Raw genomic sequence first — 72,089 nt, 5'->3', positions numbered from 1 at the left:
TTCCCGTGGTTCATCGGTGAGAATAATTTATCTGTGTTATGTTGCCTTCTCCTTATTGGTGATTGGTTGCTATTATAATTCATTGCTCTTTCTTTTTCAGTGCACTTCAACTAATCTCACGAACATGCACAAATCCCATTTTGAAGAAATCTTTGGAGACCCCATGTGATGAATTATGTTTTGTGTCTACACTTGGGTACATCAAATCCATCTTTTTTGCAAGCTTACTAATAGCTCTCAAGGTATACACATTAACACATTAATTGATTGCGTAGGTGCCCCAGCCAAACACTATTGATTATGGATTATATAATGGCGTATGTGAAGCGCCTTATTGAAGGAGCTTTTCTGAAGACAAGATCAAAGAACTGGGTAAGTTTAGGGTTTAATGGATATCTTTATCTTTCTTATATTAACTTGATTGAAAACTTACCAATTCTCCATCCAATGTAGCTAACAAGAAGATGGTTTAAGCACAATGAAGTGGAGACTTTGAAGAAAGATCTCATTGATTGGTGCCTTCATGCTATGGATGGAGGAGGATCTTCAATTGCATAATACAAAGCGTCATAAACTTATACAATTCTTTTTTGGACATGTAATCATTTTGGATATGTAATAAGTAGAATTCCAAAGTAGCATACTTGGATACATTCCTTTTTAGAAAAGGTGTGTAATTTTGGATATGTAATCACTTTGGATATGTAATCATTTTGGAAAGAATTCCTTTGGATATGTAATCATTTTGCAAAATAATTCCTTTGGATATGTAATCATTTTGGAAGTAAACTATGGAAGTAAACTTTGGAAGTAAACTATGGAGCAAACTTGGACGTCATTTACGAACACCACATTGTAAATAAGAATTCCTTCATATATGCAGCTTTTCTTAATTGCCTACAAAGTAAACTTGGACACCACGAAGTAAATAAGAATTCCTTCATATACGTAGCTTTTCTTAATTTCGAATGTAGCCTTATGTCTTGCAATAAAAATAGAAACACTAGAAATAAACCACAAAGTAAACTTGGACACCACGAAGTAAATAAGAATTCCTTCATATACGCAGCATTTCTTAATTACGAACGTAGCTTTATGTCTTGCCATAAAATAAGAAAGACTGGAAATAAACTACAAAGTAAACTACGAGTAAACTTGGACACAATTCTCTACAAAATAGAAAGACAAGATCTCATAACAAATAAAACAACAAATTACAAAGTAAAAGATACAATTCTCATTACAAAGTAAAAAAGATTTTGATTCTCACTACAAGAGCAGAAGTCTCTCTTGAGATGCAAATACATTGGTAACCCATTGGCCATCCCCAGTCAATTAATGAGAAGCGTCTCTCATCATCTATAGATTCGCCATAGTTTATAGAGGTAATTTTACATGCCACACTTGGAGAAATGAGGAAAAATCTCACGCTCTTGTTCAGTAATGTGGAAATTACCTCAATTGGAGCATGTCGAGAGTTAGAGGCAATAATGCATGGCATGTGTGACATGAGATGGTAACCAACGGGTCTATCATTAAAGTCTTTGTGCAACAATGAGGACACCAAATGCGTGGCCTTTCTTCAAAGCGAACACGATACCTCCCTCGTTGATGCTTTTGCCTGCAACACACCAGTTAAACAAGTATGCTTAGCAAGTTGGAGAAGCTCTTTATCTTGAAGGAGTTGCATGATATTACAAGAATCCATCTTCTTTCCATGGCCAAGCCTTGTTTGTGTAACATTGGCTTGTATTTGGCAAATGCTGCCCTTTGAAGGCATCACAATCTCTTTGGGGGTAATATAATTCATGAGGCTCTCTTTGCAAACATTGAGTTGCTGTAGTAGCGACTTCTTTTGGGCCGAGTCCTTCTTCTCAAGGCCTGCTTCAATTTTGGAAAGGAGGGTTTTTAATTCCTTGATACAAACTTGCACTTCACCAATTGGAGTTTCCTCTAATGTAGCATTATCAACTCCAATGCTAGGGATCTCATCATCTTCTGTGGGTTGAATGGTGATCAATGCATGAGCATTATCAACAATTGGAATAATTGTTTGAAACTATGGAAAGTGCTTTAAGATAATCAGATGTACTCCATATAGGTGCTTGCAATCACTTGTCCAATCCGGCCAATCACAGTAAATACATTACATGTTCACATAGTACTAATGACATGGATTAGAAGAACTTTGAATTTTAAACAACAAGATCATGTCATTTATAATTTTCAAAGTGCATGGATCATTCTCATAGCATTGTAAAAGTCTTTCCCCCTCGTATAACCTTAAGACATGCTTCTGTGATGAGGAGCCATGGATGTTGAACCACTTTCGAATCAACTAGCACCACAAAAACATGTTGCCTTATTTTAGCAAACCAAAAATAATAATAATTAAACTTTAGAGAAAGGATATATGTAGAATTTTAAACTTTACCCATCTCTTGCTTTTGCTTGAAAAACCCTAATAATGTTACACCCATGCGAGAGCCAATTGTGGAATCACCAACAAGTGCATGTAGAAGGTCCAATGCTGACCTGTTGATCCTTGTATACCTTATATATTGTCATAGCCTTTCCACCAAGTTGGTGGTATCAACATTTCCATAGTTGAATAAGCGCCCAAACTTAGGCCATCGTCTTCGCCAAAGACAGTCATGCCCACACCATCCATTGGTGACATATTTCTGAACACTATCATATGCCTAGTAATGTTGCATAAGTTATTGATACTTTTGTTCAAAATCAAATTCTGTAACATTGTGCATCAGATCTGTCATTGAACTATAGAGATGATCTCGCAAATCCTTTGGAACCTACACTTGTAAACAATCACTTCAAAATAAGTTCTTGCCTCGTAAAATATATAAACATTGACTAATAAAGATTGGCATGCTTACCTTTGGAAGAAGATTCTCCACCCAAGCCTTTTTTGTATGAAACCAACAAACAATGATATTACATGCAATTCGTTCATAGATTCCTTGGCCTTCATAATGCCAACATGTAGGGTCTTCATTGACAACCTTGAGCAAAGCATCTAGTTCTTGCTGGGATTTATCAATCTCACGAGGGTTGTGGGTCATACTCCATTCATCCAAGATAATACCATCTTTAGTGTCATCTCTAGGGCAATACTTTCCTGTCTGGTTCCCAGATCATTGGTACACATCATGAACCAAATTGGTATACCAACCCCTTGTTGGTTTGGCAAGACAGCTGCATATAATGGAAGACCAAAAACATTTGTTTTGAAAGTGCTATCAATAGCCCATGTATTGTGCATAGAAATTCGAATTGCCATCTCTAGAATCCAATTGTCTTGGATTATAATAATGAATGGTTTATCTTTATCCTCCTCTGCATGAGGATTGTTTGGCTGGCAATATAATACATGTTTAAAAAAACAAGGCATTTGTAAAAGGTTAATAACAAATATGGTCTCATTAACCACTTGTTTTAAGATTAAAGTGCATACCTTGTCTTGTGTTTTCAAAATCAAGGTTAATAACAAATATGGTCTCATTAACCACTTGTTTTCCCTATATAAATAAATAGGATCAATGTAATTGAAATGTAAACTGAATGACATGCTTGATAGACAAACAATCTAGCTATCACTATTTATCATACCTTCATTGTGTATTTGGTAAGATAGAATGGAGACCTCCTTTCAAATCATAAAGAACCTATAGATTATTTATTCAAGTGGGGAAGCTCTTTCTTTATGCAACCTTTCTTTTGATGTGGACATTTTTGCCACATGCTGCAAAATACCAACATCAAATAAATCCTCCATGCAACACTCAATGACACGTAGATGGACAGAAAGATGATATAATCCATTACGTGTGCCAGGGACATGTCTGTCCCTCATGAGTCATGAATTCTAAGATGAAGGCTGTGTTTGTCGTCCCAGTAGAGTACTCTACTCTTACCTTGAATGGACAACCACATTTCTTTGAGATCCTCAATCTTTTGATTGTTCTTGATCTCCTATGAGGTTTTCCACCTCGATGGCATGAGTAATCAACGATTGTCTTGCCTTGGTCATAGCTCTTACTTGAACGAGCCCTAACTAGCCTAGCTTTATGCTCAATCATTATCTCCTCCAAAGCTCTATCAATTTCATTCTTTTCTACACTCTTTTCATGTGAAAGAAGATTCTTTGGCTCTCGTTTTGGAAGCAGTAAGCCATGGGTTTCAACATAGACTTTTTCTATTATTATTTTACAATCACAAACTGTGAGATAATCCTTCACATAAGAGATATGAATTCCATGGCGTTTGATGCCTACGCACCATGTAGACTTTAGAGTTTGAAGAGTTTCATCTATGCCTTTGTGATATTTTCCATCCGAGAGTACATGACAATCTTGGACTATGCTTTCCCACTCCTCTATGTAGGGAATTTTCAAGTTTGCTGGGGACTTTACACAAAGACAAAAGGAACCATCCCTATTTTGTCCTAAGCAAAATGTTCTCCTTCATTCTTCTCCATCTCTGTAGAGTAAGCACATTTCTACTATCACAAGACTTCAAAGTCTCCAAGGTTGTAGTAATATCCCTTTGGATTACACTTTTCATTACTTCGTAACTTTTCTTATCAAAAGAGTAAAAGGTAGGAGAGACATAGAGATTTGGATCCATTGAAGAAACAATGCTTTGTTTACTTGATGTTTCCTTGCTTTTGAGGGTGTCTTCTCGCGAGAAGCTCTTGAATATCGGCATCATCACTCATTTCACCGTAGAGCTTGTATCATCAACTAAGTCCTCCTCCTCCTCGAGCACAAAATCACTTGAATCATCTTCAAGCCAATCCATCCGTCTACACGAGATATCAAACAAGAGAAAAATGATGAGAAGAGGAATGAAGCCCACTTACCACCCGTCCTAGTTTACCACCTATACCCAGTTTACTTCGTAGTTTACTTTATACAGAGCGCTCATTTCCAAGTTTTTTCTACTTTACTGGCCGGCCTAGTTTACTTCCTAGTTTACTTTCTAGTTTACTTTATACAGAGTGCTCATTCCCAAGTTTTTTTCTTAGTTTACTCCCTAGTTTACTACGTAGTTTACCATGAGCTAGCTTAGTTTACCTTGACTTGTAGCCTTCACGTTGGACACCTAGTTTACTTTGGGACACTCAAGACTTCAAAGAAGGGCCTCTCCTTAAAAATCTCTTCTTATTCTAAAATTCTCCAAGTTTTAAATTTTGATCATTCCTTCTATATCCACCTAAAAGTTTGTGCATGTCGCTTTATTCCTTCTATATTCACCAATTGAGAATTATTCCTTCAGCATGTTTTCCCACACTGTTCTCGGCGATACGCAGTTCACCGACCCTAGTTTACTTTTGCATCAGCGGCCACGATTTGTACCCCAACTTCTCCATCACTCCACAGCTTCCGATTTCATCTGACTAGGGTCTTAAAGACCCCGTGGCACTTAGTCTCGTGAGGCTCGCTCTCCACTAAGGGAGGGTGGCAACAAACAGGTGTGTGAGAGTGGGTGGGTAATAAACTATGCTTTTCTCGTGAGAGTAATGGGTAATAAACCATGCTTTTCTCGTGAGAGTAATTTCTTTTCGAGCCCGGGGTCGACAAATTGAGCACCACATTTTATGAAGGTTAAAATTATGAGCTGTGAGTGTGATCAGTGCCAGGAGTAATGGAGGAAGGACGCGTCAGTAATGGAGGGAGACGATAAGCGTGAGCTGTGGTGGTTGAATAGTCGCTTTCCCGAAGATGTATGTAGTAGTAGAGTGTGTCTTTGTGTGTTAGAGAGCGAGAGACAGAGAGAGAGAGAGAGAGAGAGAGAGAGAGAAGAACTTGTAAGGAGGTGGAGTGGGGGGGGCGAAGATGCCGTCTCATCCAGTAGAGGAGTCCAATTCCGAGAGCCTCTTTGGAATGGGCGTGTCTGCGGAGCAGTTCTACGAGAAGCATGGCGTAACGCACTCCGAGGAGTTCATGATCAACAGCAGGGGGATGCGCATCTTCACGCAGTCGTGGGAGCCAGTGGCGCAGGAAGGGGGAGCCATCAAAGGCACGGTGCTGGTCCTCCACGGCTTCACAGGAGACAGCAGCTGGAGCATCCAGCTCACATCCATCGGCATCGCAGAGAGAGGCTTCTCTGTTCACGCCCTCGATCACCAGGGCCACGGCAAATCCGACGGCTTGCGCGCCCACATCCCCGACATCAACCCCGTCGTCGACGACTGCATACAATTCAGCAACAAAATCAAAGAGAAGAGACAGCACAAGGGCCCCTTCTTCATCTTCGGCGAGTCCCTCGGTGGCGCCATCGCCCTCTTGGTCCACCTCAAACAACCTGATGCTTGGGATGGCATCATCCTCAACGGGGCCATGTGTGGTATCTCTCAGAAATTCAAGCCCCCTTGGCCTATGGAGCACCTCTTGGGCCTTGCAGCTGCTACCATACCCACTTGGCCCATTGTGCCCACCAAACCTATAGGCCCTCTTTCCTTCAAGGAGCCATGGAAGTTGCAGCTTATGAGGAAGAACCCACATAAAATCACCCTCAGGCCTCGCCCTTCCACGGCCTTAGAGTTCCTGCGAGTGGTGGCTGAGATTGAGTCTCGCCTGCAAGAGGTGAAGGTGGCCTTCCTTGCTGTCCATGGAGAGCTTGATGTGGTGTGCGACCCGCAGGGAGTGGTAGCTCTGCACGAGAAAGCCAGCAGCACGGACAAGACCCTCAAGATATACAAGGGGATGTGGCATCAGATCGTCGGAGAGCCCAAAGAAAATCTGGACATCGTCTTCTCAGACATCTGCTCATGGCTCGAAGCCAGAGCTGCTGCTGCGGCTGCTTCTTAAAACTGCTATAAAACACGGCTAAGGTTCTCTGCCGGTAGGGTGCATATTGTTCGTTGATCCTCATGAATGTCCATCTTTGGTCTCATGTATGTTCATCTGTGGTTCATTGACTCTCATGCAAGTTTTATGTGATGAAACGACTAATCGAATAAGAGGCCACTTCCAAAAATAATAATTAATGTACAATAAAATATACCAATGAAGATCGCATCATTTTTTGAGACAAAAAATGATGGGATATATATAGATGTATATATCGTTCTCTCTCTCAATCATGTATGTAGGTATGTGTAAGTATATATATGTGTGTGTGCGTGCGTGTATGTGTATAATGAGCACGTATAGAGTTGTGTGTGCGCAAGAGAGAGAGAGAGAGAGAGAGAAAGACATATGATAATGAAGAGGGAAATTTCATAAAGGCCGTACACAGCATAGGACCATAAAGGTCATATACATTGTAGTATATATGCAATGTGTTGGCCATTCCATAGGTTAACATGGCTTCACCTACTCGACTTATTTACAAGGCGCTTTGTCATCTTACCCGCACAAACAAGCACTCATCTTTTGTAAGATTGTGTGACAATGGAGTGAGGACATGATAGATTAGCTAGCACACCGACAATGGAAGTTACATTTGCGGCTTAAAAACAAGACCCAATGACATTTAACTTCAATATGTTTGGCATCATTGTCAAGAATAGCCTAGGGCTTAACTCAATTTTTCCACCCATTCCAAGCTATTGGAGTTATCAAATATGTCTAGTTTTGATTAGGTCACACTCCAAAAAACATATAGTTTTAGAGCATTGGATGTGTTGTTTGTTGATTTGATTTTGATTGGAAGTTTATTTTGCATTAAGACATTATATTTCATCTTATGGTAGGACAAAACTTTGGTTTTTTGGTGATTTGCATGAAATTACAACCCAAGAGGCTCAGATTTCATTGCTATGATCCAAGAATTAGCTTAGTAATGTGATTAGGAGTGGAATCCACTCCAAAAACATGAGCATTGAGCTCCATTAGGTTGAAGTAGAGTGAAATTATCAATTTTTATTCATGCATTTTATATTTTTTATAATTTGTTTATGCATTATGGAATCATTAGACTAGAAGCATACTATGCTATTAAAAAATACCTAAGTAGTTACATTACAATCATTAATTAAGATTATAAATATTAATTACAATCATTAATTAAGTAGTTACATTACAATCATTAATTAAGATTATAAATATTAATCACACCTCATCAAGTCTAAAAAATCATTGAAAATCAGGTCATACCAACTTGCATAGAGAACGTCAGTCCATAGCCTCTCGCAAAAAGACGTGAATCTGGACACATGATGGTGTAGGCATGAGCCTAAACACATGAGGTGTAAGCTTGGATACATGAGTCGGCAAACGTGAGCCTAGAGATAGGTGTACCTAATATAGTACGGGGACTAATTATCACAGCCACCATGAAGACTTGTATAACTATAAATTCCAAGGAAAATTAATGTTATTCGTAATAATAGTAGAAAATTAAAGTACAATGAATAATAAGTGCACATTAACCTTATCATAGGCCCAATTCCTAGATTTTTATGTCCCAAGTGGGTTTACTTCATACAAGGAAAGCACGTGAGCTAAGTTCATATGAAAAAACACGTTGGCCTATAGAACTGAGTCTCGACAAGTGAACATGTAGTCTTAAGCCTATAGACGTGAGCCTAGCGCGTGTCCAGGTTTAAAGGCATGAACCTGGACGCGTGATCTTGTATACATGAACCTATAGACATGACACGTGAGCCTAGTCTCAAAAAAAAAAACTTAATAAAAGTGTTTGAACTATTATCAGAATTGCACTTGAAACACCAGGGACCTTTGATAAAACCTGATCTGGACTAATTGTTGGAAACAACAATACTGTCAACTATAGTATATGAAAATCCACACCACCTCAAATCCACCAAGCCTTCGATCTTAATAAAGGAGTAGCACTTTGCAAAGTGGCAAAGTGTTGCCTATTTAAGAAGACTAGACTCCTTTGGATCTATCTCAAGGAGAAGCTTTGGAAGGAAATGAGCCAACGAAACACAAATGTGAGTGGAGGAATAGGAAATAGGAGCTACCCACATGATCCTCCGATTTTCAAATTCACCAACTAGCTCTGTAAATCACACCTTAAAGTTTATGAAGAAGGTGTTCAACTACACTCTTTGGACATAGGTGTAACATAAAGGAGCAAAAGGTAGATCTGGAACCTTACGGTTCACTCCCACAAGAAGCGATCAAACCATGTCAGACGCTATAATATTTTAAAATTTAGTGTCGATCTTAAGTTGGGTTTATTCCAAGCTGACCATGACAGCTGACCATGACCCACAAGTAGCCCAACAATCGCAGAGACGACAAACACAACATGTCTCTTTTGTCGTACCACCAGGGATAAGTGTTTCTCCACAATACACTCAACAGTTCACACTGTGCAAGCAAGAGTCCTTCTCTTCACAGGAGTACCTTCATAGGAGCCCATTATAGAAGTGCCTTCACCAACAAAACCATGGTGAAAGCACTTCTATAATGGGCAAGTAAGAGTCCTGTTCTCCATAGGAGTGCCTTCACAGGAGCCCATTATAGAAGTTCCTTCACTGCCATGGGATAGATTGATGATCCCACCAAGATCTGCTCATTCTAACTTTACCTTGAAGTCAAAGCAAGCTAGTGGCTTAGGTCACTAAACCTACTTGAAAAGGCAAACTATGAGGTCTTGAGACACACATTCATTGTGGGATTCTTGCCCAGTGAAGCAAGATGGAGTCCCTTTGCATATATATATAACCTCAAGCATAAGGAGAAAGAAACCATGCGGGACTACATTGCTAGAACCAAGTATCTCCACATGAGATGCATCACCTATGGATTGATCTATCGCTCATCGATTGATTTATGATCAATGATCAATCAGCACTAGCTAGAGTCCTAGTTAAGGACATGAGCATAGACAAATTGGTAGAAAATCTATTAAATCGTCTAGGCCAGCAGTGAGCAGGGACAACCCCAAGGGCAACCCTAGCCAACCCCTCAAGCAGAACACCCACATCTATTTCTATGAAGAGATATGGTTTGGTGTGTAATTTGTTGCGAATTTTATACAAGTATATAATGTCGTTGTTGAGGCTTAAATAGCAACAACTTTGTGCTCATTGTCAGCGCCATAATCAGAACCGTGACTGTTGGTACCAAGGAAACCCAACAAGATGGACTTACATCAGTAGCCCCAAAAAGGCCAATGAACCAAAACTAAAGCACATAATTGAACCCACATCAGCAGAGGAAGAGGACAAACCATGTGCCATTGAGCACTCTCCCTCCATAACCAAAACCAAACGATAGCCAAAAGTGCCCATGAACAATCTAGGACACTATTTTGAAAGCCATAAAATGGACGCAATGTTACCTATCGTATACAAGGGACTTACGGTCTCCGTGATCTTAGATGGTGGTGCTAGTGTTAGCATAATCACCAAGGATTATGCTAGTGTTAGCATAATCACCAAGGATTACTGATAGGCCTGGGGTAGCCTGCCACTCATAGGAAAAAGCCTTGCATTAGAAGTAACCACTAACAAAAGCTCCTCATCAAGGCTCTGCTCAGGGCCACTAGAATCACCATCCACGTATGAGTGACCTACTAACAGGTTTGGCACAAAAGGTTGATCTACCTTTTCATGATACATGTGTACCCACATCTATCCTCAACATGCCTGACCACAAACTAACACTGGATCCATTGTTCGAGGACTCTCCACGTCCACTAAGCACTGTATTGTTGCTCTACATATGGAGCAACATCATTACTTCTTATATCTACATCTTATGTTGCCTTCATTGGTGCATAATACTAGCTACTCATCTCATCAACAAGACAACATCTTTGCTTACTCTTCGCACTTCACGACGAGTACTAGGACTATAACATCTATTACCTTTCTACTTCAAAGTATAACCAATGAAGATGCATTTCCCTGTCTTTAGATCTAACTTTGTTTTCACTTCATCGAAAACATGCACATATATAATACACCTAAACACTTTCAAGTGAGACACATCTAGTTTTATTCTTGTAAACTTCTATTCAGGCATCATACTATGAATAGCTGAAGTGGGGGTCTTGTTCATAATGTAAACTTTTGTTTAAGCGTCATACCATGAATAGCTACTATAGTAGGAGTCCTGCTCATAATGTGCACAGCAGTTACTTTTGCCTAAAAATAATAATGTGGCATATTCTTTTCAAACAGCAAGATACGTGTAACTTTTGCGATGTGCCTATTTTTCCTTTCTACAACATTCTGTTTGCAGAGCGTACCTGCATGTAAATTGTCTCTTGATTTCTTTCGTATACCTGCATGTAAATTGTCTCTTGATTTCTTACTTTCTTAAGAAATCATTGAACTCATTAGATAAATAAACTCCCCCAATATCTTTTATTTGCATGCCTTTTCCTTCTCGACCAAGACTTTAAATCTCTAAAAGTGAGAAAATACGTCACTTTTCTCTACAAATAAACCCACACTTTTCTCGTGTGATTATCAATGAATGTAACATAATACCTACAATTATTGTAATCTTGGTCAGTCCCCATACATCCGTATGTATAACATCCAATGGCCTTGCACTGACATGATTTTCATCGCGGGAAAGCATGTTTGACCTACTTACTAAGTTAGCATGCTTCACATATTGTATGCATACCATCAATCTTAAACTTTGGCAACCTGCAATAATATTTTGGGCCTGTATAGACTTCAGCCGCTTCCTATATAATTGCATGACCAATGTACTTGTCCTATATGTATAGACTTCAACCGCTTCTTGTATATTTGTATGACCAATGTGCTATACGTCAATATCTACAATGACATGTATTCTATGCGCAAACATGATTGCCTTTACGTCAGATATGTTCACATCCAAAGTAAACATCCTGCTATTTCTGTTACCCTTTGTAACCAAGCAACATTGCTTTTGAATTCTTCCACAAAACATCACTTGAGGATTAAACCTCACTTGTAAACCCTGCTTGACCATCTGTCCACCAACAAAAACTAGGTTCTTTATAATATTTGGAACATGAAGTACGTCTACTTCATTTTGCCATCCTACATAGACAGTGGCACTTTACCGACATGCACAATGGGATGCGCAGTATCATCACTTGTTTCTACATAACCTGGTTTTTTCATTTTTTGCATGTCTCTAAACCACTAACCATGATCGGTCATGTGGTTAAAGGCACCAGAATCCACATACCAAACATCTCTAGATCTTGACACATCTCCTGTTTGTGGAATTGTTGAGCCTGTTTGTGGAATTGAGCATACACTACACAATTCTATCATCGCCACCATGTTTACTTAGTGATGTTGCCTTGTTGTAACTTTCTACTTTTTTTTATAGCAATCCTTTGCCATGTGCCCTAGTTTGCCATATAGTAATAACACTCTATGTTACTTGCATTCTTTGTCAACCACCTCGGTCCCTTCATCTCCTCCTATGTCTAAAGTGGCCTCTTCCACCTATTTGTACATTTGAACCTTGTTATTGTTACTCCCCATGATCATTTGAATTTCCAGAGAATGAATCTCCCCCAATATTCATCTGCTCATGGATGAGAAGAATCAATTCCTAAAAATCAAGAAAGTTTCTTGAATTCCAATGGAGGTCTGAAACCGTTTGTACTCTTTGCCAATACCATTCGAGGTCACGCATGGCATCATCATCTACTGGTGATCCAATAGAAGTAAGGGCGTCTGCTGTTGTAAGCCCTTTAACCTTCACTAAGTAATCATTTATACTCAGCTTTTCTCTAGTCACATTATGCAACTCCTACTAGCTGCATTGTGCCATAACTCTAGTCCTCTAAAGTGGCTGTCACATAGCTTGTCGTCCACTCATGGCATATCGACCATAATCTCACCAACCATGCCAATGGCATAAGTGAGGAAGCTATCACCATAGTAGGACATCAATGTTTGTAGCACTAGTTAAGCTCAATATCTCAACATTGGGCACCCGCAAAAGCACCCTCAAATGTCAAATCCAAGTGGGTGTGGAGACCCAAGGTTGTGTCTCCGATACCACCATCGAATTCTCAACATGATGGAGAGCAATCAAGCTAGCAAAATTACCCTTGTTACAGCACGGGCTTGGTTGGGCCACCAAGTCTGTGTTGCATAGTGGTTGCATCCAAAATAGTTCCAAATTTTGATGAACCACATAGGGTGCCATGTATTCCACCTATACCCCACAGCGGGGCAAGATCTAAAGATTGCTAAAACCCTAGCAGATGATAATCCCAAGGATTCAACCTCAATTGTCTCCAAAAAGACATCCAAGTCTAGAGGGAGAAGATGAAACAAAGCTATATGAGCGATGAATCAAAGAAGAATCCCAAAAGGATAGTTCTGAGGAAAGTGTGACCAAGAAGAGGACTGGAGGCAAGTCCCCTCACATTTTAGGAACTACAAAGTTAGTTCTGAGGATAGTGACCAAGAAGAGGATTGGAGGCAAGTCCCCTCACGTTTCAGGAACTACAAAATTGAAAACAAAAACTTATGTGCACCAACACCAAAAAGAGTGAGACCAAAGGAACCAAGTGTGTCTTATGATGGAACTAAGGATGCTAAACAAATTAACCTAGCACATTATAAGATCTTTCATCATTGGGGACACATGACTTCATGATCTTTTTTGCTATATAATTTAAACAGTCACACAAACCAAGCTAACCATGGTGCCATTTAAGCTTTCCTGTTGAGCACGTACATGATAAACCTCGAACCCTAGCTCGTGTGTACATATGTAGTGTAGCCCTCCCCACTCAAATTTATAATTACTACCTTCATTGGGAATGATTAAAAAACATTAAAACCCAAAAATATAACAAGAAACTTCAAAAAATGTGCACATTTGCACTATGTGCATGCATATTTACATGTATATGTACCAACCCTTACACATATCACATTTTCACACATGTACATGCACACCATTGCATTCACACACTTGCCCCCACATTGACATCCGCATGATCATACGCATCCACTTGCATGTTCACATTCACTTACACTCGCTCACACATGTACTTGCCCACACCTTCTTGCATGTGTAAATTCACTTGCACGTGCACACACCCTTACATAATTGCCCATCCATTCATATGCACAAGCACACACCCTTATGCAATTACCCATCCACTTACATTTGCACACACACATAGGTGTACACACATTTTCACCACGCATACCTAATTTTATATGAGGTTTAGTGAGAGAAAGCATGCCAATGGGGAGCTAGCTTCTCCTAAATCTTTATCGTGTGCCTACACATTCACGTGCACCCTATTGCATGCATATTCACACCTCAACCCATGCACAAAAATTCACCTACATGCACACACACTTGCACGTGCACGCACCTGCAACCCACGTGTGTACATTTACTTGCATCTGCACACTTGCCCCATATGCACATTGACACACATTATGCACGCACACACCCACACGTGCACCGCATACACTTATGCCCACTTGTACGTGCATTTGTAAGCACACACACACACACGTGCATACACATATTTTCATATTTGCTCATGCACGATCACTACTTCCCCCACACACGTGGACATGTACTTTCACCTACATGTGCACCTCGCAATCACACATGCACACATATTTTTGCATTTGCTTGTGTATGACCACCCCTCCCCCATGCACATGGACATGTATTTTCACATGCACGTGCACCTAGCAATCACACATGTACATAAATTTTCAAATTTACTCGTGCACAGCCACCCCTTCCCCCACACATGTGGACACATATTTCACCTGCATGTGCACCTAGCAATCACACATGCACCTAGCAATCACATATGCATGTGTGCACACATATTTTTGCATTTTCTTGCACATGCCAGCACCCTCCCCCCCACATTCTCTTTTATGCATGCACACTTGCCTGTGTGTGCTCATTCACAAAACACCCCCACATGTACATTCACTCATACATGCACATGCACACATATTGGCACCATGTACACCCACCTTCTTGTATGCACATATGCCCACATATTGGCACCATGTACACCCACCTTCCTGCATGCACACATATTGGCACCATGTACACCCACCTTCCTGCATGCACATATGCCCACATGTTTTCACACTATGCACCCCTTCACTCATTCGCACATGCATGCACACTTTTGAGCATAATCACTCACCCTTATGCATACACCCATCACTTGTCACAATCAATGCCATAGGTCTAAGCATAACTTCGGCACAACCAATTTCACCTTGTGTCTAGATGCTAATGCTTCCATCTGAGTTGTGGTGCACTTTCTAGACCCACTTAGATCCAATAGCCTTTTTTACCCTCGGGAAAAGGTACCAATTCCCATGTCTTATTTGCATCCAATGTAGCCATTACTTTATCCATAGATTTCTCCCAATGTACATATCCCTCAAAACATGTGGGTTCAACCTCCTACATAACCTTTACCATGTATGCATAATGGTGAGTGACACAACCATATCTCTAGACATGATTTTTGTTGGAATTCAAGAGGCATGAGCAAGATGATAGAACTCATAATGGAAGCATGATAGCAAGAAAAGCAAGAAAAAGATTATTGCTAATCACATACTTAATCAAATGGACAACATGATGACTCAATGAGATAGGATAATAAAGGTGTACTCTTGCATTAGTTGAATGCCCTTAAATAGGCTAGAGTACAATGAATTAGGGAATGGTTAACCCTTAAGCAAAACCCTAATTATCTCTTGAAGTGAGTACGTCCAAAATTCCCTAGATTTGGGTGCAAGCTTGAACCATCTCCCACTTGCTCTAGGCACCTAGAATATTCCTTCTTGGATCCTTCTTCGACTATAGTCCACTATTTCTACTACTAAGGCTACTAGACCTTTGAACCTTATGCCCATGTCCCCAATGTCACATGTAGATGTTTTGGTGTATTATTTCAACACCCTCCCTCAACAAAATATCCATGGCTACTATGATGTTAATGCTAGCTCTAGTTACTGTTTAGAATGTTGGTTATGATGACCATCCAAGTGCCCATAGGTCTTACTCATCTAAGTTCCATAGGTTTTACTCATCCAAGTGCTCGTAGGTCTTACTCATCCAAGTGCTTGTAGGTCTTACTCATATAAGTTTCGTACGTCTTACTCATCTACGTGCCATAGGCCTTACTCATCCAAGTGCTCGTAGGTCTTACTCATCTAAGTGCCATAGGTCTTACTCATCCAAGTTCCCGTAGGTCTTACTCATGGAGGTTTACAATGCCAATTATGATGAGACAAACAATGGTAGACATCTAGTTAAAATCTAGTTATGATTACATTTCACTTAGGATAGAGAGGTGACTACAAATGGGTAGGTTCTAGTTGTTCCAGAAAGCCCATTGGTCAATGTAGTTAGCCTCACTAAGGCTCCTTCTTCTTTCTTTTATGTTCTTCACTTGAGTTATCTTCACCTGCAACAAGAATAGCATTTTATGCCTTATTTCTAAAGAAATAGTCTTTTCTTCATGTCCTAGTTTCCCATAGAAGTTGCGGGATTTTTTGGGAAAGTCCTTTTTCTAATTTGTTCCTTGGAAGGATGCTTTACCAAAAAATTTGTAGTTTTCTTTGTCGAAGAAAACTCATTCTGAGTTGCCTTGACTTTGCTTGACTTTGACATCTTCTTCTAGTCTAAGAGATGCTTCCACATCCATCAAATTTGGTACTGGCAAGTTTGTGAGAGTGGGTAACAATGCTACCAGACTCCTCTTGGGGTAGGCTCTTTAAGAGCACAACTATGATCACATCTTGTTCAATATTCTTTTTAATCCCTGATACTTTTCATATAGTTGAGGTAAGACTCTCTTGGGTTTAACTTAAGCTTAAAGAATTTAATTAAGAGGCTAATTTTAGAATTTTTGGATTGAGCCTCAAATAGGGTATCGAAAGTATTCCATGCCTCATTGGATTAATCTTTTCCATCTATGTCCCAAGGCTATGATACCCAAAGCCTTTTCATCCTTGTTGATCCATAGGGTCTTTTCATCCCTAGTGGTTGGCATTTTTTCTTTCCCGTTAGTAACCCCCCACAATCCTTTCCTCATAAGGGTAAACTTAATTTTGGTCTAGTAGGTGTGAAAGCTATACCCTTCAAATTTGTCAAGTTTAGTTGAACTAGCCACCATCATTTTGGGCAGGTCTTACCATTTGGCTTTAGAAGCTCAAGGGCAGTGTCTAAACCCTTACACAAAAATTTGATAAATTGCTAGAAACTAGAAACCCCCGTCACCATAGAGATGTATGTTAGTCAACAAAAAAGCAAATAAACCTTGATTTTTGGCATAGCGATAGTACCAAGGTTTAGTATATCTCCCTTGATTTTTGACTTCTTGTTTTTTCTTTTAACTTTGAGATGCTTGGCATTTGATGATTCACATGAGGAAGGCATGATTAAGCTGTTTAAATCAGGGCTTAATTGTTCATTAGCCAAGCATGAGAAACTCACTGTTTTGGGGCGATAAAACTATGGTACATTGGAGCATGAAATTGAGTGACTTAAACAATTAGAGCAAATGCTTCAAGATGATGCCTTAGCAATGGAAGAGGCTGCGTTTGAGGTTTTAAAACACTTGTTTAGGTTTAATACCCAGGCATTTATCTCTATTTTTTAAGGTTTAATACCCAAGCATTAATCTCTATTTAAGCACTGAGCCAAATTGGTTGTCCCCGCCATTCATCACAAAACTAAGCTTGCCAATGTGTTCACCTTGCCCAAAAACCCCTAAGGGTAAAGGGAATTAGGTAATGAAGGAGTGAAGGCAGTCGATTTTAGGGTTCCCCTTAAACAAAAGGTGACTGGCATTTTCTCTCTGCCAGGCTACTACGTGCGTGAGTTTGCCACCATTGATGCTCCACACCTCTTCACCTTTGAGCTGAGAAGAGCCTCCAAGAAGTAGCTTTCTCAATGATTGAGTGTGGGAAAAGAAATAATCACTCCAATGGCAAGGGGTTGTGGACGCGATGACCTAAATGTGAGATGATACTTGGATTATGATTAACCACTAATCATAATTAGTGGAAATGATAAAGTGGGGTTAATGCAAGCGTAAGGGGAGTGAACCTAGCTCTGATAATGTGTTGGAATTAAAAGGCATGAGTAAGATGATATAGAACTCATAGTGGAAGCATGAGTAAGCAAGAAATGGATTATTGCTAATCACATAATCAAATGGACAACATAATGATTCAATGAGATAGGATAATAGTGGTGTACTCTTGCATTATTTGAGTGCCCTTAAATAGGTTGGAGTATAATGGATTAGGTCATGGTTAACCCTTAAGCAAAACCCTAATTATCTCTTAAAGTGAGCACCTCCAATATCTCCAAAATTCCCTAGATTTGGGGGCAAGCTCGAACCATCTCCCACTTGCTCGCCTGGAAGATTCCTTCTTGGATCCTTCTTTGACTATAGTCTACTATTTCTACTAAGGCTATTAGATGTTTAAACCTTATGCCCATGTCCCCAATGTCATATGTAGATGTTTTAGTGTATTATTTCAATAGTTTTTTACCCTACTCATCCTTCGTAGTCTTGGATCTAGATCCTTGGTGTCCTTGCAACTTCCTTAGCCTTCCTTGCACCACGTGTCCTGATAGTTGGAATTCCCAACTCCTCACCAAGGCTATTCTCTAAGCCACTAGACTCTCCATCAACATGAATGCCCCACTAAAATGTTAGGCATACCAAGAGACTCATCAACCTTCTCTTTACCTTTATCTGATGCACTTGCTGAACCTATAGGACTGATTTTCTAACACGGTCCACTCCATGGTCTATCTGTTAGCATATATCATCTCTTGTTAATGGTTATTTTGGTGTCTATGAGTGCCCTTCCCATGCTTATGCACCCCCTATTTTTCCCATATTTTTTCCTATTTTATTAGAACATTGATGTGGGTTGCCCGCCCTTTTTTATGCCTATTTCCCTCTTTTACAAGTCATGTAGGAGTTCTTGAGGGAGTCGGCCAATTCATGTGGAGAGTATATATACCGATCCTCGCCCCTCACTTTTCATCATTGCTTTTGGTCATTTTGGTGAGCACCTTCAACCCTCTACCTATGGAGTCCACTCCTCACCTATGGACTAGTTGTATCCATCTTTTTCTTGAGGATTAGTGCATCAGCATATGTGGCAACGAGCCATCAACCACTTTGTGTTTTGCTTCTTATGCAATGCTTTGGCCCTTGAGCTTTTATGTCTCTGCATTTACTTTATATGCCATTTTTGTGACCTTGTGGTTAACCTTTCTTATAGCCTTGCATTCACGTGTTTAAAAAATTTGCTGCTTCCATTACATTGAAAAAATGCATTGTTATAAAGGGTATTTACATTGGGAAATTCTTTGAATTTCTAACACCCGTTGAAGCCTTTGAGTTTTTATCTTCCATGTTGTTTCATTTGCAGGTCTCTGTGAGACTGTTCAGGGAAATCCATTTTTTATTGATGCACCTTTTCTTGCCTAAGTGTTGGGGCTCACCGCTTTGAAATTTAATGATTTATCTACCTAAGTGCCAGGGTCAATGCTTTGAAATTCATGCTCTTTATGGAAGTTTGGGTTACTTTTTATGAAGTTTTGATGCCCCAATTATTGAAAGCAAGCTTAACTTTCGACACAGTACCATCAAAGGTGAGCACCATGAGTAGAAGAGCTCGCCGCAACACTCATGCAACAAATGACCAACAATGGAATAAGGTTGGGAAGAGATAACACAAGCTAGCTGCATCTATACCCTAGATGTGAGTTGGTGCTAACCACACTAGCTAGCATAGAATGCCCAAACTTGAGAACGAGACAAGGAGGTCTTTAGTGCAAGGTCTTTGGCAACACACACTACATGAGAGTCAGGAATTACGATATGAATCATTGCTATAAGAACCAGCATGCAAGGCAACAGCTACTTGCTTTACCTTCCTAGATGTATCCACCCATGTAAGGGGAAATCTTTGCCTTTGCCAACCCCTCTCTGACTTCCTATCTTCTCAAGTTCAGATCCCTATCGACCCCTTCCTCCAATTCACACATTTGATTAAACATTTTTTGATGAGCAATGGGATCTCCCATCCCCTTGAATTTTGACATGAGTTTAGTAATTTGAATCGGTTTAACCTTGTCATGTTGTCTCGGTGGTGTTACAGTAAATATGACTCCTAGCACAACTTGCACGTGATTTGTGAGAGGAATGACACGTACTTCTTGATGCTCTTGTAATTAATGAGAAATGATGTGTTATTAGAGGTGGAACAATGTGTGATTTAATTAAGGAATTAAGCATATAACTACTTAGTGTCAGAGCCATTTCACATAATTGGCACGTGATTCGTGAGAGAAATGATGTGTATTTCTTGATGTTTGTAATTCTTGAGTAATGACATGTTATTAGAGGAGAAATAGTGTGTGATTTGGCTAAGGAATTGTGCATATAATAACTTAGTATCAAAGCCGTTTCACGCATATTGGCAACCATTTTTGGTAGGTTTTTTTGGGAGTGGTGTGTTGGTTCATTCAAGGCCCTTAATTCCTCTTTAAGGTGATTATTTCTTCCAAGATTTGGCAATGACAGAATTTAGTTTAGTTTCACAAATGACGTTCATAACCACCATGAATCACAAATAATTCTTGTATAGCCAATGCGTAATTTCTACTTAGGCAAAATGTAATAACTTCACATGCTTTGAATTGATGATGTAAAAAGGAAAGATAAAGAACAACTTTTCTGCTTTACAATGATCTTCCAGGCATACTAATTGTTTACACACACACAAAGATTAATTATTTAATTAAGCTACTTAAATTTAAAAAACTTGAAAAATAAAATCTTCAAAATCAATGAAAGAGAAGAGAATGGCTCTAAGAGCCAATCTCCTCTACTCCTTACTATAAGAACACAAGAAGATGCATTTCTGGCTTTTAGTATCTAATTTGGTTCTCTACTAAGCATCTGGAATAACATTTACACTCAAAAAATCTCAAATGTGTAGCTAAAGGTTTAGCTGAGCAGGCTTGTAATTCAGTCGTCCCTTTGACAACCTTTATTGCACTCTTGTTAAGAATATACGCAACCATGTTAGTTGCCTTAGCCAAAAAAAGATATAAAAAGATCTCTACCATCATTACACATACTCCATCTCAGCAGTAGCATGTTTCACTTGTGCAATGTAGGATGCCATTTACTCCAAAGTGTGAGTGGTAGCTTTGTGCCATCGCTTCATGTATTTTTCCTTGCCAAAACCCAAGAACTCATCAAATAATATTTTTTTCTCCTCGTAAAAACTAGTTTGGGTCTTGCCTCAATTTCAACCAATGCTAGCCGTTCTTAAAAATCTAGGACTTTTCCTTAAAAGAATACACCTAAATTTGTTAGTTTCAAAAAATAGGAAGAACCTCCAAGCTCAAGTGTACTCATCTTTCCAAACATCTACGAGCTGAAGAGGAGTGTTGTCCACAACTTCATCTTCATTGAGCTTCTCATGTTGAAAGATGATTTTTGAGACTTTAAATCTTGAGGGATTCAAGGTCTTGAGGGATTCAAGGTCTTGTATTAGCTCTACAACATAGCCCATGCTTCATTCGAGTTCTTTTATTAAAGTTGCTTTTTTGAGATTTTTAACATAAGGGATTCAAGGTCTTGTATTAGCTCTATAACATAGCCCGTGCTTTTGTAACTGTGGAGATATGCTAAACTATGCTCAATACACTATCTTCCACACTAGTGATGCGATGAGTAGAGAGCATATGCATGCCTTCGTCTCTAAGCTTAGACAAGGTCAAATAGTAGGTGGTACAAGGTTGCCTTCTACATCCCTTCTTGGAGGGAGGTGAACATCAACATGATTGTATCCCAAAGCTTATAGAAGAGAGAGAGAGAGAGAGGGTCATAAGACGGGGTGGAATAGGTAGCGAGAGATTGAAAAGGATGGAGAGGATCTAGAGAGAGAAAATAAGGCAAAGGGGGAAAATTGAATATGGGTTCTAAATGGGAGCGGGAGTCGAATGAATGGGATTAGAGAAACCAAGTATGGACTAGGAAGATAGAGAGAAAGATGGGTTAAGAGAGTAGTGAGATCAGGTTTGGGGGGGGATGAGAAAGGTCCCAAATAGATGGGTCCTAGAAAATGATGATAGAGACTAAGAAGAGAGAGGATGGACAAGAGTAGAGAGACAAAAGACGGGGTTGTGGAGATGGGTTGGAGGGAGAATCAATGTGAAAACCTGTATCCTCATAAATGCTTCTCATCACAACTCGATCAACTTGGTCACTCCACATCACACCTACAATCCACCCACAAAATGATCCCGTGTTCTCATAAACGCTTCTCTCACAACTTGATCAACTATAGCTTAGTCATGACTTGCTGCTCCTCCTTGCATCTGTTGTACCTCCTCGCATTTTTCAAATATAAAATTGGCTTAGTCACCTTAAAACCTTTTATACATGTTCAGGTCCACTCTCTATTAATATATTAGCGCCCAGCATGCGCTAATATATTAATAGAGTAACCTTGGTCTAAGGTAAGGTTACCTTTATATAAAAAAACACATCACGTCTTAGCGCATATCTCTCTCAACTCATCTCTCTCTCTCAAGCGCAGATCTCAAAACTGCGCCTCTCTCTCTCTCTCTCTCTCTCTCTCTCTCTCTCTCTCTCTTTGGAGGCCACTGCCTTGAATCGCTTCAGCTTGCAGTCCACCTTTTATATACATCGTGAGGTGGTTATGAAGAAGCATCTAGAAACATCTTTAAAATTCTATTATTTTTAAAAAATCACATCACACGTAAGCCTTAAGTCCTAAGGCTTTCATTTCTATTCAACCTACTCCTAAGGTTTTACTAAGGTTTTACTACTAAGCCTTAAGTCCTAAGGCTTTCATTTCTATTCAACCTACTCCTAAGGTTTTACTACTACAACTAATTATTAATTAATGTGAAACAAAATTTGGGACCCATATTAGTGAAACTTACTTTGAAAACATTTTATAGTGATACTTAATACCTTTTTCAGTGATACTTACTTTGAAAACCTCTTGAAAATAACAAATTAAATCCTCTTGCAACTATGGACCAGCTCCATAAATCCTCTTGCAACTATGGACCAGCTCCATAAATCCATCGTCCTTCTATAAAACTACTACTACAAGCTCGCCGAGGTACTCGATTCTTGTTTTTTTTTTACATTTTCTACACTCAATAAATTAAGAGCCTGCTTACAATATAATAAATTAAGAGCCTGCTTACAATACAATAAATTAAGAGCCTACTTACAATACAATAAATTAAGAGCCTGCTTACAATACAATTCAACTGTTGAAATGCATTCAATCAGTAGTTCTCGCCTGCTTTCGTAATAGCTTAGGATCACAATACATACTAGCACTACGTGATGTGCCTAGTTTTCAATCAACAAGTTCATGCCGGTTTTCTTCATTCATATTTTTTCCTTATGATATCTGGCCTAACCTTTAACACCATTAACATACCTTAAGAATTAACAAGTTAATTAATGTGTTAACAATCCTAAAATGGGATTGATCATGGTGATAGACAATGATTAAGCAACATAATTAAGGTGGATTAAATCACACTAAAAACTCCATGAGAGGAGAGAGAGAGAGAGAGATTGCACACTCAACACGATCTCTTCTATTGCATATCTCAAGTGAACCATACAATGATATAGGCTTTCTAGCCTTATCCCACTTTACACATCATCATCCATGTGGCACCTCCTTTTCCACTCTTTTGGTCAACACTCACACACCATTCAATATTACATGTGGCATCCCTATCTTGCCACAATATCTTGCACCTTTAGGGTGCTTTCCCACATACACACAACACTGCGATTACATCTCTCAACACCCCCTCTTAATCAAGGTGTTCCACAACTCACCCATCACCCGTATCAATGTAGCATTGCACAACCACAATCGCTACCTCTCAACACTCCCCCTCAATGATACATTGGAGTGTCCATCAACCAAACATGTGTACGCGTGTCTACCATCTTAGACACCAAGTCTGTTTTAAGCCAACTCACTCACAACGGAACCACTGAGTCCGATTTGAACATGGAAGTTCACCACACTAAAAACTCCATGAGAGAGAGAGAGAGAGAGAGAGATTGCACACTCAACACTTGATCTCTTCTATTGCATATCTCAAGTGAACCATACAATGATATAGGCTTTCTAGCCTTATCCCACTTTACACATCATCATCCATGTGGCAACGCCTTTTCCACTCTTTTGGTCAACACTCACACACCATTCAATATTACATGTCGGATTCCTATCTTGCCACTATATCTTGCACCTTTAGGGTGCTTTCCCACATACACACAACACTGCGATTACATCTCTCAACACCCCCTCTTAATCGAGGTGTTCCACAACTCACCCATCACCCATATCAATGTAGCATTGCACAACCGCAATCGCTACCTCTCATCAACACTCTCCCTCAATGATACATTGGAGTGTCCATCAACCAAACATGTGTACGCGTGTCTACCATCTTAGACACCAAGTCTGTTTTAAGCCAACTCACTCACAACGGAACCACTGAGTCCGATTTGAACATGGAAGTTCACCACACTAAAAACTCCATGAGAGAGAGAGAGAGAGAGAGAGATTGCACACTCAACACTTGATCTCTTCTATTGCATATCTCAAGTGAACCATACAATGATATAGGCTTTCTAGCCTTATCCCACTTTACACATCATCATCCATGTGGCAACGCCTTTTCCACTCTTTTGGTCAACACTCACACACCATTCAATATTACATGTCGGATTCCTATCTTGCCACTATATCTTGCACCTTTAGGGTGCTTTCCCACATACACACAACACTGCGATTACATCTCTCAACACCCCCTCTTAATCGAGGTGTTCCACAACTCACCCATCACCCATATCAATGTAGCATTGCACAACCGCAATCGCTACCTCTCATCAACACTCTCCCTCAATGATACATTGGAGTGTCCATCAACCAAACATATGTGCGCGTGTCTACCAAGTCTGTTTTGAGCCAACTCACTCACAGCAAAACCACTGAGTGTGAACATGGAAGTTTAGGTGGGAACCAACCCATGCGCATGCACCTCACACGTGCATCGCTCATGCACACACATCATGCAACAATCATTTCGAGCTTCTAGGTGAGCTCGGGCAGGGCAACCCTCATACCATGGGTGGTTACAAAACAAATCCTTGTTTTGAGCTTCAAGCTCGAGTACGGTTACCCTTCTCATTCATGGGTGAAAAAAAACAAATACAGTGAACCCAAGTGTGTGTAATCAATTTCAAAGTTTATGCTTCTTAAAAAGCATGTGAACAAGGCTTTAAGTGTTTACAAGAGTGTGTGTGAAACCACCATTAAAACTTTAATAAGAACCAAAAAAATAACACAATTAGTTTTGTTTTTTTTTATAACAACATGCCAAATCACATCATTGTAGTTGCATAGCAGTGAGCACTAAGTCTTCTCTGTTAGGCGCCAAACCAGACCATGTGGGAATCTGCAATTACGGGACCAGGCTGAGTCGTCTTCATCACACTAGGACCTGCCTTTGTGGCAGGTCATCTTCTCCATGGTTCTCCCTACTCTAAGCTTGCATGGAAACCTTGCTAAAACCAATGACCATTGCTCATGCTATTGCTTCTCTGCAATTGTAATGATGTCGTTGTGCTACCTGCTTTCACTGTGCCTACTATCCTTTCTCTCTCTGCTGCTTTGTCACCCGAGGTCATCACAGTAGCCGCCTTGCCTTGGCGTTAGTCAGCCTGCTAGAGGCAGAAGGTGCACGATATCTGATGACACCTTAGGAGTTGTATTGTAGCATCTTTGTAGTTTTGGTTGCTCGGGGTATACTTTTGTCCTTTTTGGAGGAAAACTCTGCAGCGATTCTTGCCCCTTATGATCCACAATCTGTTGTTGCTTCTTGCTCACTTTCGAAGAAGCTTTTCCATCTCTCTCTCTCTCTCTCGGTTTTCTAAACTTTTGCACCTCCCTTTTGAGGTCTCCTTGACCAGCAACATGGATGCCTCTATGAGTTGTGAAATTTGCTTGTTCTATCCTTAACAAGCATTCTTCAAGGGTGCTCTCTCTCAAGTGGTTTCTCTTGAAACCATAGGTGCCAAAATAGAATGAATGGCTTCATTGGCCTCTACAATTTTGCTCAAATCTATGAGCAAACTCAACAAGCATCACCCCCTCTCGTGTGCCCAATCATGGGCTCTTTTCTCAGCCCATAACTCCTTATCTTATCCCTCATTTGGATAAGATTGCACCTCCTTACTCTCTTTGCCCACCATTTGCAAAGAACATTGGGATTCTTCCATCCCATCAAGCAACCCTTCACACTTGAGCAAATCCATGCTCAACCAAAACTGAAATGAGGCAAAACAAATCACAAAATACCTTTGAACTCCTCTCTCAAATGAACAATAATAGAGTGTCCACTCTTTTGGTCAACACTCACACACCATTCAATATTACACGTGACATTCCTATCTTGCCACAATATTTTGCACCTTCAGGGTGCTTTCCCACATACACACAACACCACGATTACATCTCTCAACATAATGTACTAGTTGTTCACTAGCACTGAACTGGTTTCATTGTGAGGGTCTCATATTTAATTAATTTTGTGATTGTCTCCTATTCACTCTTAGTGTAAAGTTCCAATTAAAGTTAAAGGTTTTATTGGTAAGGTGTATGTAAATAGGACACCAAAATCTTTTCTTCGTTTAATTAAAAAAGTCTCACATTTGGAATTATTTAAATTATAACAACTTTTGAAATTAAAGTTTACAATATTAGTTTTAGCAAAGACGAAAGAAAATTAAATTCAACAAAGATTATAGTACACATTTTTTAGATATGTATTATATATTATGTACAGATGTTCTTACACCAAAGCCCAAAAAGCAATGTCTGATGGATGGAATACATCACATTATGTAAAAACCACCTCCTTACCTTTTCGGCTAGATAGAAAAAGTAGAAAATCATAAGACTTGACAATAGGCTTTGCTAAGTGGATTTTGCCCACACCGATGGTAATAGAGACTTCGAGGATTTTCGTTTGGTGGATTTTGCCCACATTGATGGTAATAGAGACTTCGAGGATTTTTCTAGGTGGATTTTGCCCATACTGATGGTAATAGAGACTTTGAGGATTTTTGTCTTCATAGTATTCTTAACACTTGGGGCGGATGCTAATGACCTGGCCCTATTCTTACGGAACGCAAATTACAAAGCTACTCTATTGGGAATATTATCAATACGTGGTGAAAAAGCATGTGACATTCTCACGGGTTGTAGCATTTGTAATACTAGCTAGAGGATGCCTAGCACGGTTAGGAGCAGACATACCAGCACACAGAAAAAGACACACATAGACACAAAGCAACACACATAGAAACACAACACCCTACCAATAGATAGAAAGCAAGACGACACCCAACACCCTAGTAATGATAGAAAGCAACATACATAGAAACATGAAAATTGGCACCCCATCAACATGGCAATCGGCACCCTAGCAATAGACAGAAAGCAAGATGGTAACAAGCAAGATGACTGATACAGAACTGCACAGAGATGAAGCACAAACATACAACAAAACCAGATCTAGATTTATAAAGGAGCCCACCCACACAACAAGCACAACACCCTAATAAACTAGAACACAAAGATGAAGCACATACATACAACATCACATGTTACCTTCATGCAATCCTACCAAACCATATAGAGGCCCAATGAGCACGAGCAAGACGTAACAGTGAACCATTAACACTTGCCCACATGCAAGGTGGCGCCTCGAAAAGAGGAGCACACTCCCCCTCATTTATGGCTCATTCCCCCTTCCATCACCAACAATGTAACCAGCTACCACAAGGATATAGGCCAACCCATCATGACCCAAAATGCAACCCTGCTCCCCTCACAGCTAGAATATAGAAGCAATGGAACAACAGAAGAAGATACAACAACAACGGGAGAGATATAGGCCAACCCATCATGACTTAGCGTGCAACCCTACACCCCTCATAACCCGAATATAGAAACAACGGAATGATAGAAGAAGATACAACAACCGAAGAGAAATAAAAAAATTGCATGTTACCTTCATGCAACCTGACCGAAGACCACGTGCCATACAAGTTGCCAAGAGAACACGAGTAGACCATACAGAGGCCCCAACGAGCACAAGCACTAGGTAGGTTGAGCATACGCAGACCATACATAGGCCCACATCAGTGAAGCAATGCACATAACTCAATGTAGCACTCTTTTCCAATCCAAAAAGCCCACTAATACACTCTACACGGATGACTTGTTCTAATAAACAAGATCCATGCCACCATTGCCCACACCGATGGTGACAGAGACTTTGGGGATTTTTGTCTTTGAGGGAGTGTTCTTAACACTTGGGTTAGAAACGCAACTTGGGAAGATGCCTCTCCATTGAGTAGAGTAACTATACATAGAAAATCATATGATGCAACAATTGGATCTGTAGAAGTTCCAGTGACATCCTCACGGGCCACTGTAGCATTTATAATATTGGCCAGAGGATGCCTAGCACACTTAGGAGCAGATATACCAACACATAAGAAGTAACACACACAGACACAAATAGACATAAAGCGACACAACATTGGCACCCCAACAAATGACATAGACACAAAGCAATATGATTGACATACACGCACACCCAAATTAACAAATTGCAACAGAGATCAGATATGAAACGAAACACAAACACAATAGATAGAAAAAAAAGTAAGACCCAAATAAAGTTATAAAAGCACCCACCCACCCACATTGTGATCATGATACCATAGCCCAAATGAAGTTATAAAAGCACCCACCCACACAATGATCACGATACCAGAGCCCAAATGTTTATCTTTTAATCACTATAAGCAATATTCACTCGTAAAAAGGATGATCTTGATTGTTTAGTTAAAAGGTCTATTATAACTTCTAAGGGTATTTTGTTTGGGTGTGTGAACATGTTGTCAATTGCAAGTGGGTTTATCTCATGAACAAGTAACAAGGAGAGTGTGAAGATATCTCATGAACAAGTAACAAGGAGAGTGTGAAGATATCCTCTTTTTGATATCAAAGTTCACAATTTCTTTTCTATATTTTATCTATTGTTCCAATGTTATTTTCTATTATTAGGTAATCCTAGCTATCTATTGTTCCAATATTTTGATAATTATGGTGGCAAGGGGCAAGCTCTAACCACATCCTCCCCATCCTATTGTATATAAGTGAGTTAAGAGAATTCAATTAGGCATCATGTTAATGTTAACAAACAATGGATGCATACCCCCCATTGTATACAATGGATGCACACTCGCCATTATAAACAAGTGCGTTTTTGCTCAAATGATATATTTTCTGCCCGTTTTCCAAATTTTGCAACATGTATTCTTCTTCTCTTCTCTCTTATCACATTGTAAACCTTTGATCATGGATGCAGACCCCCATTATAGACAAGTGAGTTTTTGCCCAAGTGATATATTTTTAACCCATTTCCCAAATTTTGCAACATGTATTCTTCTTCTCTTCTCTCTTCTCTCAACATCTTCCATGCAATAACGAGGGGGAGTGGGCTCCTCCTTTTGAGGCGCCACCCTACATGTCATGGGTGCCTGTGGTTCGCTTGGCCTATCTTTCGTGCTCATGCTCGTATGGCTCCCTCAGCCTAAGCCATCTACTGCTAATGTTCAGTTGGGTTACATGCTATTGGTCATGGTCTTCGGTTGGGTTGCATGAAGGTAACATGCGGCTTTCTCTCTCTTCCATTGGTTGTATCTTCTCTATCTTCAATTTTCATATGTTATAGTTATGAGGGGAAAGGGGTTACATGCTACTACTCATGGTCATTTAGCATTGATGGGTTGGTATCTAGTACCATGCTTGTTGGGCCTGTTGTTCATTGTGCCTATGTACCCTTGTGCTTGTGCTCATCTCATTAAGTGTATGTGGTTTGCTTGGCCTATGTTCTCATGTTGTTGGCGATGGGGGAGGAGTGGGCTATAACAAGGGGGAGTGGGCTCCTCTTTTCAAGGCACCACCTTCATGTCATGGGTGTCATGCTCATGCTCGCTTAGCCTCTTTCCCTTGACATAGGGCATGGTGCAAGTGTTTAGTCTAGTTGCATGCTACTGCTCATGGTCTTCATTCGGGTTGCATGAAGGTAGCATGTGGTTTTTTTCTCTCCCGTTGTTGCATCTTCCTATTTTTTTCTATCTTGCTCTTGTATCTTCTCTATCTTACTATTGTTATATGTTCTAGTTTATGGAGTTGCATGCTCGTGGTCATATAGTCTTGGTTCAAATGATAAGATGGAGATTAGTATGAACAAATATCAAAGTTAAATTCTGATGGACTTATATTTAACATCAACGTACCTTGGCAAGTGTTACAATAGTGACAAAACTACTAGATGTGCAACCCTCGTCGTGCCATTTATAAAAGAGGATGTGCAATCTTGTGATTTTGGTAGTGGGATAAGGTGATCAATATTGCTTATTATCCCAACTCAAAACTTTGACTCATGTGAAAGATCACTCGTCAAACACGTACCCTTAAAAGAGATTATCGAAACTATAACATCTTAAGCATTGTGAATAGTCTTGATAACACAAAAGGAGGTATTATAAACCCTCTTATCATCCTCATGTGAATGAGCAAATGTCACCTCACCCTTCTCAAGGGACTCAAACCTCAGTCTTACAAGCTAGGGATTGTTCACATGGATGTTAAAAACAATCATTGTTGGTGTGGTAGTGTAGTGGCTTGCTAGTGGGGTTTTGAACCAACCCTCTACAATAATTAGTTCAGAATACCACTAGTTGTATAGTAAAAAGTTTGACGTGTTGAACCATTCTCTCTTTTGCATAATATGCCACCTCTTACACATGCTTTTCATTGTGTCCTTTTTCATTCATCACCACTAATGGCCAACCACTTCACATGGCCAACCACTTCACATGGTGGGAACTAGTAAGCAAACACCACTAATGGCCAACCACTTCACATGGTGGGAACTAGTAAGGAAACACTACTAGAACCATAGAGGCAATGAAGGGAATTGACTTTACCATCCCTATCTACACCCTTGCTGCTCATTGCCAATGCATAATGAAGACAAGGATACACTACATGTTAGAGCAACTATTAGAATGGAGTTTGAGAGTCCCCATGTGGTGGGTTCGAATCTCCTTGTGCAAGTGATGGCACTTGTGTGTGGGTGATAACATGTGTACTTTCTACTTTCTACTTTCAAGACAAGGTTACAATCTATTTATGTCTCATTCTTGATAATATAAAATATGCAATTGATTTATGCATACTTTGCATAAATATGCAATTGATTTATGCATACTTTGCATTTGCATGTGTGCACACAAGGTGTACTTTCTACTTTCTACTTTCAAGACAAGGTTACAATCTATTTATGTCTCATTCTTGATAATATAAAATATGCAATTGATTTATGCATACTTTGCATTTGCATGTGTGCACACAATGCACATATGTATATTGTACACACAATTGTGCCCAAAAGCATGTTCACACACCTAAACACAATACCCTTAGAAGTTATAATAGACCTTTCAACTAAACACTTGTGAAATCATACTTTTTAAAGAGTGAATATTGCTTATAGTGATTATAAAAGTAATTCTCTAAACATGGAATGATAAGATGGAGATTAGTATGAACAAGTATCAAGGGTGACTTATATTTGACATCAACACTCGTGAGATCATACTTTTTAAGAGTGAATTCTAATGGACTTATATTTGATATCAACACTCGTGAGATCATACTTTTTAAAGAGTGAATATTGCTTATAGTGATTATAAAAGCAATTCTCTATAAACATGAAATGATAATATGGAGGTTAGTATGAACAAGTATCAAGGGTGAATTCTAATGGACTTATATTTGACATCAACTTTGTTTGGCAAGTGTTACAATAGTAACAAAACTCATAGTTGGGCAACCCTCATGTCATTTATAAAATTGGATGTGCAATCTTATGATTTTGATAGTGGGATGAGGCGATCAATATTGCTTATTATCCTAACTCAAAACTTTGTCTCATGTCAAATATGTACCCTTAAAGAGATTATAAAAAATACAATGTCGCAAACATTGAATACTCTTGATAACACAAAAGAAGGTATTACAAACCCTCTATCATCCCACAAAGAACCCCTCATGTGAATGAACAGATGTCACCTCACCCTTCTTAAGAGTTGCAAACCTCACTCTTTACACCTTAGGGCTGGATGCTCAAAACAACCATTGTTGGGTGGTAGTGTAGTGGCTTGCTAGTGGGATTGTGAACCAACGCTTGCAACAATTAGTTCCTAATACCACTAGTTGTACAGTGAAAAGTTTGGTGTGTCAAACCAATATCTGTTTTGCATACTACTATGCTTCCTCTTGCATGCGCTTTTCATTGTGTCATTTTCCATTCATCAATCAACAATGGCCAACCACTTCACATGGTAGGAGCTGACTATGAGCTAGCAAGGAAACACAACTAGAACTATAAAGGCAATGAAGGGCATTGACTTTACCATCCCTATCTACACCCTTGCTCATGACCAATGCTCAATGATCGATTATGTGTTAGTGTAGTAGTTAGAATGGAGTTCAAGAGTCCCTAAGTTGTGGGTTCAAATCTACATGTGGGAGCGATGGCACTTGTGTGTGTGGGTGATAACATGTGTACTTTCTACTTTCAAATTTTACTTTCAAGCCGAGATTTTTTTAAATGAAGAGAAGGATATAAGGAGAATCTAGTATCTGTTTATGTCTCATCCTCGACAATATACAATATACAATATGTAATTGATTTATGCATGTGTATGTCTCTCTACATTTGCATGTGTGCTCACAACACACATATGTATATTGTACATAAAATTATGCACAAGAACATGTTTACACACCCAAATACAATACCCTTAAAAGTTATAATAGACCTTTCAACTGAACACTCAAGATCATACTTTTTACGAGTGAATATTGCAAACAATTATCTATAAACATGGAATGATAAGGTGGAGATTAATATGAAAAAGTATAAAGGATGGATCCTAATGTACTTATATTTGACATCAACTTCCTTTGGCAAGTGTTACAATAGTAACAAAACTACTAGATGTGCAACCCTCGTGCCATTTATAAAAGAGGATGTGTACTCTTGTGATTTTAGTAGTGGGATAAGGTGATCAATATTGCTTATTATCCCAACTCAAAACTTTGTCTCATGTGAAAGATCACTCATCAAACAAGTTAAAGAGATTATTCATTGAATACTCTTGATAACATAAAGAGATTATTCATTGAATACTCTTGATAACATAAAAGGAGGTATTACAAACCCTCTATAATCCCACAAAGAACTCCTCATGTGAATGAACAAATGTCATCTCACCCTTCTTAAGAGATGCAAACCTCAGTCTTTACACACTAGGGCTTGTTCACATGGATGTTCAAAACAACCATTGTTGGTGGTAGTGTAGTGGCTTGCTGGTGGGATTTTGAACCAACCCTTTGCAACAATTAGTTTTGAATACCACTAGTTGTATAAAAAAAGTTTGACTTGTCAAACCATTCTCTCTTTTGCATACTATGCCTCCTCTTGCATACGCTTTTCATTGTGTCGTTTTTCATTCATCACCACCAATGGCCAACCACTTCACATGGTGGGAACTGACTATGAGCTAGCAAGAAAACACTAAAGGCAATGAAGGGTATTGACTTTACCATCCCTATCTACACCCTTACTCATGATCATGACCAATGCTTAATGAAGACAAGGATACAAGGAGAATCTAGTATCCGTTTATGTCTCATCCTTGACAATATACAATATGCAATTGATTTATGCACGTGTATGTCACTATGCATTTGCATGCGTGCACACAACACACGTATGTTTGTTGTATACACAGTTGTGCCCAAGAGCATACATGCACACACGCTCATGGTCAAGTACATAAAGTACTTTGCTTTTCTTTTTTTGAGGTTCATTTAATTTAAACTAGTTGGGAACCCGTGCTTCGCACATCTTTTGAGGCTTCCAAAATCAAATTCTACCCAAACCTCCTCCTCCTTTTCCCGAACCTCCAAATTCTTCCACAGGGTAGCTTTGTGAAACTCTTCCTTAAGATAATATAGAGAAGAGAAGAGATGCACAGGAAGCCAAAAGAGGGGAACTTGCACCCAAGCATTGTTAGGAGTCTCTAGCCTGTGGGGCTCTCCCAACCCAAAAACAAAGAAAAAAACACTACACTAAGTGAACAAAATTTTACTAGTTTCAAAAAAGACAAAATTTTACTAATCAAGCTTCCACCTCAAAGGTTGGAGCTAATTAATTAATAGCAAAAAGAAATTTGAGACCCAAATTTGAACCCGTCCCAGTGTAGGGCCCACCTCCAAAAAGACAAAATTGGATGAGTGAAACTAACTTTAAGAATTAATGATTAACCCATGTGAAAGCAATAAGGAAATAAAAGAAAATTGACAGAGAGGAAGCCTTCAGGAGTACATGTTTTTCTTTATTCTGGTTTCCCGTAGAGGATTATCAAACGTTGGAGCACCTAGGACTGGGTTTGGAGAATCAGCTACCTGCCGGTAAGGGTTTTGGTGCTTTTTTTTTTTTCGTTTGCCAGGTCCGATACGTTTGTGCAGGTTATGGTACAGATTAGGGTTTTCTAGGTGTTCAGTGGTTTTCTAGGTTTGCCGCTACGGTTAGGGTTTTGCAGGCATTCTGGTTACAGATGCATTTCTTGGGTACAGTGTTATGTTTTTGTTTCAGTTCAGGTTAGATGGGGAGCATGGAGTTCTCTCTCCGTGCAAGCTAGTTTTGAGAGAGTACTTCTAGTGTTTTTGGCTCTGATCATTAGAGTCACATGCCATTTTCTTCAAGTAAGGCAGGCCATTATGAACCTAGCAAGTTGCTAGCAAACTTAGGAGGCTTTTACATAGGTGGTCTCATCTCAGCGCGATTGAAATGCACCGTGGTCTATGAGTACCACAAGTAGGGATGCCGAGAGCTCGCGAGTCCATTCTATGCAGTTGATGTGGACCTCCCTCGTGAACTGAAAGCAAACAGCCGAATTGCACACCAACCGCTTTGTGAGATTATGTCTGTCTACAGCTGCCATTTGGCTAGGGCGAGCTTTTGTGATTGTTTTTAAAAGCTCTAACTGAACTATCTATGAAGGCACAATATTTTTTTCAGCTTGGGAAAGAATGCACAAGCTGATGGCCCTGTGAAAGGACGCATACAGAACTTTCTCGTGGCCATTTTGCCTGGCAAACACTAAACGCGAACAAAATTTTCGGGCTTGGGTTTGTGTAGGGTTGAATGCTAGTCTTGAGACTTGCTTCACCTCACACACTTTCTTGAATGTGCAGACGAAGATATGGACGATGCCAAATCTTCCCGGAAACGAAAGAGAATCACCGATCTGTCCGTCGATCTCACGGGCACTAAATTTGGACAGTTGCGGCGAGTGCTTCAGGAGTTGCGGCCTTATGTACTCGAGGTAATGTAAGCTATTATAATTATTATGTGCATAGCGCGATTGTATCAACAAGCGGTTGTTGCGTAGACAGGTGCAACGTAGTCATATCATTGGACAACTTTATGCACATACATTCGTTACAAACACGTGTGTGCGCGCATACATACACGGGGCCTCCTTGTGGTCCACTAGTTCTGCCATCACGCAGGAAAATACAGCCATGAGAAACAAAACCAATGAGATTGTGAATCAGCAAGATATCCTTTTTCAAAACCCTTCTGTTCCCTTGACTCTACCTTAATCAAGTAGGCAACACGCTCCGGATGCTCCTCGAAATATCCTAGACTGTGATACCAACTTTTAGACCACTAGTGCAATGAATGTGTGAACAGAAAGATGTTGAACAACGAAATATTTGCAACATACAAACATTCACAAGTATCCTACTCTAAGCTTTGTATTAGTTAAGAACAATCACAATAAATTGTCTGAACCACTAAAGTGATCTATTCCTAGAAGATGATCAATCCCAGACGTATGCCCAAGTATTGGGTCCCAAATTACCCACTGAAGGGCCCCCTTCTATTGCTAGGAGTATTTGATTTTATTACTTTGAAGAGAATGACTGTATGACTAACTTGGGACTGTAGATAAGCCAAACACAAGACCTTCGGAAGACCAAGAGTCGGGTTGAACTGTACATTGCTGTAGAAGCACCAATGATGTCCAATTTCAAGGAGATGGTTTGTTTTGGGACTGTTCTAGGCTGTGAATATGTAATATGAATGAATGAACATGCTATGTTTACCTTCACCTTGATGATTGGAGCAAACGATGAAGTGGATGTATGCTGAAAACCATGGTTGTCTCCGTACGTCATATCCTACGGAATACAGTACGGACTCGTACGGAATTTTTCGAGGAATTTTTCGAGGAATTTTTTTGCAAAAAAAATTATTGTTTTTGGGAGTAATGGTCTTGTTTTTGCTTGACTATGGTTGTTTGAGCTTTCCTCTGTACTATGATGCTTTTCTTCTTTTTAAAATACTCCATATCTCGGAATTGGAAATACGTAAGTTTATAAGTAATTTTTTAAAACACATGATGAGGTTTCAATAGTTCTTCCTCCGCTCTTGCAAATGAGGACGCTTCGATTGCCTTGTCATAGGAGCTTAGAGAGCACGAGTTTGATGAGGAGGGCAACATCCTTAGCGAGGGTGATTTCTGCAAGCGCTCCGATAGGCACTCTTTTGATGGAGATGATTCTAGCGAGAGCTCTGATTTTGATAGTGATCACTTCTCCATCTAGATTCTAGCCCCAACTCTCTAGCCTCCCTTTTTTGTGCACCACTTTTTATACTTACTACTATGGCTATATACGCCTAGAACGCCTTGCATTGTATGACTTAGGCTTTAGCCTAACATCTATGTATGTTTTCAACTTGGTTTTAATAGAATTTTGGTTTGAGTCATGTGACAACTGGTCTTCTCTTTGAAATTGAAAATACTAAAGTTTGTAAGTATTTTTTAAAAAGACCCTACGATAAGATTTTTTTTTTTTTAAAATCATATCGTATTTTTCCGTACGGTATCGTACCTGACAGTTATGCTGAAAACTGCTGAAGGGTGAAAACATAAGGGATTGAAGCGCTTTCTCCTTGGTTGAATGCTGATGATGCGTTTTGTGATGATGGATGCTTATATGCTCCAAGCGATGATGCTCCCAAAGGCTGAGGGCTGAATCGCTTTTGCTTCAATGATGAGATGATATGGAATGAAGCAATAGCAATCGATGTGGTCGGCTGGCTACAGAGCTGGCGGATTGCATCAATAATGCTACATGACTTATTATCATGTGATAAATGTTGAAATAATGTGATAAAATGCTAAAATAATGCTAATAAATATAGTAAAAATATGGAATAATGTTGAATAATATTTTAAGACTTCTGCAATGGTCTATATGCAATGTGCATATGGGATGAATGCTATGCAAATGCAGACCGTGATCTGATGCAAATCCTAAGGCTTCTACTGACTCTACATGCATGAATGATTCTCTCCAAGTGGGTTAAGACTGACTGACACTGTAAGGCTGAGGAATGACCTACGTAGCTTGTGCGTGACATATCCTGGACTGAGGATTACAATGGGGCCATGACATACGACATTTTCATATACTAAAGGGTCCTACTGCTGTAGAATGATGCACTGATGATGAGCGATCTTGTCACCATGCACTACAGTGCAGAGTGCATGTGATTGATGACATTCACTCCTACTTAGCTTGGCAGTAGATTCATGGCTTCCAAGCAGTCCGCCAATAATTGGGGGTACTCTTGAAAGAACTCCTCACCTAGGCAAATGGCTTCATAGGTACCTTGATCTTGGAACTTCGTGTAGAATTGACGGAGTCTTCGACTGAAACTATGCTTCCAATAATGAAGAAGGATGTGCTCAAGCTCAATGACTTCTGCTTCGTCAACCACGTTTGGCTGTTGGTCATCTGAAACATTAAGAAATTCTGGTCCAACATATGGTTTTAGCCAAGAAACATGGAAAACATCATGCATCGTTCAATTGTTAGGTAACTTCAAGTTCATGGAGACATCACTTTAACTATAGGAAAAGGTCCAAAACTACAAAGGGCTTTGTCAAGCGGTCTTTAACTGGCTCAATGATTTCGGAGAATGCTTTCGTCGTTTTGTTAGCCAATAGAGATGGAGACACCATTCTCATCAAAAGAGAAGAGAAACAACGACTAAAGGATGCCTCATACGGAGTATGTCCGACACTAGATGAATGAGTATCGTTTAAGATGGCTAATGGAAGAAAATGTTTCCATTTGGACTGCTGGTCATGATAGTACGACTTGAGAATGTCAAAGGTCAATTGGTTATAGATTTCTGTTTGGCCGTCTGTTTGTGGATGGAATGCACTAAACAACTGTAACTTAGTACCAAAGTTCTCGAACAATGCTCTCCAAATATGTGAGGTGATGTAATATGCGGAAGCTTCGGAGAAGAATCGGTAACTTTAATACTCAGAATTCAGCACTCTTTTCGCGACGGAAATTAACGCACAAACTGAAAGGAGAAGTGCAGAAAAGAGAGAGAGAGAGAGAGAGAGAGAGAGAGAGAGAGAGGTGGAGAGGACACAGTATTGGGTCCCAATTACCCTCTGTAGGGCCCCCACCACGGATGGTGTATTTGCTTTATTAGAATGATGAGAAATCTGAAAGAAAATACAGCAATTTGGGACATTAATGCACAACAGGCGGCCAACATTTAATGTCCCATGACTGTGAATATTCAGCAATAAATGCTGAATAAAATTCCATAAAATGCTACGTTTTTTCCTATCAAGCTGAAAGGTGATGCGCCTGCTTCCAGAGGGCTGGGCATAGCTTTTGCCCACAATCCAAGGGCTGGGCAGCCTGTATAGGCTGCCCCATACTTGCCCTACAGCCATGTTAAGGCTATAATCTCCTGGAATTTGCCTTATTCTTGCCCTAGGGCTGTCCTATAGCCCCTCCATGGCTGGTGGGTTCAGCTTGGGCCTTCCTGGCCCTCATGGGGATGGTTCTACACCATTCCCATTCCCACACTAAGATCCGGGGTAGCCCTATGGGCTGGCCCCTTGTCCTAAACACTAACTACTCAGTGATCTGGCATCCAGTACCATACCAGATACACAGAATCACTGACATCATTCTAGAGGGAGACTCAGAGCGCGGACTGGCACTGTTTCATGTGCAAGACAGTGCACACCTGACCTTGGACTCATGTGCAGGACAATGCACACCTGCTGACCTCAGACGACTGAGATGGATCCCTGGCTGACTCGTTCCAGACTGGGCTCACATGGGACTAGTTCACCATCCCAGGTCCTACACCTTCTGTACAGAAATGTCTATGTGGCATCCAAGTGCGGGATGCATGTGACATCCCCTTTTGCTTAACTTGACGGAAGCTGCATAGCCTCCAAATAATCCGTCAATAATGCCGGATAGTCTTCGAAAAACTCTTTGTCGAGCCAGACCGCTTCATGAGTTCCTCGGTCTTGAAACTTCGTGAGGAACTGTCGTAGTCTTCGGCCGGAGCCATGCTTGAAACGGTGCAGAAGGATCTGTTTTGGAACCATAACTTCTGCTTCATCCACAATGTTTGGTTCCGCTTCGTCTTTGACCTCTGAAGGGGGTGGACTTGCATATGGCTTTAACCAACTCACATGAAATACATCGTCCATAGTCCAACGCGGAGGTAGCTTTAATTGCATAGACACCTCATTAATCTTTTTCCTGATGGGAAAAGGTCCGAAGCTCCTGAAAGACAACTTTGGGCATCGCTTGTCCACTTGCTTCAATCTTTGCTTCATAATCCAAAGATAAACCCAATCCTCTTCTGAAAACTTCATATCCCTTCGGTCTTTATTGGCCTGTCGAGTGTAGGCCGCTTGCGCTTTAGCCAATCTGTCTTTTACTGACTCTAAGATCTCCTGGTAAGACTCCGTCACTCTGTTCACCTCCGGTACTGAAGACGAAGTCGTGGTTAACAACGACTGGAAAGGTCTTCCAAACGATGCCTCATATGGAGTCCTGTCAATAGCTGAAGAAAAAGAGTCATTCAAAACAGCTTGAACTAAAGGCAAATACGATTCCCACTTACCTTGTTGATCGTGGACATAACACTTCAGCACATCAAAGGCCAATTGGTTGTGTATCTCTATTTGGCCGTCTGTCTGTGGGTGGAATGCACTGGGAAAATTCAATTTAGTACCAAAATTATCAAACAATGCCCTCCAAAAATGACTGGTAAACTTGGTATCTCGGTCTGACACTATGGTCCTAGGAATCCCGCCAATCGGGTACCTGCCGAATGAACAACTGGGCAACATCCTCGGCAATCACATTGGCCCTGCAAGGAATAAGCATAACAAATTTGCTAAACCTATCAACAATAGTTAAGTACTACGTATTACGCTTACTCGGACTGGGAGGCAGATTCGTGACAAAGTCCATGGAAATGTCTTGGAAAGGATCCTCAGGAATTGGCAAGGGCTGTAACAACCCTACCTTCTTTCCACGAGGAGCTTTCACCTTTTGACAAATGTCACAGCGTTGTACATATGTAAACACATCACGCCTCATCTTTGGCCAATAGTATTGCCGTTCTAATTTCTCCAGAGTCGAATTCATGCCCCTATGACCACTTGTAATGGCGTCATGGGCATCATGGAGAAGAGCTGCCTTGAATGACTTCATGACACATAGTCGGCCTTTGTAGAAAAGCCAACCATCGCGTATTAGAAAATGGCATGGTCCTGTGGCATCCAATGCCTGTTCCCACCGAGTACCGAATTCATCAGAATCCGCGTACGTGTGCTTCATGTCCTCTAGTCCTGTACCAACAAGGTCAAGTCTAGTGGTCTGAATCATAGACACTTGTCCCTTCCTGCTCAACGCATTGGCCACTGGATTGGCCTTTCCTGGAAGGTACTCAATCATACCACTGAATTGTTGGAATATCTAACTCCAGCGGTGTTGTCGATCACTCCACTGTGCACTTGGCATCGTCTGAATCCAGCATAATGCCTGATGGTCAGTGCGAACCTTGAAGTCACGGCCATACAGAAAATGTTTCCAATGTTTCAAGGCCTGTTTAACTGCTAGGAGTTCACGATCATAGACTGAGTAGTTCTTCTCGGCGACGAGACATGTAAGCTACTGTATGACCATTCTGTTGCAATACACCTCCAATTGCGATGTTACTCGCATCGGTGATCACCTGAAATGTGTCGTCCCACGAGGCAAGTGCTAAACAAGGTGATTCCAGTGAGAGTCAGCATACAGGAGGACCACACGCTTCTGATAAAGCCACCTTGAGGTTCTGGAATGCCTCCAATGCTCGTGGAGTCATTCGAATCTTTTGCCTTCTTGTCTTCACTCCCTTTAGCAGTCCTGCACCTTCTGTACAGAAATGTCTACGTGGCATCCAAGTGCGGGATGCACGTGACAGGTGAACTTGAAATTCCTGTCTGATATAATGGTGCTAGGCAAACCACAAATGGGGTACCAATGTTTGAGAAAAAGGTGGGCTACATTCTCTGTTGTGGTCGTATGCTTGCATGGGATGAGCATGCAAAACTTTCTAAAGCATTCCACAATGGTAAAACATTGAGTGTTACGAGATCCGGTGGATGATGGTTGAGGCCCTACAAAGTCCATAGAAATGTCGAAGAAAGGTCCGTCGGGGATAGGTAAAGGTTGAAGTAACCCACCTTTTTCGCATGTGGAACCTTGACTCTTTGACAAATCTTATAGGCTTAAACATGTGAATAAACATCATGTCTCATTTTTGGCCAATAAAAGGACCTTTTTAATTTCTTGAGGGTACTGTTGATACCTCTATGGCCTCCAACTAAGGAGTCATGGGCATCATGGAGAAGAGCTGCTTGCTTTTCTCGAATGACACAGAGACGGTTCTTCTAGAACAACCAATTGTTTTGCACTAAATAATGGCCAGGCTTGAGGGCCAAAGTATACTGAGTACTATCTGCGGAATCGACATATTGATCTTTCATGCTATCCAAGTGTTTTTCTAGTGATTTTGAGAATGGTAAGACTTCTGCATGGTGTGGATGTTGGTCTTTCGACTAAGAGCATATGCTATTGGGTTATGATTACCAGGGATGTACTCGATCATTCCTTCAAATTGCTGGAAGATCTGACTCCATCTGACTTTCCGATCACTCCACTGGGCACTTGGCATGGTCTGAAGCCACTTAAGTGTTTGGTGGTTTGTTTAGATTGTGAAAACCTGTCCATAAAGGAAAGGCTTCCAATGTTTGAGCGCTATGATCACACCCAAAAGCTCTCTCTCATAAACCGAATTATTCTTTTCAGTGACATTCAACTTTCTACTGTAGTAGACCATGGGTCTATTGTCTTGTTGAAGAACAACACCTATGGCTACATTGCTGGCATCGGTAATGACCTCGAAAGGTTCATCCCAAGAGGCTAACTTCAAAACAGACGCTTCTGAGGTTGCTTTTTGGAGTTCACGGAATGCATCAAGTGCCTTGCCTGTAACTATGACTTTTTGTCTATGGGTTTTCATCCCCTTAAGCAAGTCGGTGAGAGGTGCTGCAAGGTTGGAGCACCGGGGTTTGAAGAACTAGGGGTAACCACTGGGGTTTGTGTGGGAGTTGAGCTCACCACGGAAGCTGTGGAGGTAGCGACGGCGGGCTTTGGGCTTTGGAGGCTTCTTAGGACAATCCGGAGAAGTATGTCCTTTTGTATGACAAAAGGAACATCTACCCTCCTCCTTGTACTGAGAAAGCTCCTCAGCACTCAACTTGCCACCTGTCTTGCCTGCCTCCTCTTTCTGGTCTGGAGTAAGCTTAGACGCATTGTTCGAGTTCTTGGAGCTAGAGGCTCTCGGGCTCTGTCCTGGGGAAGACTCCGTCTGGTTCTGGCCTTTGTCCCCCGAGGCGGTAGCCCTGGGAGAAGCTGGCTGGGAAGTCTTGGGCTTGCCACCATTATGTTTCATTTCTGCACTCTGCGCAAGCAAGAGCGCGTCTTCAAAGGTGGCTAGCCGAAACATATGCACCTTCCATTGGATTTGCGTGTCAAGGCCATACAAAAACTACCCTTTCTTGTCCAAATCAGATAAGCCTAATTTCAAACATAAAGTCGAAATTCTATTGGCAAACTGAAGGACTGGTTGTGTGTTCTAACGCGCTCCCCTGAACTCGTCTTCGAGTCGCTCAAGGTAGTGGGGCGGTAGAAACCGCTGCTTAAGGTCGTGGACAAACTCGTCCCACACATAAGCTGCCATACCTAATCTGGTGTGGGCATGAGCCCACTTAGTCCACCAAGGAATGGCCTCACCTTCCAAGTACCAACTGGCTAAGATGACTCTGTCAGTATCTGTTTTTCTAACTGCGGCAAAGTAAGCTTCAAACTGATGTAACCATGAATAGAGAGTTGTGGGATCGAGTTTACCATTGTGTGTGTGGAGTGCGTGTGTGAGAGCATATCTTCATACGGAGTTGTACACCCACTATTGGGCACTGATGACGTTAATGGGGATGTCGTAGTATCTAGTCCATACTATGCATAATGGAGTTGATAGTTATATAGTCTTGTGGGTTGACTACCATGAGTATATAACATGCACGTTCCTAAAAGGTGAATTTGGGCATGTTCCTGGATTCATCTAGGTATATATATATACTTACTAAAATTTGGGGAGATTTGTATGATGGTAGTTTTAGGGGCGATGGAGGACGAGGAATTCGGAGCTTGTTGAGGGAGGCGTCGCTAGAATCTGTGCCATCGTTTGTTGGTGTTGGATTTGCACAGCCTCCGAGTCGAGTCTTTGCTACAACTCTTGGTCCATTTTTTCTCTACAACGTTGGTCTTTCTCATATTTGCCTGTGGCTTCCTTATCCGTTTGTTCCTCCACACATCTTAGTTCTTTCTCTTCTTCTGCTTTTCTTTTTGCTTCTTCATGCTTTCTTCTTTGTTCTTCGCGTCGATCTTCGTCTTTTCTTCTTTGTTCCTCCATATGGAGAAGGACCTGTGCCAGATCTGAGATCCCTTCTTTGGGCTGCTCCATTGTTATTCTCAGTAGCTCTTTTGTGCTTGGTGGAAGTGTTCTTTCTGTTTGGAAGCTTTATGCCTCCATCACTTCTTGTTGGCTTTCTTCTTGATGTTATTTCTCTTCCGATATGGTGGAGGCCTGTGTGTGTTTTCCGAACCGTAGTTTTACCATCCACCGGATGCTCTCACTTCTTTAGGTAGCCGAGTTGGGTCACCAGCCTGATGCTCCGATACCAATGTTACATGCACTGAGCTTGATCGTGATAACACACAACAGGGCCTTCTTTATACCTTTATGTGGTGAGAATCTTTAGCATCCAATTTTGAGAGTAGAGAGAGAGAAGAGACTGAGAATGTAGAAGATGACATAGTATTGGGTCCCAAATACAACCCCCCACCCCCCCCCCCCCCCCTGCAAACAAGAGTATTTGCTTGTATTATTCTTTGGAGAATGTTGTACAATGCTTGAGTAAACAAGAGATATGAATGCCCAACGCAAGGACGAGGAAGTCCCACATCAGGTACATGACTTATGCTTCATTATGGGACTAGAACATGATCTCCAGTACCAACCAGGCAGCCCTCGTATAGCTGCAAGGTCGGATGTGAGAAATGATGGATCGCTTGACTAAGAGAGCCATCGTGGACATTGCTTGAGCATTACGGGTGTCCCACCGTCTTTGATCTTCAGTGGGTCCTAGCGGTGGTGCTTGAATACTTGACACCACTTGGGCTAGTGTTTTGAGTCCCCTTTCTTGCTGTTGCCAAGGAGGTGGTGGAAGATGTTGCTGTAGGATGAGGCTTTTGCCCCATCTCCCATAGCCCCCTGGCTATAAGTAGACTCTTCATCATGAAGCTCTAGAGTCAATAGTTAGGCCCATCAAGCCGATCTTCAGTGGTCATAAACCCACTAAATCTGGAAAGATCAGTGGTATTAGCTCTTAGCGACATCCTCAGAGAACGACTAGGAATAGGAAAGCCCCCCTTGATGTGAGCTCCTAGGAAAGCAAGAGAAGGTGAGAAATATGGGAGTGTACATTGCATACAAGGCACTAGGATAAAGGTGAGAAATACGGGAGTGTACACTGCATACAAGGCACTAGGATATGACAGGATTGAAGGTGCGGCTGCTGAAGTATACCACAAACAGAATGTACACTAATGAGCACTTATGTGGCTGAGATGTGTGCTTTTGCAGCACCAAGCCAAGGTGCATTGAGAAACAGGAGTGCCTATGGATGCTTCCACTCAATGCACTAAGAGTGCCCAGAAATGAGCTTAAAGGCTCTTGAATGTGCCAATGATGTGCCCAAACCATGAAGTCCCATATTTTGGCAGGAGAGAGAATTTTTTTTTGGCAAAGCAGAAAAGCCCCAAAAGTTAAAGTGCAGAAGGTTTCTATTTGATGCTAATTGCTGAAATAACAAAAGCCCTAATTTTTTTTGTGTACAGGAAGGCTTCAATTTCTGCAAATTTATCAAATTATTGATTCTTAAAAAAAAAAAGGGGGGGGGGGGCGCGCGTTGGGGGGGGGGGGCTTGTCGATACCTGAAATTTTGCAAAAAAAAAAAAAAAAACTTCTCTGCAGATGGATTAATGAAAAGCTCTGTTGTGCTGGACAGCAGGTGGCCGCATAGTACGTGAAAGGTTGCTGGACAAATGGGCGGACGTGTGGGCGACGTTGCTAGCTGGTTTCTCCCCAAGAGGTTGGGTCTGAGATGGTACGAGCTGGTGGAGCTGAGTAGAGGTGGGTGCTTGAGGACTTTTGCCACCTGTAGCAGAGGCGAAACCGTCGCCATAGGCTGACTAAGCCGTCGTCGAGCAGGGCCTTGGTGGCACTCGTAGCAGCAGTAGCGTCACCTAGTTGGTGGAGGAGCGCCGACAAGAGTGGCTCTGGGGTGGTGGTAGCCTGGTAGGAACAGCACGACGCCGGCGTAGGTGGGCTCTGGGGCAGTGGCGATAGGCAGCAAAGCAGCTATGGGGCAACGAGAGTGTGGCGCATGACAGGAATGGAGAAGGCACTAGCGGACTGGGCTGTTGTGATACGGGGCAGCGTACGGTGCTTTGCTACTTCACGAACATGGCTGCGGCACTTGCTCTCTCACACCACCACCACCACCTTCTCCTCTTTCCCACGACCCTGATTTGATACCACTTATAGGCATTGTGAGGACACGCGAGAGAGAGAGAGAGAGAGAGAGAGAGAGAGAGAGGAGAGAGAGAGAGAGAGAGAGTACACGATGGACGAAAAGAGAAGCTTTACGAGCAGTAGGGAGAAATGAAATGAAATGATATATTAACGTCTTCATAAGGCCAAAATGACCTATGAGACCAAAAAGGTTACAACAATTGGTGGATCTGATACAATGTCTGTGTAAGAAAAGCTAAAAACAACTAAACAACTAACTGAAACTGAAACAACTATGAGGAAAAGTAAGGTACTAGGAGCTCCTAATGAGATAAATTAAGCCACAAAGTCAAGTACAAGCATATCTTGATTATAAAATTTTGTCTTCTTTATAGGAGAGGTCTTCTTTACAAGGGTGAAGGCTATGCATGCAACCACATGCCACATGTCACATCAAGATGCCAAGTGTCCCTATGAGGTGTCACCTACATACATCATTGATTACATTATCCTTCTAAGGGGCTGTTCCCACAAACAAGAGAACCTACACACTAGTGGTTGTTCACACACATTGGAACCGCTTTATTTAAGTAGCCTAGATATACACATTAAAGTGCTAGTTTACACAACCACCTAGCACTGGTTTATTCTAATTTCTCACATTAAGTACCATTAATATCTAACATTGGGGAGTCTTGGGATTAGGAAGAAGGCTGCATGCAAGCTACAAGTGACTAGGGTTCATTATTATTGATAATCATTAGTTATTGGCTATTTATAATTAGATGGTTATTTATGGTAGTAGGAGTCACTATACAAGTGACTTATGGGTTATTGAGGTCAACCGTCATATACTCTTATACTTGACAGATTGGTCTGTGCCTGGACCAGAGTAGTCTTACTCCTGCCATAGACATGGCGGTCTTGCCGAGGGTTCCTTAGGATATGCTTTGGTGGTATGGGACGCTAGGGCTAATTGGCTTGGCCTCTGAGGAGTGGAATCTTAGCTTGCGGCTAGTGGGAGATTTTGGATGGAATGTATGGTTGAGGGGCGAATTCTGCACCCTTCTATGTTGTTGTAATCTTGTGTGTTTAGCTTGTTTATCAAGTGATCCTTTGGGAGGAGTGTTACACAATCCATGCACATCAAGAGGATTCTTCACAGTCATCATAGGAGTTGGCTAGAGACTGTTCATTACCTTTAGTCAAAATGGCACCGAAGGAGGACGTGTGTCGATGTGTCGTCAACACAGGAGGCAGTGCCAAAGGATGGTTTCACCGGAGGTAGCTTTTTTAATCTTTGGTGTCTTGCAAAATGTACTATTTAGAGTATGTTCCACAGGGTAGTGTCCATGGGGAGGACCAGGCATTGACATCGAGTTGTAGTTGGCAGGGAAACATTGGTTTGAGCATATTGGTGCCCAGAGGTACGGGCGGATGTAAGGTTTATGGAGTAATTTTGAGGAGTTGTGAGTTTCTGTCCGATTCATTCATGTGTGCATATATGTGGGGCTTTGGGAAGCTAGGGCTGGTGATCCATATGTGGAGTTTCACATGTTGTTGGGGGATGTTCTAGGAGTGTTTCCCATAAGAAAATCCTCATCGGTGACTAGTATTTCGACCCAAGGTGCTTGATCAAGAGATTTGCTGGGAATGTTCTTTGCAAGTTTTGGTGCTGACATGACACCGCAGAAATTGTTGCCTTCCGGAATGGCCCCGTAACATTTTTTCCTAGATCTCGAGCCCGTCTGTTCCATGGTACTTTTGTTTTTCTTGGACAGACACTTCACATGGATACCCCACTGCTGAAGACATCTGAAATTCTAGCGGGGGAGAGTGTGATACATGTTAATCCTCAGGCATAGATGACCAGGTTTATGGTATTTTTGGTGGAGTTTGGACAGCCAATTTTGGGGCTGATACACGTGACTCCTCAGCCTGTTTGGTAGCCCAATAGGTGCCTAAAAGTGTCCACTCCAGGCACTCATAGTTGGGACACTTTGGGCACAATATCAAAGCATTTGCATTTGGGGTGTTTTCGACATAATTTTGAAGGTCAAAAGGGTTGGTCGACGTGAATCTGACTTGGAGTGGTTTTGCTATGTAAAGAGGGATTTGGTTCCTGATTTGTTCATTTGGTATTTCTCAAGAGATCAAGCCTAGCAGAGTGTTTCTCTAGAGCACAAGTTGGCTAAGGAGGATCTACAAGAGGGTATTGGGGTGAGATTTGTGGTCAACAATTTCAGTCGTTCAAATAAAACCAATCAAGTGGCCCCAAATGTGCCCACATCACCAAATGACAACCATAACTTTTTGTCCATTTTATAGAGTTATTCACCTACATCTTTATCCAATTACATTCACCAATAACCTGAAGCAATCAACCTTCCATCAACATCATACATTTTGCCCATCTCATTTTTAATAGTAGACAGGAAAAGTTTTCAATGTGGACTAGTGTCAATGCAACTCATGTCCTGTGAGTCTTCAGCTAAACTCTCGTGTGTGTGTGTGTGTGTGAGAGCATATCTTGATACAGAGTTCTACACCCACTCTTGGGCATTGATGATGTTAGTGGGGATGTCGTAGTATCTAGTCCATACTATGCATAATGGAGTTGATAGTTACTTTGACTCGCTGAAGCTTTCGCCCCCCCTCCCCCCCCCCCCCCCCTGCTCGAGCTGCCTTCACCCTTCCCCACCTCCCCTCCCCGCCTTCGAGTCTTCGCCTCTCCCCGCCTGCTTGCACCCTCCCTCCCCACCTTCGAGCCTTCGCCTCTCCCCGCCTGCTCGCACCCCCCCCCCTCCGCGCCCCTGTGCTCTTCGCGCCCCCCGCCCCCTCCCCTTTCGCGCCCATCGCCCCTGCCCGCCTGCCCCCGTTTCCTTCACGCCCCCCGCTCCCCCTCTTCCTCCGCATCCCGCTCCCTGCCTGCCCCCGTCCCCCTTTTGCTCTTTTCCCGCCCCCTTTCGCTCCCCGCTGCCCGATTTCCGCCTCTGTCTTCCGCCCTCCTCTGTCTTCCGTCCCTCCCCCTCTGTCTCAGACGATGCCAAGTGCACAGTGGAGTGATCGACAACACCGTTGGAGTCAAATATTCCAACAGTTCGGTGGTATGATTGAGTACCTTCCAGGAAAGGCTAATCGAGTGGCCGACGCTTTGAGCAGGAAGGGACAAGTGTCTACGATTCAAACCACTAGACTTGACCTTGTTGGTACAGGGCTAGAGGACATGAAGCACATGTACGCGGATTTTGAGGAATTCGGTACTCAGTGGGAACAAGCATTGGATGCCACAGGACCATGCCATTTACTGATACGCGATGGTTGGCTTTTCTACAAAGGCCGACTATGTGTCGTGAAGTCATTCCGGGCAGCTCTTCTCCATGATATCCATGACGCCATTACAGGTGGTCATAGGGGCATGAATTCGACTTTGGAGAAATTAGAACGGCAATACTATTGGCCAAAGATGAGGCGTGATGTGTTTACATATTTATAACGCTGTGACATTTGTCAAAAGGTGAAAGCTCCTCGTGGAAAGAAGATAGGGTTGTTACAGCCCTTGATAATTCCTGAGGGTCCTTTCCAAGACATTTCTATGGACTTTGTCATGAATTTGCCTCCCAGTCCGAGTAAGCGTAATACGTAGTGCTTAACTATTGTTGATAGGTTTAGCAAATTTGTTATGCTTATTCCTTGCAGGGCGAATGCGACCGCCGAGGATATTGCCCAGTTATTCATTCGGCATTGGTACCCGATTGGCGGGATTTCTGGAACCATAGTGTCAGACCGAGATGCCAAGTTTAGTAGTCATTTTTGGAGGGCATTGTTTGATAATTTTGGTACTAAGTTAAATTTTTCTAGTGCATTCCACCCATAGACGGACGGCCAGACAGAAATATACAACTAGTTGGCCTTTGATGTGCTGAAGTGTTATGTCCACGATTAGCAAGATAAGTGGGAATCGTATTTGCCTTTAGTTCAAGCTGTTTTGAATGATTCTTTTTCTTCAGCTATTGGCAGGACTCCATATGAGGCAACGTTTGGAAGACCTTTCCAGTCGTTGTTGACCAAGACTTCGTCTTCAGTATCGGAGGCGAACAGAGTGACGGAGTCTTACTAGGAGATCTTAGAGTCAGTAAAAGACAGATTGGCTCAAGTGCAAGAGCCTTACACTCCACAGGCCAATAAAGACCGAAGGGATATGAAGTTTTCGGAAGGAGATTGGGTTTTATCTTCGGATAATGAAACAAAGATTGAAGCAGGTGGACAAGCGATGCCCAAAGTTGTCTTTCAGGAGCTGCGGACCTTTTCCCATCCGGAAAAAGATTAATGAGGTCTCTATGCAGTTAAAGCTACCTTCGAGTTGGACTATGCACGATGTATTTCATGTCTATTGGTTAAAGCCATATGCAGGACCACCCCCTTCAGAGGTCAAAGACGAAGCATAACCAGACATTGTGGATGAAGCAAAAATTATGGTTCCAGAACAGATTCTTCTGAACCGTTTCAAGCATGGCTCAAGCCGAAGACTACGACAGTTTCTCACGAAGTTTCAAGACCGAGGAACTCATGAAGCGGTATGGCTCGACAAAGAGTTTGTCGAAGACTATCCGGCGTTATTGACGGATTATTTGGAGGCATAGTTTCCACGAGTTTCGGAAACGGGAGTGCGGAGCACGGCGGGAAACGGAGTTTCGGAGTTTCGACCTTCGGGAAGAAACGGGGAAACGGAGTTTCGGTTTTAGGGTTTAATACATACATATATAATTAATAAAAACATTACAAAAGCTTGAAAAATACATCTTTGCTCAAGTTCAATGTCAAAGACTCAAATGATAGATCAGAATGGCGCAAATAAGCGCGCAAAATGGCGGCGAAAAACAGCACGCGGGTTTCTAAACCCTGGAAGAACAGGGCCTTGGAAACGCCGTTTCTGGAAACGGAAACGTTTCCGAAACGTTTCCACGTTTCGGTGGGCCAGAAACGGCGTTTCTGGAAACTATGTTTGGAGGCTATGCAGCTTCCGTCAAGTTAAGCAGAAGGGGATGTCATGTGTATCGCGCACTTGGATGCCACGTAGACATTTCTGTACAGAAGGTGCAGGACCTGGGATGGTGAACTGGTCCCATGTGAGCCGAGTCTGGGACGAGTCAGCCAGGGATCCATCTCAGATGTCCGAGGTCAGGTGTGCACTGTCCTACACATGAAACAGTGCCAGTCCGCGCTGTGAGTCTCCCTCTAGAATGATGTCAGTGATTCTGGGTATTTGGTATGGTACCGGATGCCAGATCATTGAGTAGTTAGTGTTTAGGACAAGGGGCCAGCCCATAGGGCTACCCCGGATCTTAGTGTGGGCATGGGAATGGTGTAGAACCACCCCCATGAGGGCCAGGAAGGCCCAGGCTGAACCCACCAGCCATGGAGGGGCTGTCCTACAGCCCTAGGGCAAAGATAAGGCAATTTCCATGAGTTTACAGCCTTTATATGGCTGTAGGGCATGTATGGGGCAGCCCATACAGGCTGCCGAGCCCTTGGATTGTGGGCAAAAGCTGTGTCCAGCCAATCAGAAGCAGGCGCATCATGTCCAGTCTTTTAAGGAAAAAAAGCAGCATTTTATGTGAATATTTTCAGCATTTATTGCTGAATTTTCACCGATCATGGGACATTTGTGCTGGCTGCCTGTTTATCTACTGGCCGACTGCTGTTGGGAAGTAGTATAAATAGTGGAGGCCACAATCCCATTCAATTATCTCATTCTCCACCAAGAGCTCAAGCATAAGAGGCTAGACAAAGCCAAGAGGGTGCTAAGCAAAGGGGTGAAGGATTCAGGTCAAGGGCAGGGTATTCCCAGCCAAGAAAAGGTCCAAGATTGCTGTATTTTCTGTATATTTCATGCACATGATAGCAAAGGCATGCCCAAACAAGAAAAAGCGTGATAATGCAAATGCATCAGAGCCTAATGTGCATATGGTTCCGGCTGTGCAGGGCAACACTTCACATGATAGCAAAGATAGGGTTGTATGTAAAGCTTGGGGACAGCTCAAAGATGAGCCCGCTTTATTCATGTTTGATGATTGTGCATCTGAAAATTTCATATCCACACAGATGGCAGCTGGTTTGGGTATTGAAGTGGAGGACATGGGTCCTCAAATTGAAGCAGGGGTTTCCTTTGTTGGTAGAGAAGTGCAGGTCATGCCTATTTTTGGCAAGTTGCACATACACATTCAAGGCTATGTGGATCATGAGGATTTTCTTGTCGCACCTTTGAATGGTTCTGATGTATTGCTTGGAAAGCTCTGGCATACACGTATTGATCCGTGCAAGGCTTACAAGACCAACAGAATCACCTTCATGCATAAAGGTCGAGAGCATGTAATTGATGCTGGTGAAAAGGGGGATACCATTCCCCTTGTATCTCATGTACAAATTAAGGAAGTAATGAAAAAGAGTGTTTTTGCGTACTTGATTTTTGTACGAGATCATGTTGAGGAAAATAATGTACATGTAAACACTCTCAGTAATGATAGGCTGAAATTTTTGCAAGAGCACAATGATTGTTTTGCTGATGAGTTACCAAATGAGTTACCACCTGTACGATCGGAAGATCATCGCATTGATCTTGTGCCGGGTAGCTCACCACCCAATAGGCCAGCCTATCGTGTAAGTGCATCCCAAAAAGAGGAGATCATGAAGTAAGTGAATGAGCTTCTTGAAAAGGGTTTGGTTTAGCCAAGCTCTTCCCCATATTGTTCACCCGTCCTCTTGGTTCAAAAGAAGGATGGATCCTTTCGTATGTGTGTGGATTATAGAGCTTTGAATAAGCTTACCATCAAGAATCGGTTTTCGATTCCACGCATAGACGACATCCTTGACAAGTTGGATGGATCGGCATGCTTTAGCCGAATTGATCTCAAGAGTGGGTATCATCAAGTACGTGCAGTGTCTGAAGATGTACACAAAACTGCTTTCAGGACAACATTTGGGCTTTGAGTATCTTGTTATGCCTTCTTGTCTTACAAATGCCTCGGCTACATTCAATAGAATGATGGATCGCATATTCCGTGGGTACAGGAAATTTACAGGTGTCTTCTTTGATGACATCCTTTTTTTTTTTTTTCCGGAAAAACGATCCTTCTATTAGTTAATGAGAAAACGCCATAAGGCTACAAAGCTCACCTCGCAAGGAGGGATAAAAAACACAGTGAACACCTGAGCTCCACCCCCGTGGCTGGCCGCTCTCTGGGGGGGGCTACCTAGTAGTACATGTGGGAGGTGAGAAAAGCCAAACTGGAGGCCTGTAGTGCCAAGTGACATCCTCGCCCCTCGCGGTGAGGAAAGGGCCAGGCTGCCAAGTGCGGAGGAAAGCCTTGCGGCGCCCTCTCATGCGATCCGAGTCGCCCTGGAGTTTCCCCCAGTGTCCTCTCAAGGTGTGAATGATGTCCACCCAGAGGGCCTGTATGACCTCTGCCGGTGGAGTCGCCTGGCGGTCAATGGCCTCCCTGCATCAGGCTCTCCAAATGTGCCAAGCCGTCATGCTGCTGATCATCTCCCATCTGTGCCCGACCCCCTCCTGAGGGGCTGCCGAAGAGAAGTATGGCGTCGGAACCACCGCCATCGCCCTGTCAGAGACCTGGATGGTCGCACTGCCAGGGACGTCCTCATATCCAAGGGCCGGGCCGCTGTCCGTGGCCCAAGCCACCGCACCCCACGTCACCAGCATCTCACCTGGTGAGCCTGCAAAAACCATCCTGAGAGCGCGCTGCCAGACCTGCTGTGCCTGTGGGCGATCCCATAAGCAGTGCCGCTGCGACTCCTGTGCATGGCCGCACCGAGGGCAGGACGCTGGGTGACTGCCGAAAGCTAGCCAAGCCCCCACAGCCAGTCCTCTATGCGCTGTGAGCCAGAGAAACAGCGTCACCTTCCGGGGCCGGAAGCTGGCCCAAAGGCGCTGCCAGAAGTCCCTAAAAAAGGCAGGGGAGAGCCCCTGTCGCCGCCAATGCTCGGCCGCCGCCGGGGTGCTCGCTATCCTGTGTCTCTGAATCCGCCGCCCCAACCTCGCTGTGTACTGAAAAAAGGGGATGCCTGGGCTGGTAGGGGCCAAGTAGGGATCTCGCCAAAACCACTCACCTGGATCCCACTGAAGGCGAATAAGAGGCCTGCTGTCCCAAGCCCATAATCTCCAAGAACAGTCCTCCCCTATCGAGGTCGGTGAGGGGTCTACATGCCACTGTCTTTGATGAAAGCCGACCACCCGCACCCTCTGAAGAATACATCCCTGGAGCCCATCCAAATCTAGTCGTGTCCTCTGAAGCTGGCCACCCTCTCCCACCTTGAAAGTGAGTGGGGCGACTCTTTCCGCTGTGCCGCAGACCGCTAGAAGGATCTCATGCCGAGTAAAGACACCCATCCACTGTGGAGGTGGAGGTCCTATACTGGGGTCTGCCACTCCCGGGGGATGGCCGCCTCAATGTCCTGTCTCATCAACTCTCTGCCCCTCATCCCGCTGAGTCTCCTCTCCTGGGCCTCTAGAGGCAGCTGCTGAAAACCTATCCAGTCGTCTAGGGACTGGGCTGGGCCAGAGCTCAGTGGGCCCCACGACACGTGAGACCGCGATCCAACCATATGGCCACTGGGGAGTCGAATCAAGGGGTTCCAGATCAAAGGCTGCCTTAGGCGCTCCTCATCGGTGCCCGGGGGAGTCTGGAAGAGTGACGGCCTCAGATGCGCCCAGGCCCTCAGAAGGCTAGCTGCAAAACGCTCCTCGAAGCCAAGGCCCACTCCTCTGGATCGCTGCTCTGTAAAGATCCACCTGATGCTGGGGGTCCAGGGGCCGCTAAGAGAAGGGGTGCGGCTGAGCATCCTGGAAACAAGAAACTCCTTCCACGGCTCAGCGCCTGGCAGGAGGCCACGAACTACCAACTTGCCAAGCAATGCTCGGCTTTGGCAAATAGGATCAACAATGCCCAGGCCGCCTCTCTCCCTCGGCTGAGTGATCACCGCCCATGCCACCTTGGCCCTGGCGGGTCGCCCGTCGCCACCGGACCAAAGAAAGTTCCCGATGAGCCTCTGCACCTGGCCAATGCACGCCCGAGAGAAGGCCCAGCAAGAAGTGATGTACCACATAGTAGCAAGCAGAACCTGGTTGGCCACAACTACTCGGCCAGCCAGAGATAAACGAGCGGTACTCCAATACAGAAGCTTCTTCCGAATGCTCAGAAGAAGGGGGGCTATCTGCTGCTCCGGAGATATGTCAATGCCCACATAGCATCCCAAATAACGCACTGTAGTGCCAGGGGGCAGCCACTGAAAACCATCAACTGGCCTCCAAGTCGGGGGGGGCATAGAGCTGACCCACAACCCACACGACTTGTGCCAGTTGATCAAAGCGCCCGAAGCTCTGCAAAACCTGTCCATGGCTAAGGCGAAGCGGCGGAGGTTCTCCTCACCTCCCTGAAGATAGACAGCAGTGTCATCCGCAAACTCCGAGTCTAGGAGCTCCTCCGAGGTGCGGATGGGAAGCTGGAGGCCCCGCAAACCTGTATCCTGTGTCGTCAAAAAAGTGCTCATGGCCTCCGCCACAAAAAGAAAAAGAAAGGGCGCCAAGGGGCACCCCTGCCGCACCGAGCGCGAGAGCTGGAACCTCTCTCCGCGCACGCCCTGTATCAGCACCTGGCTATGAGCCGATGTGTAGAGTGCAGAGACCCCACGGATCCACTGAGGGGGGAAGCCCATCCTCTCCATAGTGCCTTCCAAGAAGGCCCAGTCCACCCGATCATATGCCTTCTCGAAGTCGAGAAGGAGCACTGCCAGATCCTCCTGTCGAAATCTAGCCAGAGCCGTAGCCTCCCAGAAAGAGAAAATGTTATCCAGAATGCTCCTATCCTGGATGAAGCCTGTCTGCGTGGAGTGGATGATGTCCGGAAGGTGAGGTTGAAGCCGCCTGCTGATCGCCTTAGCTAGGACCTTGTAGGCCGTGCCTAGCAAGGTGATCGGTCTCCACTGTCTAATCACCAGTCTGTCTCCTCCCTCTTTGGGAATCAAGTGGATCAACCCCTCTGCCATGCTGTCCGGCATGACTCCTGACTCCATAATCTCCTGGAATGCCAATTTGAAGCCCCTATGTAAGAGGCCCCAGTACCTCTGGAAGAAAGCCACCGAAAGACCGTCCTCTCCTGGGCATTTGCCCCGAGATAATGCCTGAAGAGCCTCCTCCAGTTCCGTATCCGAGAAGGGGGAGAGAAGGGAGTGCTGCAAATGGGCCGGCACAACCGGTCTCGTGAAGCTCCAGACTGCCTCTCGAGCCTCTCTCACCCTGTCATCTGCTGGCTCAGCAGAGAGAAGATCCCTGTAAAAATCTGTGGCTATAGCCCGAATCCTGGGGGGATCCACCACAACCTGGCCATCAGCCTGCCGAAGACGCCTGAGACCCTCTCGTCTGAAGCGAGGCCCTGTCGCCTCAAAGAAATCTCGAGTCACTCTGTCTCCAGCCTGTGTCCAAAAAGAAGCCCGAGCATGGAATCGGAACTCCACCCTCCTCTCCTCGATGGATCTGATCTCAGTGCGAGCTGACTCCATCTGCTCTGAGATCCAAGGGCTCGTAGGATCCCTCTCCTGGAGTCTCTGGAGGGACGCTAGACTCCTCCGTAGGCTCCTCTCCTGCTCTCTGAAGGCTTTGATGACATCCTAGTCTTCTCGAAGACCGAAGAAGAGCATAAAGCTCATTTGGCTATTGTTTTTGAAGAGCTCCATAAGCATAAACTCTTCATAAATGCAAAGAAGAGTGAGTTCTTCTTATCAGAGATACATTATCTTGGGCATATTGTGTCCAAAGATGGGATGCGGATGGATCCTGCAAAGATTGATGCAATTCGGAATTGGCCTGAATTGAGTTCGGTGCATGAGATTCGTAGTTTTCTTGGATTATGCTCTTACTACTGCAGGTTCATTCGGCACTTTGCATGGATTGCTTCTCCTTTACATGATTTGACAAAGAAGAAGGCCGTGTTCAAATGGACTAATGTAGAGAGAGATGCATTCCTCAAATTGAAAGATACAACTACTCATGGTTCAGTGTTATCATTCCGGATTTGCAAAAGCCTTTTTGTGTGGGATGTGATACATCTGGAAATTGCATAGGAGTTGTCCTTAATCAAGAGGGACATGCCGTGGCTTATGAGAGTCATAGATTGCATGATGCCTAGCTATCTCTTGGCATTTATGAGAAAGAGCTCTTGGCTGTAATTCAAGCACTTACTATATGGAAACATTACTTCTTGGGGCTGATTTCACTGTGAAGACAAATCACCAAAGTTTGAGGTATTTTCTTACTCAAACTAAGTTGTCAGAGAAGCATATGAGGATGGCCAATTTCCTCTCTATGTTTCATTTTCAAATCTTGCACACCCCGGGAAAGAAGAATGTAGTGGCCGATGCATTGTCACGAAAGCCGTATGTAGCAGCTATCTCGGTTGCCTCTCATGGGGACTTGTCTACCATGCGTGATTTGTATCATACAGATGCTGATTTTGCCACTATTTGGGCTGATTTGATGGCTGGTCATGCACATGCCTCATATGTGATCAAAGAGGGTTATCTCATGAAAGATAATTGCCTATGTGTGGTGTCTAACATGAGGCAAAAGGTTTTGGATGAGTGCCATCGTGTTTTCTCTTCATGAAGATTTTTGGAGGCTGAAAACTCTGTTTTTCCACCGTTTCTCTCCATTTCCAAGCTCTCCATAGCCATACCCAACTTGCTAGGGTGTTTTTCCAAGCTTCCAAGAGTGTTTCCAAGTGCTAATCACTCTCCTATTCACTCCCAATGATTGAAATTCAGCAAAGCTTTCCCAAGGTTTTCTTCATCCTCTTGAAGACTTTTGTCGTGAAGAAAGGCGACAAATCAAAGATCTCAACACTCCCAAGGACTTCCATCGGGAAGACTTCCGCTGTCTCATCGAGACTACTTGCTATTGGTAAGCTTTTATGCTTAAATATGGGAGCAAGTAGCAGGAGGAAGGAACTGGATTACAAGATCACATACCCTGTGTAGTGTTCTCTTGTCCTACGTGCTCTTTTGCAGATTGTTGCTACCATGTGTTGGTGGAACAATAGAGAGCAGATGGTAGGGAACATGGGCACTTGAGAGGGTAGTGTGGGTTGCAAGTCTACATCGACAACCACTTGTTTGCAATATTGTATTCATATGCATTGGTTGGAAATCTGGTCAGAAATGCCCATGACACTATGTACTTGATTCTCCCGAGATCAATATACTTTATTTGAGGGAGGGGTCGGCCGTTCCGGCTCATTGTGTGTCTCTTGTCAATTCAGAAATTTACTTCTTGTATTTGAACAAGTGTCCATAAAATCTTAGTGTATTTAAGTGTATTGATTAGCATTGTGTTCAACCAAGTTACACCAGAGGTATATGGCAGCATTTGGCTTCTCTTTAAAACAGGGTATCGTCCATGAAGAGGATTTCCTTGGAAGTACAGATGCGGGTTATGAGCCCTGCAAAGTCGTCGACAATGCGGGAGCATGTTAACAAGCTGCAGGCTCTTCAGCAGGAAGTTCTTTAGGCTGGGAAGGAGATATCATCGGAAGACATGGCCATAACGTTGTTGTCGCATTTGCCCTCTTAGTACTCAGCATTTTACTCGTCTTTGATTACCAGTGGTAGGCTCAGCACCATCACGTGGGAGGAGCTTGTGCCCATGGTCTTGGACCAGGAGGAAAGATTCTCGAACCCTCCACAGGGCGGAGTTTCGGAAGCCTTAACTGGCTAACGGTCGAAAGGCCGTAACAATGGCAGAGGAAAGGCTTCACTGGGTGGAGAAGTCTTAAGTCTCTTGGTCTTTACACTCTTCAGGAGGTTGAATGGAAAGATTGCTATGTCTGAAAACCTATTCACATGCCCTTGGTATGCTTGAGCAGGACCGATGAATTGTTGGAGATTTTGAACAGCTTTGGGAACTAGTTACGTGACTATATTCTTGATCTTGGCTGGGCCTAAAGCAATCTCTTCGTTATGGATTATGAGATAAAACCTTTCGTGGATGGTTTCTTGATATACAACTCATTTTTCTTCAGATGCCCTAACTCTTGTTGGAGATGCTGCTCACGCTTCTCCTGGTGTATGAGGAAACTAGAATGCTGTTCAAATCTTTTTCGAGTAGAGTTCTTCCATTTCGATACAATCTGTAGGAAGCTCTCAAGCTGCAACAAATTGAGTGTAAAGAAGTGTTCTAAATCATTAAGGATCTCAGCAAGTCTTCTAGACCTTATAAGTGTGCACCTTACATGTGTTACCCCCACTAGGTGCCGAATGCATGACTCTTCGTTATTCATTATTATCACAAGTTCACGTGTCTGAACTTGGTTGCATGTGAAGCAGCGGCTCTTGTTTCCTCCTGCTCTGCAGCTTTGTATGAGCTCCATATCAGCACTTCTAGTCTAGCCATCAAGGTTCCCTTCACAGGAGAACATGCTAGCTCAGTATTATTCTCTCTGTCATGTGATTGAAGTTTGTTAGGTAAGAGATCTTGCTTTTCATGGTGGTTGGCTTGTGCACACGGTAACTCGGTATTTTTTAACACTTGCTTAGAGTGTCTTGCGCTCTTTCTTGCTTGTAATCTTTTGATCTTGTCGTGGGGTCTGTTTTTGAAGAGGGTGATTTCCCCTTGCTGCCTTTCTTGAGCACGATAGGCACAATTTTCTTGGCCAAAGCAAGGGTGTCTAGTGTCTGGCGAATTGAAGCTGGGGTCCATACATGCAGAGGGTGATTTCCCCTTGCTGCCTTTCTTGGCACAGTAGGCACAATTTTCTTGGCCAAAGCAAGGGTGCCTGGTGTCTGCTGTGCCTGGAAAAACAGTCCCGTCATCTTGCCATCTTTCTGCTTGTCAGTTTTTGTACCTACAGTGGGGGAGAAATCTCTTCTGCAATCTCTCCACAAAGTTATTTGGGGCATTGTTCATGTCTCCATCAAGGCTCGTGTTCTCCAACTCATACTGATCCCACTGTGTTACATAATCCAGAAGCGTATTGTTTGGCGATCCCATCCTTACAATGTAGAACTGGGTTTTCTGCGATGTACCAAGCTAGCACGACAATTGATTGCAACTTAGTCATTTGAACTTGGGTGCATGTGAGTTTTGCTCTTTTATTTATTTTATGCATGCACCGATCTCTTTTTTTTTGAGAGATATATATATATTTAGTGGTCGGAATTCAAAGTCTTGCCTCTGCTGGGAAGCATGGTGTGATAGCCACTTGTGCAAGGGTGCGTTGACACAGGGATCAATCTTTTGATCTCAAGGGTTAATAATTGTTCTGTTTATTTTCAGGTTCTGCGAAGCCCGGATTTTCAAAACAGTAGGAGTGCTCCCATTGTTCGGCAAGGTAACATAATTGCAACTCTGAACGTTATTGTTTTGTTGTATAATTTTTTGCTTAATGTTATAATATTACTAGCGTGGTTTAGCTTCTTGATACTCCAATACAAAAGACGACCCAGCCCTCCTTTTCATCATCGCATGATCAACAGCTCAAGAGCTTTAAGTGCATTTGGTTGCCATCCTACAAGCAGCTCAACAGAGCAGTAAATGCAGCACACATTCTTGCATAGGCAGCCCACAACAGGTGTGCGGTGCAGCAGCAGGAGAAAACACAAGGCAAGATGTGCTAGGCCAACTGGAAAACGCAAGAGTTCAAGTTAATGCAGTCAAAGTCGAGTCACTTGTATTTCACTTCGCATCTGCAGCAACAAAGCAAATACACCATCTGCCGTGGTGGGGGGCCCTTTAGTGGGTTATTGGGTACTTAATCGGTGTTGTGAGCGTTCTCTCTTCCCTTTTCTCCTTCTTTGCCTGCTAATTTGTGATTTCAAGCCCTTCATTGCCTCCACAAAATCTGCCCATGGGCAGAATCCAGGCAAAAAAAGTTCAAGCATGCAAACATGTGTGCAAGTGCAACTTCTTTGTCGTGGAAAAACCTCTCGTTCATGGAATTTGCATACATCACACGTATTTCTAGGTACAAGTTTGGTTCATTGGAAAGCACAAATGAGGGATCCTGAACACTCGGATCTATGCACTGGCCTCGATATGGGCAGCACGAGGGATGCGTGGCCTTCTGCAAAGCGACACGAGACTGGGGGACCGTTTTGGGTGACCAAATGGTGACAAGAGATGTGACCTATCGGTTAGCACTACCTCCAAGAATCAAGATTCATCTGGTGTTCGTTAGTCATGTCTGGTTGAGAGTGATGAGATTGTCCCTATGGAGGGGATTCCCGATCTTGAAGACACGGCCTTATTTTTCCCTTTGGAAGTTGAGGTGGTTCCAGATCAATGTACTAGATGGTTTCGAATGTTATAGGTCAGTGTAGGTGGTCTCCGCTGTTATACACGGACGCTTGGAGGACTTCTACTTGTTAGTTTGCAAAGAGAATGTTCGTTCAAATTGAGAGAGAGAGAGAAAGAAAGTTATATTAATGTCTGCAAAAGGCCAAAATTACCTAGGAGACCAAAAGGATTACATCATGTCCATGGAATATATCATCATGGGTACTAAAATGAAAGGAAAGAAAATGACAAAGCTAAAACGCTAGAGCTAAGATGCTAGAGCTGATCCATGTATAAAGAGCATAGGCTCGCATATCATTCTGAGAGAGAGAGAGAGCGAGAGAGAGAGATAGAGAGAGTAATATTAACATCTACAGAAGACTCCCATGGTCTATGAGATCATGAGTGCTACAATGATACCATGGGTATACTGAGCCATGGAAAAAGTAACTGAAAGAAATGAAAAAGAACTATCACTAGTGTATATACAGCCAATCATCCTGTATATGAGGTAAACTATCCATGATCGACTAATGGTAATGTCCACGTGGAAGCATGTCATCGAAGAGCCTCTTGTATCTCTCTGTTTGGTGGAGGGTATTGTTGCTCTGGGTCCAGGGTGTCTGGTCCGCAAAATAGATCGAGCTCTCTCATTGAGGAACCCTCTAGGGCGTGGGGCTGGACCGCTAGTGCAAGTGGTGGGCTTTGATGTGGATGCATGTAGATTAAAGAAATCTGTAATGGCCCTCTGAGGAGTTTCATGTTGGGTTTGTCTCTCAGTATGCTGTCTCAGTATTACATCCCTATGACGTGTGAGCTAAATACATGCCTAGGCATCTCTGATCATCACTGGTACGAGTGGACCAAAGCCTTTTCCGAAGGGGCAACGGAATCTCCCCCAAATCTCATAGCAGGTCTGGCAGCTAAGCATGTAGTGCGCCTCATCTTCCACCTGTCCTGTGGTGTATACTCTGCATATCGGATCCTCTTGTGAGGTATCATCAGCTTTGCCAGTCTCGACTCAGAGGCAGTGAGAGGATACCCTGAGCTAGCCAATCACGATATGCATGGTATGTGACATGTATCTCGGGATCTCAATGAATACATCCCCTAAAACTCTCTGGAAGTGGTCCCTGTAAAACTGGGATTTTGTGCCAAGCTCCTGGGAAGGAGGCACCCATGTTCTATGTAGTAGATCCAACCGGATAATCCGGTTGATCTCCTGCCGTGAGAGGTCCAAGAACACCTGAAGGTGTATTTTCTGCCTTATTGCTGTTGATTAATGAGTACAGTTCTGTGACCTGAATCTGGCCCCCAAAACAGACCGGACTGATGTGCGTTCTCTTGATTCAGTAGCACTCACATGAACTCGTGCAAAGTTGCCTACAAGGGGACATGACTGGTCACTTTCTTGCTTGCGTTTTGCTGGACTACTACAGCTGTGCTTTAACCTTCATCTGCTGCCTGGCAACAAGTTCACTATTAAATTGGGCTATGGCAAGAAAGGTGAGAAGCATGTGACCATTGATGCTTGCTGTAGCCCTGCCATGGTAGGTCTTTGTGATAGATTTTAGTTATAGGTCTTTTTACCCTAGTCAATTTTGTTCTCAAATATTGTTTTAAGTGTCCCAATGGTGCCTTCTTCCCTACCTCTGAAGCCTCCAACATTGTGCAACGCTTTTTGAGGAAATGCACTCTCATGCTAGTAACTGTAGGGCACAAGGTTTCAGTGGGTGCCACCAAGTCTGTGATTTTGAAGTCGTAGGTTAGCCACCAAGTTGGGTGGTTTCGAGGTCGCAGGTAATGTTGCCGACAGCAAATTGGCAAAAATGCATTTATTTTTAGGTGTATCAATACATTCGCTAAAGCAATAGATGGATGTGACATGAGGTAAGTCATGTGGAGCTCGGATACCCTTGAGGCAGCAGCAAGGTCATAAGAACCACACTTCCACGCTCCACCTTCATGAGATCCATGCTGGTGTCAAGGGATTAATTGCATCTAAAGAGAACTCTCTTCTTTTGATTTTATAGCTTGAATGTAGTTTTTCATGATGTAAGGTGTCTCAGGAAACCACGTGAAGCAGACTAATATCTGAATTTCAAAACCCTGTTGTTTGGCTGGTTGGTTTACTTGGCTTGTATCCAGGTACCAAGCAGGTCAAAGAGTTATGTAAGCAGCTGCGGGCAGAAACGATGTTGTTAGCAAAACAAAAGAAAGCAAGTGATCCCCCATCGGCAGTTAAAGAGAACTGGGAAGAATGTAGCGTCAAAAAGCAAATGGAGGTGGAAGTGGAAGCTCCTATTTCTGTTGATGATCCTGGTCCTTCTTTGGTAGGCTGTTCACCGCATGGGTGGAACTTCATTTTGGTTCGGAATCTACCCAGAAAAAGCAGCGTTTGAAGCTCACAGCTCCGGTGCTCTTTGTGATCTCTAGGAAGGGTAGCCAAGCAGAGTGCCATTCCAAAGTTTCGCAATATCCGTATTCTGGGTCCTGAGAAGACCCCTCATGAAGTCCCTGTTTCTACATGTCAGTGTGGTTCAGAATAGTACATTGTTGGAGAGTCCATGCTTCAAAGGCTGAAATAGCAGAGACAAGGGCAAAGTGAAGAAAATTCGATGGTCATTTATTTCTAATCTGTATATGAATGTGACGTAAACTTGTCGACACATTGTAGCCTGTCTTGTATATCATCATGTAGAAGGCTATCGTATAATTTTTCAGATTTGTTTTTGGCTTTTCTTCATGGGAGCACTGTGGTGGTTTGCTAGCTTGTAGCTGCTTCTTGTACCAGGTTTCAATGACACGTTTTAGCTGGCTGCCTACTCAAAAGCCAAAGAAGGGTGCTCTTTAGGTATGGGTAAGTTAACGGATTGTTTCTAACTCTTTTGGAATGAGTTTAACTGATTGTTTTGTTCTGCGGTTGCTAGTTAGGTGCTTCTGCATTATTCAGAAGGGTTTACAACATGTCTATCAACTATCTGGAATGAAAGTGATAACCCCTTTGGTCTGAAGTACAAAATTCATTGTGGCTGGGGTTGTGCGATAACCCCTTTGGTCTGAAGTACAAAATTCATTGTGGCTGGGGTTGTGCATGCCTATGCTAGGGGAGTGAGAATTTGTGATTTACGTTTTCTTTCAAAATAATAATCAATGCTTGAGTGCGCATCAATATATTGATATGTAGCTTGTGAAGGTCACAAGAGGAAATATTCCAAGCCCTGAGTTTGCAAATTAGTCAGCCAAAGTCCAAAGAACAATCTCATCCTAGGAGAGACCATCAAAAGAAGGGTGGTTATCTGGTTTGTTTGCTGACCTGATGGGATCTCGAGCCTTTACAAAACGTCAGTCACATGAATTTTCCTAGCCATTCCGGAACACAAATCCCAGAAAGATTATGTACACAACATCGTTTGAGTCAGGAATGCTTGGTGTGATTAAGGGATAAACTCTCTGTTTGGTGGATGTAAATTTTACAGAACTGAATGGACGTTCAAACCTATGATGTAATCAATTGAGAAAGGAAGAATGTATATGGTACAAAATAGAGGGTACATGTAGCAAGGCGAAACTAGATTCATTGATGCAACACATGTAAATGAAACTAGATTCATTAATGCAACACGTGTAAATGACAAATTGTGAGTGTAGTTTGTTCAAGAAGAGCACCACCACACACCACACCCATTGCTTATGATGGTGGGACATCCAGTATAATGTAGACAATTGTGTACTTTGCATGAATCACAGTTGGTCCTCTCCTTTGCTCTCACCATGTGTGGTGGGTTCACACGTCCATTTTGTGTCCATTGGCCATTAATGCAAGTCACGACAAGCCTTTCATCTGATAGTAGCTTTTAAGCCCACCATTTGAAACCAGGCTAATTAGGTCCCTACAATCTTTAGACAAGGTGTCCCCAAGAGTGAAGTCTACCAACCCCATTTGTGGATCATTACAAAGATAATGGCTCACTCTAGCATCTAGTCTATTTGCTAGTGTGCCAAATCTATTTAAGGCATATTTATGTCATTCCACATGCTAAAAATAATACTTATACTGTTATTGATTATGCCCAATATGCTAAAGAGGTAATACTTATACTTGTGTGATTTACGAAAGCCACTTTCAATGCCTCCTTTTCATAACTTTTGCATCAACTACATCCTCATCATCATCATTGACTTTATAACTTCAGTCATAGTGATTGCTTAAACCCCATTTTGCTTGATTGGCATTTGATTAACATCACCTTCTTCCTATTTGATGTTCGATCCATAGTTGGGTGGAGGTTAGAAATAGAAGATTTTGGGAAGATGCCCATCTTGCAAAATTTTGGCCTTATTTGGATCATTGATTTTTGGCATACATTTTCAGTTGAAATTGTGAATGGTAATTGATTGGAAGAAAGAAAATGGCACATGCCTTGGAACCAAGCTTCATCATGCCAGTTTCTTAACTTAAAGATGGATTTCATGCCTTGGAGCCAACCTTCATCATGCCAGATTTTTAACCTCGAGATGGATTGTTTTGTGAGGTCATGCACTTTTAATTAAAGGTAAAGATCCATGTCCTATGGATTGTCTTGGTTAAAGTCAAAAGCTAGTTGGCTAGCTCTTAAAGAATGCCTAGATTTAGCATCTAGGCCAAGCATACCTTTGTATAGGAAGATAAAGTTCTCACGTGTTACAAGCAATGTTAATTTATTTTGTATTGGTTCCCCATGGCTAATTAGTATAGACGGAGCATATGATTTGCAAGATATTTGATGATGAGCAAGGGCCATATAAGGAGGGTTGATTCTCTTTTCCCTTGGTATGTGGTGGTATCCTACTTACAAGTGGGAGTACTATAGGCAATTCAACTACCATGGAATTATATTTCTATTTCTTCTCAATGATCATGATTCACATGTAGTTGATGGTAGCCTTTCTTATCTTTGAGATTTCATTTCTTACATTACTCCTTAATTAACTATTTATAATATGTGGTCATTCTTGCAAATTTAGCTTTTGGAGGGTAGTGTGGAGCATGGTTTCCTTTGTGGTGCTAATTTCTATTTGATGAAATCAGCTTTTGGAGGGTAGTGTGGAGGATGGTTTCCTTTATGGTGCTAATTTCTATTTGATGAAATAGAGAAAATTCAACCATTTGAAATGATTCACAAGGTCCTTTTATTGTGCTATTTTAGCTTCTTCCAATGCGAAGGGATCATGTGCTAAAATCATTTTCAAAACTTACAATCTTAGTATGGTTGCACTTGTCTCTGATGGTAGTTGATCCATTTCTCCATATAATCCTTGACTCCTTGAAGTGCGCCAATGATAATCTCATTTTGATTTCTTCTTTTATCAAATAAAATATTTTAAATTCTTTAGACAGGTACTTGTATTAAGGTGAGATGTTCTAAAATTTTAATTTCTCTTAGTTCATAATTCCCTTTGGATATACTAGTCTTATGAGGACTCATCTTCAATGCTCAATGTAGATATTTTGGCCAAAAGATGACTTGCTAGATCTTCTTCTCATTTCGTGATTTTCAATGGCCAAATGATCTACTCATTAGGAAAATAAATTCATGCATTTTTTTGGATTGTTATCAATGAGTTTTGACATGTATCAGTGATATAGACACAATTGTTAATTGATATTACCAAGAAATAGTAAGATTCTCTTGTCGCTAGCACCCCTGGATGAACACATATCCACATGGGCTGCGAAGGCTCTGTTATGCTAAGGCATGTCCCCACTCTACCTAATCAACTCTCTAGTCTTCCACAAAATACAACTTCGGAAGAGTTGAAGATAAGGTGGTCCCTTTGGACTATATACCCTTTCATCTTCCACACTACCTTTGCATGTGGGAGTACTTTGCATCCCTTTTTCCATCTTGCGATTCCCACTACATGCGAGATTTGCACCTCCAACACACATCCATATCTTTTTAACAACCCATGGTTCCATTAATATAAAGTTCAAATGCTTGTAGCATTTCAACCTACCAAGACCTTATGTAGATATTGATAATGTAGCATTATATATGGTAGTGATGTATGTGAACACACTTAGGACTGCTGAGACAATTTCTCCCTTTCTAGGAGGTTTTTTTCCCCATGCGTATGTACACTCTTATCTACTCATTTTGGGGTGTGTACTTATCTTTTGTATCTGGCACACATTTGTTCATTCTAATCTAGTGAGTTTGTGTGCTCTCAAGCTTCTCTATCTTGTGTGTGTGCATTGTTGCAACCCTAACCCTAATTCCAACAATGGGTATTAGAGCTAGCTTCCTTGACACTTGATATAGTAGTCTGCCTTCCTCCCCCCACGACCCTCGCTAATTGAGATATCGGGGTCTGCGGCACGATTTGGGTGCATTTTGGGCACCGCAAGGTTTTTGCAGCAAACATTGTGGAGGCGTCATTTTGGATTGGTTCTGCTCGATTTTGGATATTTGGGCTGTGCAACCGGTAAAGATTTGGTGTACAGTAGCATCTACAGTGTCTTCAACAACATTGACCATCATACTTTCGCCAGTAACACTCTATTCTCTACTTTGTGTTATTTTTCATACACTTTGCAGGTGATTCAATCAGTTGGCAGCCATCTGGGGTCGCATTTAGTGAATACTGAGTACTTACAGTGTGTTGAAAGATTTTGCATTTGGTAGATCATGATTGGCAGTAGTGATGTATTCAACATGTTGTCTGTTGAGGACAAACTTGATGGGACTAACTACCCATTATGGTCCTATATGATGAGGCATGTATTGGTTGCTAAAGGCCTTTCGAATGTGGTCAATGGTAGTAAAACTCTTCTTGTTTCACAACTGCCAGTGCAACCAGGTGCTGTAGGGACATTTGAAGTAGAATTTGATACATATGTGAATTCTCTACATGCACCATCAGTATCTCCCGCTGCTGCTCAAACGAGATGGGATGGAAGAGATGCACATGCACATGCATTGCTTGCACTTTCTATGAAGCGAAGTATTATTCCTCATATTCGATCATGTAAGACTTCAAAATAGGCATGGGATGCACTTGCTGCATTATACCAGGTGCGCAATGAAGCACGTGTTACATATCTGCATAAACAGTTCGAGTCTGAGCACACAAATGAGGGAGACTCAATGGATAAATTCTTGACCAAGATCAAAGATTTTAAGGAGCAACTTGCTAGTGTGGATGAGATATAGCCTGATAGTACATTGGTGCCCATAGTTCTCAATGCATTGCCGGATTCTTATCAAAGTTTTGCCTCTACCCTTAGACACATGATGAAGGGAAATCCAAATGCCCTTACATTTGCTGAGTTGGTTTCAGTACTCTTGTAAGAAGAACAAGCTAGGCAAAATAGATCTATTATGCGAGTTGGTGACCAAGCTTTTTTTTTAACCAGCCAGAAAGGCAAAGGTAAAGCTTCTTCGCATGGTGGCTATAAGCCAAAATCCAAATTCTTAGCAGCAGGTAAGGATGCAGAGAAAGAAGGTGATAAGCCTAAAAAGAAGGGCAAGTGTCACTATTGCAGGAAACCAGGGCACTACATAAATGAGTGTAAGAAAAAGCTAGAGAAGGAGAAAAAGAAAGAATCGGGCATGGCTGTGTGGCTGATGCATCTGCACCAAGTGCAGAGAAGAAGGAATCTATAAGTTTTGCTCAAGATGATCGGGCATGGATGGTACATTGCTTCTGTTCATGATGTATGCATGTTAGTGGCAGAATCGGATGCTTTTGGTACTTTGACAGTAGTGCTAGTAAGCACTACTGCTCAAGATGATTGGGCATGGACGGTACATTGCTTCTGTTCATGATGTATGCATGTTAGTGGTAGAATCGGATGTTTTTGGTACTTTGACAGTAGTGCTAGTAAGCACATTACTTCACAAAAAAATTTGTTCTCATCTCTAGAATATGTCCAAGTGCAGGAACTGTCACATGTGCAAATGGTTCCTCATATCCTGTCCAAGGATTTGGTAGAGATGTGCTCACTGGCTGCAAATGGGGGCTCATTTACTCTTTCTAAATTTTTATGTTCCAGGCATTAAAACAGGTCTCTCATGGAGATTGCATGATGTATGGTGAAAGCCCAAGATTTGCCTCATGGTTTTTGGTTAGAGGCAACTATGTGCGCAAACTATGTGTTGAACAAATGCCCTACCAAGGCCTTGCAGCCTAAAACTCCTTATGAAGCTTGGCATGGCAGGAAACTATTTGTGTTCCATATGCTAAAAGAGGTAATAACAAAAAACTATTTTTTTTCAAAATAGCAACAAGCCATTGTTACCTTGGATCATAAATGTGGCAAGCCATTGGTACCCAATCCATGATGCGTCTAGTGTGGTCAAATTGGATCCAAGCTCTTCTTAGATCACCACTCCCTGAACGCCTCATTCTATTGTGACGAGTTTGACAATTGAGGCTGATCCCTTAGTAGACATCTTGAAAATAAAACAACGTCAGTTTCATTCCCTTGACCTGGAAATCAGTTCCCATGGAAGAAGTCATAATTGCAATCCCTCTTCAAATGTAGCAAGTCACCATAGCCAAATGATGACTTAGGTGGTCCTTGTCGTGCGTGAGCTACTGACCTTCAAAACCTAAAAGAAAGCAAATTTTAATCATTTTGTATATATGGTCTTTACAAATGCTTCTCTAATTTAACTCACCAGTTGTTCTCAACTAGCGGGCCGAGTTCTCCTAGCACATTATTGAATTCTTTATCACCAAGCTCATGTTCTTGATCTAAGTTAACACCAACTCCTTGGCAACACACATCTGCACCTTCCTTGGACCAGCACCTGCATCTACTGTAATTACTCTTTGAACCATTTCTTTAGTCTTATCAAGCAATGCCTTTGATGTTCCGTCCTAGACACCATGTGAATGAGCTTTTGTGTATTAGAAGCCATGTTAGGCTATCATCAGTAGGCATGACATAATACACATAGCACGCACAAGATTCCTTGCAAGTTGCTGGCTTTTTGCAATAGTGACAATTGAGCTTTCCATCATTAATGGCTAGGACACCAACTACACAAGTTTTCTTTATGCACCCTTTGAAACTAATGCCATTAGGGAAGCCATTGTTCAAATACGAAGGGCATGTGTTGTGCAAACAATGCATTTCACCAATGTAATGGCTTATCCTATACACCCATGGAAAGTTGACAATGCCTACTACAAAACCCATGGTGGAAAGCAACTCAAATATTACATCCCCATCATAGAACCTAGGAAGTTTATTCACCTTAAACACCCATGGTATAGCCTCACCAACTTTTTCAAAGTGTTCTCTTTCCTCATGTTCAGTAAGAACTCCATAGTGCTTTTGGATTTCAAGGGTGAAATTACTTCATGGTTGGGTACCTGGGTGTATAGAGGCACTGCATCTAATACAGTTGTCTTTTGTAACACACTATCATCAGAATTTGTTGAACTTAATTAGAGGTACCAATTGATGTATTGGCTTTTGAGCTTACACATACCTCATATGTAAGAGATATCAAGTCATCAAGGAGGTAGAGCTCCTTGCCTTCTATATCTTGAAGTGGAACAAGGGCAACACGTGTTTCTTTATCTTATGTGATTGTCATTGCCTCTAAACCCTTGAACTGTGAAGGTAAACATTTTCGAATAAGAAATTCTTTGTTCACAAAGACTTTGCCATTAATGGCTCAAAGGCACCCTCATCTCACATGTACCATTTTTGGGAAAAATAAGCAAAGCCTCCATAATAGAGATAGAGAGAGAGAGATGTGTGTGTGAGAGGGAGATAGTGAGGGGTGTGTGCATGTGTGAGAGAGAGAAAGAGAGAGAGAGAGAAGCACTAGTTAGGAGGTCCTAAATAAATAATTACTAAATATCATACCAAATAAGCAGAGCCTCCATAATAGAGATAGAGAGAGATGTGTGTGTGAGAGAGAGATAGTGAGGGGTGTGTGCATGTGTGAGAGAGAGAAGCACTAGTTTAGAAGGTCCAAAATAAATAATTACCAAATATCATATACGTTACTGTTTTTATTAGGGTTAAGATTAGGGTTAGGGTTAGTGTTAACCATTTTAACTTCAGTGTTAAAAAAAGAAAAAAATTTAAAAATTCACCAAAAAATATTTTTACATTTTTTATTATTCTTTTGTTTCACTTTGCCCCCGTGAGCATGGTAATTGATGTTGTAAACATAATGAAACAAAAGAGAGAGCATATGTTTCCTTGGATCCTTTACCTATGGTGGAGTAAGAACTTGCATTACTTATGGTGGAGTAAGAATTTGCCAGATTTATGTGATAAATTCTTGCTAGATGTCTTTGTGGACTTCATTTGGAGTATTCTATTGTCCTCCCTGTAGTGCTTATAGAAATGCTTATTATGGCCTATAAATGTCACCTCAGTGGTGCTTATAGCAAGGAAACATAAGCCATTGCTAAAACATTGGAAATAACTTCCCCTA

At 42.2% G+C, this 72,089-nt stretch overlaps 2 protein-coding genes across 2 annotated transcripts; both read left to right on the top strand.

Moving 5' to 3' along the window:
* Positions 1–5,592: 5,592 nt before the first annotated feature.
* On the top strand, positions 5,593–7,002 carry LOC147605217 (caffeoylshikimate esterase-like). Its single transcript, XM_086794147.1, has one exon. It carries the CDS (start codon positions 5,859–5,861, stop codon positions 6,831–6,833), a length of 975 nt encoding a protein of 324 aa, XP_086650273.1. The 5' UTR covers positions 5,593–5,858; the 3' UTR covers positions 6,834–7,002.
* A 27,538-nt stretch (positions 7,003–34,540) lies between these two features.
* On the top strand, positions 34,541–64,369 carry LOC147605216 (uncharacterized). Its single transcript, XM_086794416.1, has 4 exons — positions 34,541–34,672; positions 35,459–35,589; positions 60,643–60,697; positions 63,790–64,369. Exons 2-4 carry the CDS (start codon positions 35,467–35,469, stop codon positions 64,041–64,043), a joined length of 432 nt encoding a protein of 143 aa, XP_086650542.1. The 5' UTR covers positions 34,541–34,672; positions 35,459–35,466; the 3' UTR covers positions 64,044–64,369.
* The last annotated feature ends 7,720 nt before the right edge of the window (positions 64,370–72,089 follow it).

The sequence above is a fragment of the Cibotium barometz genome, chromosome 60 (assembly GCF_041138505.1).
Source record: "Cibotium barometz isolate CiBa-2024 chromosome 60, ASM4113850v1, whole genome shotgun sequence".
NCBI lineage: Eukaryota > Viridiplantae > Streptophyta > Polypodiopsida > Cyatheales > Cibotiaceae > Cibotium > Cibotium barometz.
The sequence above is the reverse complement of the archived record's forward strand: the minus strand, read 5'-3'. Positions and strand labels throughout refer to the sequence as shown.

Excerpts from the sequence above, each read along its gene's own strand:
- LOC147605217 (XM_086794147.1), top strand. The coding sequence starts at position 5,859 with ATGCCGTCTCATCCAGTAGAGGAGTCCAATTCCGAGAGCCTCTTTGGA.
- LOC147605216 (XM_086794416.1), top strand. The coding sequence starts at position 35,467 with ATGGACGATGCCAAATCTTCCCGGAAACGAAAGAGAATCACCGATCTG. Across the intron at positions 35,590-60,642 it reads TGCGGCCTTATGTACTCGAG|GTTCTGCGAAGCCCGGATTT; the intron begins GTAATGTAAGCT and ends GTTTATTTTCAG. Across the intron at positions 60,698-63,789 it reads TGCTCCCATTGTTCGGCAAG|GTACCAAGCAGGTCAAAGAG; the intron begins GTAACATAATTG and ends GCTTGTATCCAG.